The sequence below is a fragment of the Sciurus carolinensis genome (assembly GCF_902686445.1).
Source record: "Sciurus carolinensis chromosome 19 unlocalized genomic scaffold, mSciCar1.2 SUPER_34, whole genome shotgun sequence".
NCBI lineage: Eukaryota > Metazoa > Chordata > Mammalia > Rodentia > Sciuridae > Sciurus > Sciurus carolinensis.
In genome coordinates this window covers 4,173,296-4,234,243 of record NW_025920112.1, presented here as the reverse complement: position 1 = coordinate 4,234,243, position 60,948 = coordinate 4,173,296, and the positions used below count along the sequence as shown (strand labels likewise).

The following is a 60,948-nucleotide window of genomic DNA, read 5'->3' as shown; positions in this document are numbered from 1 at the left end:
ACTCTGGGGCCCTCAGAGGTTGATCAAGCCTCTCGTCCCCCTGCTCAGGCCTCCATGGGGAAGTCAGGTGGGCTACCACTAATGGACCCGGGTCCTACCTGTTCAGTTGGGCGGGACTCCCAGTTCCCTCGTGGGTTCTGCTGTGCTTCGGGGAGGCTGCTCCAGGGGCCGGCTGAATCGCCTTGCCTACAGGCAAAGAGTTGGTGCTGCTCACCAGGGGAATGTTGACCTCCACTGTCCCAGGGAAGCCAGACCCAGAGACAAGAGAGGCGCAAAAGCCCTCTTCACCTCTACTGTCCCATCTGGGTCATCAAATGATGTGGGACAGATGAGACTGGACACCCAAGGAGTCTTCCAGGACACAGGTTTATTTAAGCTGCAGCAGTCCAGAGAGGCTAATAACTAAAATATCTCTGGACCTGGATCTGGAAATTCTTTTAGACTGACACTCAGTGGGTGGGGAGGATTTAACTAACACTGGGTGGATTCACAAAAGGTGCTTTTTGTCCCATATTCTTAGGCTGGACAGAGGTTTCACAAGTTTTTACCACAACAACAGGAATAGTAATTTTGGAACAACAAGCTTGCTGGCAGAACTAGCTTTTACATTAAATAGAAACCTGTCCTTTACAAGACAGAAGAAAGCTCAAACCCCACTGAGCTCTCAGCAGATGCCTGTGAAATCCTGTTGGCACCCTTTGCAAGTCTAGATGACAAGAAGCCTAATTATGGGGAGGGTTTTTGGAGAAGTTTAATTATGATGGATCTTTTTGGTGGGGGTACCTGGTTGCTGCTTCACTCTGCATACACTTTGTCTAATTCTGCTGGAATTCAAAATATGGTAAACTAATGGCAGTTATGGACAGTGGAATGCTAAGAAAAACATTTTGCTGAAACGTGGAAAATTAAATAACTAGCCATCCAAGATGACATTTTCTGTCACTTGACCAAGTCATTTTAAGGAAATTCCGAATCGTTATTTTTAATCAGGTCCAATGCCTCAACCGTTCTCATCTTTCCAGGTTTGACATCAGCCATGCAGAACTCCAGTGACTCCTCAGGGATGGGCTTCATTCTCCTGGGACTCTTTGACCACACACTGACCCATCAAGTCCTGTTTTCTCTGGTGTTCATGACCTTCATCGCCTCCCTAGTGGGCAATGCCCTGATGATCCTTCTCATCCACACTGACCCCAGACTCTGCACCCCTATGTACTTCCTGCTCAGCCAGCTCTCCCTCATGGACTTGATGCTGGTCTCTACCATCATTCCCAAAATGGCAGCCAACTACCTGATGAACTCCACGTCCATCTCTCCTGCTGGCTGTGGTTCTCAGATCTTCCTGTTCCTCACTCTGGGAGGAGGAGAGTGCTTCCTCCTGGCGGCCATGGCCTATGACCGCTATGTGGCCATATGCCACCCACTGCACTACCATGTTCTCATGAGCCAGAAGCTGTGTTCCCACCTGGCAGCAGGCTCCTGGCTTATGGGAGGGGTTGACGGGCTGATGCAAGCCAGTGCCACTCTGAGCTTCCCCTACTGCCACTCAAGGGAGATTGACCACTTCTTTTGCGAGGCACCTTCATTGGTGCGCCTTGCCTGTGCGGATACCACTGTTTTTGAGTTTTTCATGTATGTCTGCTGCACCCTGATGCTCTTGATCCCTCTGTCCCTCATCGTGGTCTCATACAGTCTCATCCTGGCTGCCGTGCTGCGAATGCACTCGGCCACAGCCCGGAAGAAAGCCTTTGCCACCTGCTCCTCCCACCTGGCTGTGGTGGGGCTGTTCTATGGTGCCCTCATGGTCATCTACATGAGGCCCAAGTCCTACCACTCAGTGGGCCACGGCAAAGTAGTCTCTGCATTTTACACCATCTTCACACCTGTGCTGAACCCCCTCATCTACAGTGTGAGGAACAAAGAAGTCAAGGGGGCCTTCAGAAATTGGCTGAGCAAGAAACATGCTATGTGAGGCCAACACTGAGCACTTACCAAAATCGTACCCCCCAGTGGATTCATGCTACATTTACCAATCGCTAGTTTTGTTTGCTTTTTGCTCCATTGAACTTGTGCTTTTGTGTACTATCAACTGATTTTGCTTTCACTTTGCCATTTTACTTTTTAAAGAATTTTTTTTTGTGTATGTTTGGTGAATCAATTAAAAATTCCATTGTCTAAAGGCACCAAAAACATACATTGGAGAAAAGATAACCTCTTCAGCAAGTGGTGCTGGGAAAACTGGAAATCCATATGTAAAAGGAGAAATTAAACCCCTATCTCTCACACTGCATGAAACAACTCAAAGTGGATCAAAGACTTAGACACTAGAACAGAGACCTACACCTAATAGAAGAAAAAGTAGACCCAAATCTTCACCATGTCAGCTTAGGACCTGACTTCCTTAACAAGACTCCTAGATATCAAGAAGTAAAGTTAAGAATCAATGGTAAAGGGACAGAGCTGGAGAATATCATGCTAAGCAAAATAAGCCAATCCCATAAAACTAAAGGCCAAATGTTTTCTCTTACATGTAGATGCTAATTCATAATGGGGGGTGGCTAGGGAAGAACAGAGTTACTTCAGATTAGGTAGAGGGGATTGAAGGGAGGGAGTGGGTATGGGAGTAGAAAGGAGAGTGGAATGAATCAGACATTATCACCCTGTGTACATATGTAACTCTACGACGAGTGGGATTCTACCTCATGTATAACCAAAAGAATGAGAAATTATACTCCATAATATATGATGTATCAAAGTGCATTCTACTGTCACATATAATTAGAACAAATAAAAATTAAAATTAAAAATTAAAAAAAAGAATCAATGGGATGGATTTGAACTAAGAAACTTCTTCTCAGCAAAGGGAACAATCAACACTGTGAAGAGAGAGCCTACAGAGTGGGAGAAATCTTTATCACATGCACTTCAGATAGAGTGTTAATATGCAGGTTATAAAAAGAACTCAAAAACTTAACGCCAAAGAACCAAATAATCCAACCAATAAAAGGGGTAAGGAAGTGAACAGACACTTCACAGAAGAAGAAATACAATCTACCAACAAATATATGAAAAAATATTCAACATCTCTAGTAATTAAAGAAATGCAAATCAAAACTGCACTGAGTTTTTAGAGGGAATGCTTTCAGTTTTTCACCATTTAGAATAATATTAGCCATGGGTTTAGTGTAGTTGGCCTTTACAATGTTAAGGAATGTTCCCACTATCCCTATTTTTTCTAGTGTTTTGAGCATGAAGGGGTGCTGTATTTTATCAAATGCTTTTTCTGCATCTATCGAAATAATCATGTGATTCTTGACTTTAAGTCTATTGATATGGTGAATTACATTTATTGATTTCCTGATGTTGAACCAACCTTGCATCCCTGGGATGAAACCCACTTGATCATGGTGCACTATCTTTTTAATATGTTTTTGTATGCGATTTGCTAAAATTTTGTTGAGAATTTTTGCGTCCATGTTCATTAAGGATATTGGTCTGAAATTTTCTTTCCTTGATGTGTCTCTGTCTGTTTTAGGAATCAGGGTAATATTGGCTTCATAGAATGAGTTTGGGAGAGTTCCCTCCTCTTCTATTTTCTGGAATACTTTGAGAAGTATTGGAATGAGCTCTTCTTTAAAAGTTTTGTAGAACTCGGCTGAGAACCCATCTGGTCCTGAACTTTTCTTTGTTGGAAGGCTTTTGATGACTTCTTCTATTTCATTACTTGAAATTGGTCTATTTAAATTGTGTATGTCCTCCTCGTTCAGTTTAGGCAGTTCATATATCTCTAGAAACCTGTTGATGTCTTCGAAATTTTCTATTTTGTTGGAGTATAGATTTTCAAAGTAGCTTCTAATTATGTTTTGTATTTCAGTCGTGTCTGTTGTGATATTTCCTTGTTCATTCCGAATTTTAGTGATTTGGGTTTTCTCTCGTCTTCTCTTTGTTAGTGTGGCTAAAGGTTTATCAATTTTGTTTATTTTTTCGAAGAACCAACTATTTATTTTGTCAATTTTTTGTATTGTTTCTTTCGTTTCAATTTTGTTGATTTCAGCTCTGAGTTTAACTATTTCCTGTCTTCTTCTACTTTTGGTGTTGGTCTGTTCTTCTTTTTCTAGGGCTTTGAGCTGTAGTGTTAGGTCATTTATTTTTTGAGTTTTACTTCTTTTATTAAATGCGCTCCATGAAATAAATCTTCCTCTAAGTACTGCTTTCATAGTGTCCCAGAGATTTTGATATGATGTTTCTTTGTTCTCATTTACCTCTAAGAATTTTTAAATTTCCTTCCTAATATCTTCTGTTATCCATTCATCATCTAGTAGCATATTGTTTAATCTCCAGGTGTTGGAGTAGTTTCTGTTTTTTACTCTTTCATTAATTTGTAACTTCAATCCATTATGATCTGATAGAATACAAGGTAGTGTCTCTATCTTCTTGTATTTGCTGACATTAGCTTTGTGGCATAATATATGGTCTATTTTAGAGAAGGATCCATGTGCTGCTGAGAAGAAAGTGTATTCGCTCTTGGTTGGATGGTATATTCTATAAATGTCTGTTAAGTCTAAATTATTGATTGTGTTATTGAGATCTATGGTTTCTTTGTTCAATTTTTGTTTGGAAGGTCTGTCCAGTGGTGAAAGAGGCATGTTAAAATCACCTAGTATTATTGTGTTATGGTCTATTTGGTTTCTAAAATTGAGAAGGATTTGTTTAACATACATGGATGAGCCACTGTTTGGAAAGCATTCCCTCTAAAAACTGGAACAAGGCAGGGATGCCCTCTTTCACCACTTCTATTCAATATTGTCCTTGAAACTCTAGCCAGAGCAATTAGACAGACCAAAGAAATTAAAGGGATATGAATAGGAAAAGAAGAACTCAAACTATCCCTATTTGCTCATGATATGATGGTATACTTAGAGGAACCAGGAAATTCCACCAGAAAACTTTTAGATCTCATAAGTGAATTCAGTAAAGTAGCGGGATATAAGATCAATGCACATAAATCTAAGGCATTTTTATACATAAGCGATGAATCTTCAGAAAGAGAAATTAGGAAAACTACACCATTCACAATAGCTTCGAAAAAAATAAAGTATTTGGGAATCAATCTCACAAAAGAGGTGAAAGACCTCTACAATGAGAACTACAGAACACTAAAGAAAGAAATTCAAGAAAACCTTAGAAGATGGAAAGATCTCCCATGTTCTTGGATAGGAAGAATTAATATTGTCAAAATGGCCATACTACCAAAAGTGCTATACAGATTCAATGCAATTCCAATGAAAATCCCAATGATGTACCTTACAGAAATAGAGCAAGCAATTATGAAATTCATCTGGAAGAATAAAAAACCCAGAATAGCTAAAGCAATCCTTGACAGAAAGAGTGAAGCAGGGGGTATCACAATACCAGATCTTCAACTCTACTACAAAGCAATAGTAACAAAAACGGCATGGTATTGGTACCAAAATAGAAAGGTGGATCAATGGTACAGAATAGAGGACACGGACACAAACCCAAATAAATATAATTTTCTCATACTAGACAAAGGGGCCAAAAATATGCAATGGAGAAAAGATAGCCTCTTCAACAAATGGTGCTGGGAGAATTGGAAATCCATATGCAACAGAATGAAACTAAACCCATATCTCTCACCATGCACGAAACTAAACTCAAAATGGATCAAGGACCTCGGAATCAGACCAGAGACCTTGCATCTTATAGAAGAAAAAGTAGGTCCAGAGCTTCAACATGTCAGCTTAGGACCAGACTTCCTCAACAGGACTCCCATAGCACAAGAAATAAAAGCAAGAATCAATAACTGGGATAGATTCAAACTAAAAAGCTTTCTCTCAGCAAAGGAAACTATCAGCAATGCGAAGAATGAGCCTACAGAGTGGGAGAAAATCTTTGCCAATCATACTTCAGATAGAGCACTAATCTCCAGAATCTATAAAGAACTCAAAAAACTCTACACCAAGAATGTAAATAATCCAATTGACAAATGGGCTAAAGAAATGAATAGACAGTTCACAGAAGAAGATATACAAGCAATCAACAAACATATGGAAAAATGTTCAACATCTCTAGTAATAAGAGAAATGCAAATCAAAACCACCCTAAGATTCCATCTCACCCCAATTAGAATGGTGATTATCAAGAATACAAGCAACAACAGGTGTTGGCGAGGATGTGGGGAGAAAGGTACACTCTTACATTGCTGGTGGGGCTGCAAATTAGTGCAGCCACTCTGGAAAGCAGTGTGGAGATTCCTTGGAAAACTTGGAATGGAACCACCATTTGACCCAGCTATCCCACTCCTTGGCCTATACCCAAAGGACTTAAAATCAGCATATTACAGAGATACAGCCACATCAATGTTCATAGCTGCTCATTTCACAATAGCCAGATTGTGGAACCAACCTAGCTGTCCTTCAATTGATGAATGGATAAAGAAAATGTGGTATATATATACAATGGAATATTACTCAGCCATAAAGAACGATAAAATTATGGCATTTGCAGGCAAATGGATGAAACTGGAGAATATCATGCTAAGTGAGATAAGCCAATCTCAAAAAACCAAAGGAAGAATGATATCGCTAATAAGTGGATGATGACACATAATGGGGGGTGGGAAGGGTTAGTGTTGGGGTTGGAGTTGGGTTTAGGCAGGGGGGCAGGAATGGAGGAAGGAAGGACTGTATAGATGGAGGGGAGGGGTGGGAGGGGTGGGAGGGGAGGGGGGAAGGGAAAAAAATGGCAGAATGAATCAAACAACATTACCCTATGTAAATTTATGATTACACAAATGGTATGCCTTTATGCCATGTACAAATAGAGAAACAACATGTATCCCATTTGTTTACAATAAAAAAAAAAAAAAAACTGCACTGAGATTCTCTCCTACTCGTCAGAATGGCAAAGATCAAGAATACAAGCAACAACAAATGTTTGTGAGGATGTGGGGAAAAAGGCACACTCATACATTGCTGGTAAGACTACATATTGGTACAACACTGTGGAAAGTAGTATGGAGATTCCTCCAAAAACTTGGAATGCAACCATCATTTGACCCAGCTATCCCACTCCTTGGTTTATATCCAAAGGACTTAAAATCAGCATACTACAGAGATACAGCCACATCAATGTTTATAGCAGCTCAATTCACAATAATTAGATTGTGTAACAAACCTATGTGCCCTTCAACAGGTGAATGGATAACAAAAATGTAGTATATATACACAATGGAATATTATTCAACCTTAAAGAAGAATGAAATTATGGCATTTGCAGGTAAATGGATGGAGAGGGAGAATATCATGCTAAGAGAAATAAGCCAAGCCCCAAAAATCAAAGGCCGAATGTTTTCTCTGATGTGTGTAGGCTACCTCACAATTAGTGAGTGGGGCTAGGGAAGAACAGAGTTACTTTGGACTGGGCCCAGGGGAGTGTCGGAAGTGGATGGGGGGATGGGGCAGGAGCAATAACAGAAAGAACCAGACATTATGACCCACTGTATACAGGACTACACCCCCATGTGATTCTGTATCACTTACAACCGGAAGAACAGAAGTTGCGGTTCATTTACACACGACTTATCAGAATAATTGCCACTGTCACCAATAACTACTGAGAACAAATGAAAAATCTTCCCATTGTCTTGCTGTTGTTCCTTGTGGTAGGGCAGAGGTTTCTTTTGTTTCCTAGTATGGACTCTACCCTGGCGTGTGTCCCAGAGCCATTGAAGAAGGTATTGGATGAAGTGTTCCCCATGCGCACTCCCGTCACTGGGGTCCAGTGAAGGGTTCCCCACGTGCACCCCCGTCACCAGGGTCCTGTGAAGCGTTCCCCACGCGTGCCCCCGTCACCGGGGTCCTGTGAAGCGTTCCCCACGCGTGCCCCCGTCACCGGGGTCCTGTGAAGCGTTCCCCACTGCACCCCCGTCACCGGGGTCCTGTGAAGGGTTCCCCACTGCACCCCCGTCACCGGGGTCCTGTGAAGCGTTCCCCACGCGCACCCCGTCACCCAATGTCCTTCGAGGTGTTCCCCACGCGCATCTCCGTCACCCAATGTCCTGTGAGGCGTTCCCCACGCGCACCCCCATCACCAGGGTCCTGTGAAGCATTCCCTACGAGCATGCCCATCACCCAATGTCCTGTGAAGTGTTCCTCACCTGCACCCCCGTCACCGGGGTCCTGTGCAGTGTTCCCCACCCGCACGCCCCTCACCCGGGGTCCTGTGCAGTGTTCCCCACGCGCACCTGGTGTCCCTGAGGCTGGGCACGGCACCTGTGTTGACTGGTGTGTGCAACGTGGGTGAGCTGGGAGCGCTGCGGTCCCAGCTGACCTGCAAGCAGCCTTCTGCGTGAAGGCGGCTCCTCCACCAGGACAGCACACGCTCCCAGCAGCCACTGCTCCTTCACCAGACAAGGGGATTTGCACCTCAGGGAATGGGCCTGAGCGTGGGACCAGATGACGGTGCAGCTGTAGGAGAGAAGTGCATCGTGGAATCCGCCAGTGAGCTGCCCTTTGTCTTTGCACACTGGGATGAGAGTGGGCAAGTATCCACTGGTACTGAAAACGAAAGAGGAAAAACACGGGTTTAACCACACGTGGTGTCTTCTTATGTGACTGAGGAGGTGGGATCACTATCTCGGGAAGACTCCCCTCAATGGGCCACGAGCGGCCAACCCTTTTCTTCCTCTTTGAGGTCCTGGGTCACTTCAGGACTTGTGGTGGCAAATGAAAAGTGAGTGACGGAAGGGAGGGTTTTCATGGAAACAGAAGTTTGGGGAGCCTTCATCTTGCTCCTCGTTGGCCTTACACCCCTGCTATGGTTGGGACACGGCCTTCCTGGGGGCCAGTGAGACGCATCAGGAAAAGCAGAAGGACAGTCCATGCAGCAGAGGTGAGATGGAAGCACACACAGCAGACGTGGGCAGGGAGTGCCATGCACTGGCACCCTCAAGGTCTAGGGGGCACACCAGCCGCCCAGCTGAGGCCCACTGTGGGTGGATGTCTGGCACTAGCAGTCACCCGCTCATCCTGATGTTTACAGATAAGCGTCAGCAGGCGCTGGAGTTCTGCAGAAGTTCATTCATGAAAACAGTTTTCAATATTATTTTCAGAGTTTCTTGAGCAGAATCTCGTAAACACTGTGAGTTGTAGATATGGAATTGGGAATGTGGCTTTCATTTTTTAGCAGCAAAAGACCATATTTAGAAGGAAGTTGCAACTCTATGTTGATTTTTTATCAATCCACTAGAATAAATGTCCCTCACAGTGAGCAGAAAACATTCATCTGAAATCATTAGATATTTGAATTAAGTTTCCAGGTTTTTTTCCAATGGGGAAATACTTTTCTGCAGATTCAGCCTCATTGAATCAAGGAAGTGCCGCTCCTCCTGACACTGCTGAGGATGAGGACAGAGCCCGTCCCGCCCGCTTCTGTTCAGCGTAAGCGACGTGACAGTGACGGCTCAGAGTGTGAATTTGCTCCTGAGGGCATGGCCCTGAGGCAGAGTTGAGAGATGATGTGCAGGAACACTGGGCACATGGATGGGCCCGTCACAGCTTATTGGCGCTTCAAAGTCATCCGCGTTCAAAGTAACGCTGTGATCATCTCTATCAGAGATTTACTTCCTTTAAACGAAGAAACATCCTCAGTACATCTTAGAAATGGATGGTATTGCTGATAATACTAGGAAACACATCACGTGACTTGATTTATTGCTCCAATTTATTTTCATTCTGTTTTATTTTGAGACCCTCTTTTCTTAGGTAAATCATACTTGGCACAATATTTTATTGCCGGAAGTCAACAAATCATGGAGAACCACATTTTCATTCCTAAAAAACAATACATGTGTTTACTTCATAGGTAGATACAAGTATTCACATTCAAATGTCATTAACACACACTCTGGTTTTGGTCCCTATTAATGTAAATTATCAGGAAAAATGAAGTGCATGTTTAATCAACTTTAAAACCTCAAACATCTGTGGGTAAATTATTTTCGCATCTGGAAAGCAATATTTTTTGTTAGTTTTTCTTTTGAGCGTCCACCTGACGACCACAATTCCATCTGACTCATAGAATCAGTGCCGCTCAGAGGGATCAACGCGCTCTGAGATTTTGTCCCAGGAATCCCTCTGCTCTCCTCCAGCTGGCTCCCTCTGCCCAGGCAAGCTCTCCAGCTCATCGTCTAGGGTCTGCTTTGTCCTTGCAGAGAAAACCGGCTCCTCTGAGCACCAAACTGCTTCATGTCCCCACCCCCTCAAATGGCTCACACCTTCCCCTGGAGATCTACTCAGAGGTCAGGTCTTGAACCCGACTCACTCTACCAGCCTGCTCAAGAGGGCACCTCAGGAGTGAGCATCTTTTCTGTTCACTTTACCTATAGTCCATTTTTACTCTGTATTTGTTATTATCACCTCTAATAATTGTCAGCGGTTCTCCAGAAGTTTCTTGTTTTGTAGTCAATCTTGAAATCCTGTGGCGTTGAGACTTCCTGGGACTGTTAATAAATTGGATGTGATCTAAGATGGAGACAGGAAAGCTATGTGTTTTTTATTCCATCTGGAGTTTCCTCGTTGTGGAAAGTCACATACCACATGTGGGCCCGTCTGCCTCAGAGTTCCCCTGGTGGGGTGATGAATGTAGCATTGCTCTCTGTGGGCACTGGCACTGTGTCCCACTGTAGTGTGGTCTCCTGGGCGGCTGGCTTTCCTGGGGATGTCCTTGTTAATCACGCTTACTGTGAAGCCATCTGTAGCCACCACTTCATTGCCATTAGGTGAAAGATCTGCAAGGAAAAGTGGAGGGAAACAACCAGAGAAGACTCTTCACAGGGCCAGCAGCTGCTCAGAGCTGAGAGCTGGCAGCACAGGACACTGCCTCAGGCAGAGGCAGCCCGGCCGGCAGGCGGGTCTTGCTGTCCTCACTGCGGTGCAGGAAGCAGGAGGGTTTCTGGCTCTTCCACAGCATCTCCTCGTGATGCTTGTGCAATGGTGGCACACTTACTTTCCATCCAAAGGCGCTAGAAGGAAAAGCATGCATCCTTTCCTTTTAACCATCCATATCCTGTGAGGAATCACAAAATTTAAGTAAGGCCTTGATTTTTTTCTATCTGCAATTTGATTCCTCTCAGCAAACCTTAACATTTAGGCTGTAAATCTTTTCCCTAATATCCTGAAATTATTAGTCAACCTGTCATATGAAAAGTGCACTAACTGGCAGGGTCCTCCCGTTTGAAATTAAGGCAAGTGGCATCACGACCCGACTTCATCCTCCCAGGACTCTTTGAGCAAGTTCCTGACCCAATTATTAAAATCAGCAATATAGCTGAACCTAAGAACACAAGCACCACACAGCATTTAATTGGTGTTTTGGGGTTTTGGAGAAATCACATTCCATTTCTCCAACTAACATTACAACCAATATATAAGGTTATTAGGAAGGTGTCAGATTTTGAATAGGCCCCCAACAACAAGCAGTGTTCCACACAGTCCTGGAGTACCTTTGCACATATTCTAAATTGTATATACCTGGACATTCTGATACTCTTGTTATTTATCTAATCTTTATAAATGATTATGGTAGTTGAGGCAAATATGCAAAAGCATCAGGGATGTTGTGACCATCTGGCTTCTATTACAAAGGCTTCCCCTACTCATCCAACAGATACTCACTATTCGAGAAATTGACTTGGACGTTATGCAAAGCAATCCACAACCTGAATTTCCTGGTGAGAGACCACTGTCTTATAGTCCTCACTCCGGTTCCGTTGATCAAATGGATTCAAACACCAGGAGAACAATTGCAGGGAGTACTGATGGAACCAGAGGTCTTACAATGGAAGTGGTATTTACAGAATGCCCTAGAGGAAACCCCGATAAACTGTTCATGATCCCCAGGGAGACTCACAGAAGAAATCACAGCCATACCATTAATTCCTGTGCCAGTGCACCCTAAGGACCCACTGCCAAACAGGGAACACACCACAAGGCAAGCAATCCTGGTTCACTGCTGGGTCCTCTGCTACTATCAGTGGGAAGCTGCACTGGAAAGCTGTACCTACAGACCCTCAGACACACATGTCCTCACTAGTCAGGTAGTAGATGCTTCTGCACTGGTAGCAGAATTCATGGTGGTTAAACTAGTAATAGACTATTGTATATCCAAAAATGGAAAGTTCATATAACTATTCTCAGACTCTTGGTGTGTTTGCAATGGTCTAGCTATGTGGTCTGCAAAATGGAACACAATTAATTTCTGTATAATTGGGAAACCTATTTAGGGACAAAAGACATGGTTAGAAATTATGGAAACATCTGTATCAATTTTTGTTTCTCATGTGAATGCCCACACTGGAAAATTAGATGAAATTTCCAGACATAATGATACAATGGATAAAATTTCTAAAATTGCAACTTTAAAATTGGTCAATCCAAACCCTTCGACTGTGTCTTCCTGATCTGATATAAAACTTACACTGTATAGAAAACCTGATAGGAAAATAGTCACTCCAAATACCACCTCTATTCACATAGAGGATCTTAGGAATATACACAAAGCCCTAGGACAAATAGGCACTCATGGGCTATAGAATTGGTGCACAAGATGCAGTCTTCCTGCCTCATGGCAAATGTGTAATCTAATTGTGAAATCTTGTTCCGATTGTCCAAACTTACTCCAACGTTTCCACCATAACCCTCTGTCCCATCTTTCATCACCACGTCACTTTAACTATCACATCTAGATTGCCTTTTTGAACCATTGTCAAACTTTCATAACCAATATGCTTTTACCACGGTCGATGTCCATTCTGGTTTGAGACTAGCTCGCGCAGCCGCCAAACCAAATCAAGTCCCTACGGTCATGACATTATGAAACTGGTGTTCCACATATGGCACACCAGTAATCATTTCATCAGACCAAGGATCACACTTCATGGGATCTTCAGGTAGCCACATCTTTAGATATCCAGTGGGATTTTCTTCTGGCATACAACCCTATAGCAACTAGATGCACTGAGCCTTTCAACAGACTGCTGAAAATCATACTGTCAAATTTGACAGAATTCCCCATCCAAAGGGCATTGAATATAGCTGCTTTTGAAGTAAACTCTCAATATAGGCTTCATAAACCTTCCCCGTTCAGTACTGTGTTCCCACCATCCTTCTTCCTGACACCCAAGTCCCAGGATGAATCCATACCATTATTAACTGACAGATGTATCATACTTTCTAGGAATGACAAATCACTCAGGACAGGCAACATCGTAGGACCAGGACCAGGTGTCTCAGTCTGGTCAACCTCTCAGAAAGGTGACCTCAGCATCACCAAACTGAAGGACCTGAGTCCTCAATGGTAGACCTATCCACACTGAGAGCACTGTTATCTGACATCACACTCGCATACCGGATTTTATTTCTCATTGCAATCAAATAACTTATGTGGACCAGAAAACCAAAACACATTAAGGACATTGAAGCTTAAAGTGATGTGTTGTGTTCGTACTCTTGTTGTTTCCCTGTCTGTTGTCTTTATTGTTTACATCACTGGTAGTCTAATCGGACATTTTGCCTTATGTAACCAACCTGGTACCAACCAGACTGCCGGTTGGGTTGGAGACATTATCACGAATTATACCATCTGTCTGGTGGAAACTCTAACACACAATCACCTTAGGATGGACACCAGAGTCCCAAGACACTTGTGGAGCACATACCTGGATCTCCTAGTGATCTTGGGTCGCTTCCAACTGGAGGACTTAAAATTTCTTCTGCACACAATCCTAAGAATCTACGTGGTCTTTGATAGATTTCCTTTTGCTGCTAACACCTGGAGGTACGTTTAACTTGGTAATATGGGGTATAATATGTTATGGATTCAGATCATTATTGGGCTGGTGGGCCCATGGCTTGTATCCACAAACAAGGGCAGGGGTAAAGCTGAAGCTCCTATCACCACCCTTGGGATCATTACTGGGCTTGTATCCACGGAGGAGGACAATGATAAAGTTGAAGCTCCTGCCACCACTCCTGAATATGGACCTAAAAGAAAAGAGGCCACATTTGAACATGTCAGACATATTAAACTGCCTGTCAGGCATCCACATTATATAAACTTATCCCATGTACCCAAACTCTGGGACCATCTGCCATGGGGACATAACACTTCTATTACCACAAACTTGTTCTGGGCGAAATATGCATTCTGCATGCATGCAGCAGAGACTGTTTATTACTCATATTGTGAGGAGTATTATGAAGAGATGAAATAATTGTCACTGCTTTTCTGTAAGGAAGCCACAGCAGTTAACAGCTCTAGCATTTATGATGAAAACCCTCTTCATTGCTGTTCCACGGAATTCGCTAGACATATAAGAGCTGGGCCCGCCATCCATTCAATATACTTTCAAAAGCTAGCACCAGCTTACCAGGTGGTGGCGATGTCACATCAAAGACCTAATGTCACTATCACATGCATACGGGAACCCAAGCATTGGGCCAGACGTTCACCTGCAGACGTGCAGCTTCCTTTAAGTTCCTGTCAGCATACTTCGGCTGTCCTCATCACAGACGTCAAGACATGACTACGGTGCTGCCAATTACATCTTTTAGGACTGTGGTACCTTTGACCGTCGTATGGAGGAGGAGAACCAGGATAGCCCACAGCTGAGACCATCTCACGGACCTGCCCACGCGTGAGACTGGAGGAAAGACCCGGATGATCAATACCGACTTCTGCGGCACTTCTGCCCATACCTGAATGGTCTCGGGGGGAATGTGAGGACACACACCTTTTTAACCTGTATCCGGAATTAGAAAATGTGAATATATCAGCACTGTGTGTATCTGATTTTCCCAATTTACTGGTTTATGGTAAATTTGAGCTGTACAACACCAATAGATGGGACTACAAGGTTCAGAACATCTTCCTGCCACTGGACATGTGGGCCGGAATTGCAGTTCTGGGAACCCGAGCTGATGGATTCCCTCTCATCTCACAGACCCGGTGCCTCAACCGGTCCCACCCTGCGACACAAACCACAGGAGCCCTTCAGATGCAGCGCTGAGTCCAGACTCCGTCTTCAGACAAGCATCGTGCCTCAGAGACTGATCATCTCTGGCTCAACCATTCGGAAGGAATCCTCCATCCATGCTGCCCACGTTGGCATGGTTTGCTTCGACCTCTGGCCTAAGGCAGTCTTCTCCAAACCTGAACATGGAGTATTGTTCTACAATACACTTGGCAATTCAGGTGCAAAGGACACCCTTTACAAAGCACTTATCACCTGGCAATTTTACCAGAAACAGCACGCTTTATCGCCATCGCCGTGCCTCAGATATAGCCAATCCTTCAGAGTTCAAGTCGAAACTACACGAAACTACAGAGAACTAGATAAAGCAACTGCCAACGGAGGAAGATACGCATTATACAACATGAATACTTCAGAATTACTCCAGAATTATCCTGAAATGCTTCCCACATCTTCGAATGCAATGAAAGTTGTCATGGTACAAGCTGGACTGATTACCCCTTTTATTTTCTCGGATTTAAGGATACAGGAATCAAGATATCTCTTCTTCATCTTCCCAAAGTTAAACAGGGAACTAGATTTCGCTTGATTCATCGAATTTCAACCACTGGATGGCTGTCACAGGCTTAACCGGCAACACACATCTCTTTCCAGGAGGAATCCCGTGGCACCACCTCACGTTCGGAGTTTGCCGTGTGTTGGCCTCGTACACTGGTGCCACGGTACACTATTATTCTATATCCCACGATGTATGTGTGAAGAATGACATCACTCACTGTGAGTTCAGTAAAGGCGACCCTGAAACAAAACTAAACCCAATTGTTCCAACGACAGACTATGCACCACCTACCCTACGTGAGGACAGACAATGCGCAGAGAGGTGTAAGTACACGGAATTTTCCAGAATACAATATGACATCTCAGAAGCTGACAATAGAACTTTAACCTGGTGGCATACCACAGGAATGCAACAAAGCAAATATTTGCCTACTCCGGCTTACCACCATGGACAGCTACCATATTACTTTTACAAGCTTCTAACCCTACTGTGTGTCAAGTCGGGGGAATTGCTGAACTTATTGCATATCCACCAATCTTCAACACCTCTAAATTGGCAGACTCTTTCTATATCTGGAACAAAATATTCCAGATACCATTGACATTTAAAGATTGCTACATCAAGGATAACAGAACCACTCCTTGTGTGATCAACCATGGCGGATATAATAAGACTCACAAATTCTATACTGCACACTTTAAATGTGCTGTATTATTTCTTCTGTCTCATCTACCTGTCACAATGGATGCACCACCATTTGTCCTGCAAACGGGTATGCTAATGAGACTTCTCATCAAACCACACATTCAACCAGTGGAAATTACACTCAATCTTCTTGATGTCTCAGAGAAATTCCAGACTTGCAGCTGGAAGTTCTCCATCATTGACCATTGCTATGACTTACCTCTAAAGGCTGTGGCTATGGTAGAAAACCACTTCAGCTTCCGGCCATCAGTGCACTGATCGCAGGAGCCATGATGGAAGAATTTGTGTACAAATAAATTCAGTGAAAACGATTTCTGAAAAACAAACTGAAGCCATATGTGCAATATCATCCTCTCTTCACACTGCTACAGCCTGGACACACAAGTTACACACAGAGCAACAATTACTACAACAACAACTGAAAGGCACGTATACAGATCAACCACTAATCAGCAATAATATTTCCCGACTTTTATCATCCTTGTGAAAAGATAGCGAATGCTTACACCTTGAAAGATTACTAGACCATGCTACCCAGGATCTACAAACCCTGTTTAAGACTGGACTAGGACATGAAACCGCTGACTGTATTTCCATTCTCAACCCAGCCGAAGACTCATACTGTGACTATGGCAAGTGTGAAATCAACGTCCTCAAAATACCCTTGAGATTAGTGATGATCGTCTGTCATACTCAACCCGTGCCACAACACTTAGGATGAACATGGGTAATGCCACTTAACCAATTCTATTGTGCCAATCAAGGTAAACCTGCCTGGTACATAGACTCACAACAAGTAGATCAGATCAGTCATAATACCTTTATCACAGCTGCAGATCCAGTTATGGACTTACATGCTGCAGACCTAACAGAAATCTTGTTTCCAGACAGACTAGTTAAGCTGGGCAACTATGCATTGCTAACATGCTCCATGGATAACTATACACTTACGAGACATCACAATGTCACTTTAATGACTCCCTCCATCTACCAGCTAGATGCCATCTAACTACCAATGCTGTGCAAGTGGATGTCCACTCCCACTCAAGGTTTTGTCCTGAAATCTCTACCATCTCCTTTCAAGTTAATCACACATCTATCTTTTGAACCACAAGATTTTGCCAAACAACATCTATTGTTTACCACAGGAGCTCGTGTAATGGGGGGTGAAGTGTGTAGTGTCAATAACCATGCAGACACCGGGAGCCAGGTAAGAGCAGGCGAGCTTATAGCTGCTGACTCATTTATTACAGAAGCTTCTTCTTTTATTGAGCACCTATCCAATCAGCGCTTCAATCAGTGCATCACACCACTCAAAACCACCAATCATTTAGTCTCCTAGAACCACCAATCATTTGAGGGTTTTGTATTTTGCACCAATGGGGATATATTACTCCACAAACATCTACTGAACAACAAAGAATGCTCAATACAACACTTAGCCTCTACCTTACAACACAATGAGAAGGCAATTGAAGCAGTTGACCTGGCACATTTTAAACGCACGGACATGTCCAAACATGACCTTGACAAAGTAGTACCTTTAGGGGACAAAGCTGCCTTCGTCATGAAACATAATCTAGCAGAAATGGTCCAAGACTGATCTCTATATAAGAGGGTTTCTAATCTTTTTAAATGTAAGTATCTCTGCCTATGCCGATGGAACCCTTGGCACTGGTTGATGGAACTGTGTAACCTCTTTATTGGCCTAATCCTTATTATTGTTGCCATCTGCATTTTCCTCTGTGTTTGCAGGAGAACAGAATCCAATGCATTTGATGCAGCGGATCAGCGGAGATGCCCGCCGACCCTAGACGCAGACGTCTGAGCTATCATTGGTGTCCTGCTCCCACTAAACTACGTTTTTCCAATATCATTGGAACAGACTCTTTCCACCACGATGGACAATGATCACTTCTAGACAGTTACCCCACTTTAAACCTGAAAAATGCCCATGTTGCACCTCTGCACCTATGTGGAGCTGTAAAGTGGATCTTGATGAGATATCCTCGGTGATTGACTTCACCATGTTGTGCTTCACAATCTACTTACATATTGTTTCTGCAATCTCAAGAAAGATGCTGATCACATTTTACTGCTGTTAAGTTATATTTCTTCTCTGTGTTATTCACCAGTATGCAATATTTTACTTCTTTGTACCCCCTCTATACCTGTTATGTGAGGACCCAGTGTCTGAATTATTCTGACTCCTAACCACAGATGCTTACGCTCTTTGGCTATCCCATACCTGATTTGCTGTTGACAGCTCTAATTAGACATGGCTTGTGCAGGGGCTAGGCCTCCCTTCATGTCACTCTCATCCCTTGCGTGCTATTCCTTGTGTTGACCCACTCGCCCTCTCAGGAGCCCTAGTGGCTCAGGGGGTGGAATGTTATGCGTGATGTACTCTGCTTTGCTTCCTAGACTTGACTTTACTATGTGGGATGTTACATGAATAATTCAAGGCTATGTGTGATATGCAACTCAAATAATGTAAATTTGTGAAAATCCAATGATGTGACCCCAAAAAGAGGCATAACCAATTAGAGACAGTGGAGAACAACCACACCCAGCACCCGGTGCCGTACACCTTGTCCAGCCTCGACAGACACAAGAAGAACTATAAGACCCACCAGAGAGCATAAGATGGGATGGTGGAGAGCTGAGACAAGGGCTGGACCAGACGCCGGAGAGCTGCGGACATCAGAGAGCTGAGACCCTGGATGACCAGAGTCAGGTGAGACACCAGAGAAGACGGCCATCAGCCTCTGCTTCCGCCTGCGGTGAACCTCCACACGCCCTCCAGGTCGGATGCACTCCCAGCGAAGCCGGCCTAAGACCCGTCATGGTGAGCACTGGGATGTGGGTGTGGGGCCAGGGTTAGGCTAGGACTAGAGTTAGATGCAGTGAGTGTGTGATTGTGTGCGTGAATAAACCAGCACCGAGACAGTGCCCGACTCTTGCGTCTCCTCTTAGCCTCTGGTGACAGGCCCGTGACAGTCCCCTGCCTCGTGCGCTTGGCCTGTGCTGACACATCTGTCTCTCAGGACGTCACGTACGTCTGCTGTGTGCTGATGCTCCTGGTGCCCAGCTGCCTCATCCCGACGTCCTACGGTCTCATCCTGGCTGCCGTCCTCCACATGCGCTCCACAGAAGCCGCAAAAAGGCCTCTGCCACCTGCTCCTCACACTTGGCGGTGGTGGGGCTCTTTTATGGAGCTGCCATTTTTATCTACATGAGACCCAAATCCTTCAGGTCAGCTAACCACGATAAGGTGGAGTCCGCCTTCTACACCATCCTCACCCCGATGTTGAACCCCCTCATCTACAGTCTGAGGAACAGCGAGGTCAAGGGGCCTGAGAAAGTGTGTGGCCAGCGTGAGGCCTTGAATAGTGGCTAGAAGTTTCTCTACGTGCCCCAACAGGAGACTTGGCCACCCAGGCAGGAGGGCAGAGCACCCACGGGGACAGGATAAGGGCCTCAGAGAAGCCAAAGAGGCGAGGAGATCCTGCCACGAGGAGACATGGCAGTTCACCTGCGGGGCTCTTCCTGGGTTTCCCTTCCCCTACCCCAGCCACCACCAGCCACAAAGCCTTCTGAAAAGCTTCCGCTTGGGCCAGCATACCCCTACCCGACCCCTGTGCTAAAAAATGCTTGGAAACTACTCTTCCCAGATGCGTTGAAGAAGATGCACAAGGGAGGCGAGATGGAGCCCTTTCTGAAACCCAGCCCCCAGCAATCACCGGCAGGCAGGTCGACCCGAGAGACCCAGACAACAGGCAGCTGCTGGCATGCTCTCTTCAGGAGCTCTGCTTTCTTTCTCTTACTCTAATGAATCCTGATACTTTGCTCCCACCCTCGTGTCCGTGGATTTCCTTGATTGAATTTGTGGGACAGGAGAGCCCAGCCATTCCCATTGTGAATTCCACCAGCGCCTGGGGAAGGTGCCTCCTGGCCACCATTCCCAGTGAGGCTGCACAGCAACCCCGGTTTACCCCCTCTTCAGCTCGGCCTATATCTTGGTGCAGACTGGTAGTAGGTACTGTTTGTGTCTTGATTTTTCCCTCCTAAGATCAATGAGTTTTAAAAATTCTCCTTGTGTCTGCACTGTCAGCAGAGTTTGCTCTTTTATTGCTGCGTGGGCCTCCCTGGCCTGAGAGGTCGACGCTCATCAGGCCATTGTTTAGTGGAGAGGTGCATGTGCCGTGTTGAGTGTGAAGCCGCCGTGACCAGAGCTGCTGATGGCCTCTCTTATGTCACCGTGTGTCTCTGTCCTCTTGTCACCTGTGTGATGCACTTAGTAAACTGCTCTTCAAGGTGTCTGCTGAGCTGTAGACTCACCAGCCATGAACACAAACTCCAGTTGGTCCAAAAGTGTCAACACTTTTTCATTTTGGCCAGTTCTTGTGAGCTAATAGTAATGCACTTGGCTTTGAATTTGAATTTTCCTGATGATTAATGGGCCCTGAGGACTTTTCAATTAGCTTATTGCCTATGTACTTATGTTTTTTTTTGTCTAGTGAACTATTTCAGTTTTGGAGAAGAAGACTGTAGATACTTCAAAAGCAAATGCATCATTGATTCAATAATAGGAAGGATAGGACTCTCATAACACTATTAGGAGTTTTAGACATATAAGTTATATGTTAAATGTTTTCTGACACCTCTTGTAATTCATTGCCCAATTTAATTAAACTATATTGATATATGTGATATTTCTCTTCCACTTCCTCTGTTTTGCTAGAAACTGTTTTAATTACACTTTAATTACTCCTTTTAATTACACTTTCTTACAAACTACTGGTCTTCCCTTGGAGGGCTGATTCCACTGAAAATCTGAGAGCTTTCCTTCAGATGAGGAAAATTAAAATTGGGACTCAGGTGTTCAGAGAATAATTCTTTGGTTAGCAAATGATTACATACTCACAATAATTAATAAGAAATAAATGTGACACATTTAAAGAAAGTGAAATTTACAAAGAAAATAAATATGGCTAAACATTTATGTATATACCTACCTTTCACAAACATATTTATGTGATCGTCAAAGACAAAGCACTTAAATTAAAAAATCATCTCAAGACCCACCACAGTTTAAAGTACCGCCTTCAGTGATTAACAGCTTCCTTTCCTCACTTCTGCTAATCTGTCCCCTGGTTCCCTTCACAGCGTCCTTTGCTTGAATGTCGCTCAGCTGTCCTCCCTGGTCAGGTGGTGGCAGCAGCAGAGGACTCCAGGAAGAGCAGGAATAGAGTACGCTAAGTAAACAGAGCAGGGTGGAGAAGAATCAGGACAACGTTTTTCTTTTGAAAAATACTTTTTCTGTCTTTTTCCTTTTTGCTATCATCATTATCATAACTTTAATTCCACATGGTTCAGTGATGCCAAAACCTCGTCCCTTCTCCCCTGACACCCGGCCTCGCTGAGGACCCCGGGGATCTTCGGGGCTGTCCTGGGCGCCCACGGCCTGTCACTTCTGCGTGCTCCCGCCACTTCCTTCCCTGGCCGCGCCCTGGGGACCCGGCCCCGGCCCCTCCCGCTGCCCGGGAAAGACCGCTGTTTCCCCAGGCGCTGCCACTGGGCTCCCAGGGGCACTGCCACCTGTGCTTCTGCGTGCTGGTGCTAAATGACTCCGGTGCACGGCGCTTCCCAGCCCGGCTCGTCGGAAGGAGTGCGGAGTCCAGGCACCTCCGGGGGCCTCAACCCCTCCGAGGACGCTCTCGTCTGCCCGCACACGCCAGCACTCGGGGCTACGGGGCAAGGTGTCCAGCGCCCGGGTGAGCAGAGGAGGCTAAGTGAGGCAACAGCTGGGGAGAATGTCGCCTGCGGAGTTTCACTGTTGAGGCCGAGGGAGGTGGGCTGAGGGAGGAGGCCCTGCAGGTGCACGGGCGGTGCTGGTGCTCCAGGTGGCCCTCGGTGCTCCAGGCGGCCCTCGGTGCTCCAGGCGGCCCTCCGTGCTCCGGGTGAGCCTGCAGAGGACGGCAGGTCAGCCTCAAGGCCTCGCCCCGGCGCTGGGCGTCCGTCCTGAGGCCCGCGGGGTTCTGGGGACTCTTTGCCGGGAGCACGAGGTCCCCATGGAGGGGACTTTACAAGCGAGTTTGGAGAAACGAAGCCCCTGAAGCCCCCGAGAGCGCTGGGAGAGTCGGCGTGTGGAGAAAGCAGCCAGCCGGCAGGTGAGGCGGTCAGGTACCCAAGCGCCTCCCTGCTGTGCCCGCGGAAGGCCGGTGCCAGGCCCTGCTGGTGAGGGGATGTGACGCCGGGAGGGTTTGTTACTTAAAAATGTGGCCCGAGGAGGCCGAGGAGGCATCTACATTAGGACTAAACTGCATGTGTGTGGCATAACTAGAGGCAGCTAGGTAACTTAGCTTTCTTTATAACATGATATTTTGAATTTTCATCTCATAAAATGGTGAGCGCTAAGCATTTTGAGTAAACTGGACTAGAATTATGCTTGGTTGAAGATTCCCCAAATTTCAATTTAATAGAAATTTTAAGAGCAGCCAGCAACGGCACTGGTAGGCGGTGGATTTTCCCTTCCCAGATCCCACTTGCCCAATTTAGTGAATTTTGTTTTCATTAATATTTTCCTACAAATTCAAAATGTATAGCATTCTATGAAAATTATATGTGTGTGTATACATTTACATATACACACACAACACACTGTTTCCTTCATTGACCTAAAAATTAACTTTGATATATACCACGTCAGCTTTCAGAAATTAATTCATTGCAACAATTTAATAACAGAATTTCATTTCAATAAATGTAACATCAATTGAAATTATCAGTAGATTAAAAGACATATAAATGTATAAACTGTAACAAAATTTTGGCTTTGCCTTGGAAACAGAAAACTTAGAGATAACACTATTCATTAAATCATTTTTACTAACAACATCTGAGAAATAACCTAAATGTAACAAATAAAACACTGGTTAGCTAAATTTTTGTGCATCCAGTTGATATTATGTTAAAAAGCAAGAATCCAAAGACTTGATTGACAGGGTCTGGGAAGAGTTTCTGTGTCACCATGAGGTCCTGGTGGTGACTCTGTATTTACCCCTGGTTTGGGCCTCTGAAAGAATTCTGTTTGTCCACTGTGACCTTTCACCCTTGACACTGAGCTTTTTCCCTGTCGGTTCCCTGTCCTGTTCTAATTGGCCTATTTCTTTCATTCTATTAAAGCTTTTTTTTCTTTTGTCTGAAATGACCTACATGATTCGTGCTGATGCTTTTCTCTGTTCCTTTCTCCATACCACAGTCTGTGTTCCCTTAAAATGAAATGTCTGTTTTGGCTCAGGTAAACAGTCTATGAAGCATTAAGGACGCTGGTTAAACTTTGGACAGAATTGACTCCTTGCTTCCTCCAAATGACTGAACTGTAGGTATCCAGAGATGCTTAAAAAATATAACAAGAATTTGTAGAAAAACAGATTTAAAAATTCATGAAAAGTTAAAGTCTTAAAATCACATGAGAATGTATTTGGGGGCCAGTCTGAAGACGGGTGAGAGGTGGGTGTGGCGTCTGTGTAGCATCCCTCGCCAGCATTACCTGGAATTTGTGGAGGGAGGTGGGGAACCGGCCTGTGCTGGGCAAGAGCTTCCCCTGAGAGAGAAACTGCAGGGAGGGCACCACACTGTCCCCATCCTTACATGCTCTCTGCGGGACACGCTCATCCTTACATCCTTACAAGCTCTCTGCGGGACACGCGTCCTTGGATTCAAGGGCAGCTCTTACCATCAATGCAGATGCCACCGCAGGGCAGAGGTGTAATTTCATTAATGATTCTGGCATCGTAGGCCTATTCCAGATTCAGGATGGTGGGGTAGGCAGACTCATGAAACCTGCCTGTAGAGATTTCAGGTGCCCCATAGACTGTGCACCCGGAGGTGGGAGCCAGATGGGGAGGGGCCCACACTGAGCCATGGTGGTTTCCTGGGCCGGGGAGAAAATGTGGATGTGGCTGTGTAGATGACGAGAACGCCGTAGAAACACAAAGGCAAGCCAGAGATGCTCAGGAGGAAAAAGTGATGAGTACTTTAAAATATTTTGATGTTGTAAATCATTAAAAAAATTCTGTCTTCTGGCAAGTCTTTAATGGCACCTGCAATGGGCCGGCAGTTCTGCTAAGCATAGTGTTCTCAGCAGTAAATGGTCATGAGGTGACTTTAATAAAGTGAATAATTAATCGGAAAAGCAAAACCAGAGGGAGAATATGCTTCCAGAGATACAGTATTGCTCATTTTGAGCTGTCAGTGATTTGCACTGATTTGGGAAATGTTTGTGACCAACCAGCTCACAGGAGGCTCACTGCCCCTAAGTCTCCATCTGAGTGTGTCATCAAGGCTTCTGAACCATGGGCCAGAGCCGTGGGAACAGCCAGAACAGGGGCTCAGGCAGGGTCACGACCCCCTCGCAGTGCTGGCCTTCTTGGCTCAGGATCACAGCAAAATGCTGCTAGCACTCAGGGGTATTAGAAGTAAGATCAGGGATTCATGGAGTTCATAATAATGAATCAGCACTTATGAAAATAAAATATGATCAACTAAATCATTTATATGCTGTCAGTGACTTTCCACATTGTGAAAATTAAAATTCATTATATTTAAACTCAAAAGCAAATTCTCAATGAGATGATCAATTTTTTTGTTGTTAATTTTAGGTGATTGGGTAATGTATTAAAGGATGCAAACCTATATTAGTGTATCCATACATTTCATCCTTTATTTATAAATATGTATACCCATGTATATAATATATATATTTATTCATATTAAGGGACAGATCATATATACAGGAAATCATAAATAACTATAATGTAAAGATTTATGTAACCACCTTCCATAAATAAATAACATTAACACCTATAATCCCTTTCATGTAGAATAAAAAATTATGATTCAAATTCTATACGAAAACAGAAAAGTAAAATATATTTATAAAGATGCATTGCTGATTTTGACTAAATGTGGCTTTCAGTTCTTACACATAAACAAGGATGACATTTGAAATCATCCTACATGTCATCCTCCATGAGCTTCATCTACTTAAAATTTCATTTAAAACCAAGTTTCACTGTTTATTTGTCCACTTGTGTATTTACTGACTTATTCATGGGCTGCATGGAGCGTGCCCTTGGAGGAGGACCCTCACACCCCAAGCCCGTGGAGAACGGTCCCTCTCGCATGGTCCACTTGTGTTAGTCCTGAGCTCAGCACGTAGGATCCAGCAACTGCTCATGGCCCTGACTGCCCTGGGCGGTGTCGGTCATGAGGTTAACCCAGGTGGAGTGAGTGATAAGTGGAACTGACTTGTTCATTTAATAAAGAGAAGGTGAAGGTGGACCGCAAACCCATGCAGCAGAGCAGTAGGAGGACCAGGGGAGTTGGGGTCCAGTGGCATTTTACGAAGCATGTGCAGGTTAGGCCTCTTGAGAAGGTGAGAGCTGACCAAAGACGGGACGTAAATGCAGTACGTGGAATTAATTCACATGCTGAGACTCAACAGAGGCTCACAGGCCAATTCAGCAAGCTAAGCATGACCAAGGAGCGGACCAAGTGCAGGCCCGCTTTGTGGAACAAGTCCTCTGCCAACACGGGCCGAGAAGCCGTGATCCTGCTTACAGAGTATGCTCAGTAACTCCACTCACCACACAGACCTGTGCAGGGGACACTGAGGTGCAGCCCTGCTTTCTTGCTCTAATGAGTGAATTCTCTCTTTGTAGGAAGAGCAGGATTTGACATGAGACCCGACAACCTCACTGCCAGCACCGACTTCATCCTCCTGGGGCTCTTCTCCGCTTCCCTCTCCAGCCTGGTCTCCTTCTCCTTCCTGGTTGGCACTTTCATCGTGACCCTGACGGAAAACACGCTCATGATCCTGCTCATCCACAGGGACCCATGCCTGCACACCCCCATGTACTTCCTGCTCAGCCACCTCTCCTTCATGGACATCCTGCACGTTTCCAACATCGTTCCCAAGGTGATCGCTGACTTCCTGACAGGCAGCAGAGCCATTTCCTTCGCAGGCTGTGGGACCCAGGTGTTTCTGTCCCTCACACTGCTGGGCAGCGAGTGCCTTCTCCTGGCCGCCATGTCCTGTGACCGTTATGTGGCCATCTGTCACCCCCTGCGCTACCCAGTGCTCATGAGTGAGAGGGTCAGTGTGCTCCTGGCTGCGGGGTGCTGGCTGGTTGGGGCCCTCAACGCCACCGTCCACACAGGGCTGGCCCTCCACTTCCCCTTCTGTCACTCTAGGGCCATTGATCACTTTTTCTGTGAAGTTCCTGCCATGCTGAAGTTGTCCTGTGCAGACACCTCACGCTATGAACGAGGGGTTGACGTGAGTGCTGTTATTTTCCTGCTGATCCCTCTCTCCATGATCTGTGCATCTTATGTGCAGATTCTTCTCACCGTCCTGCAGATGAAGTCATTGGAGGCATGGAAGAAGGCCTTTTCCACCTGCTCCTTCCACATGGTCGTGGTCCTAATGTACTATGGGCCCTTCATTTTCACCTACATGAGACCCAAGTCATACCACACCCCAGGCCAGGATAAGTTGCTGGCGATATTCTACACCATCGTCACGCCCACCCTCAACCCTGTCATCTACAGCTTCCGGAACAAAGATGTCTTGACGGCCATGAAGAACCTGCTCAGAGGTAGCTTCCCATATAAAAAGTGAACAGGAAATATGCCTGAAGATTGTGTTCTTTCAATCATGAACCCGAGTGCTGTGCCTTCATGTTTGTTCTTAGGTTAAACTCAAAGTTTTATTACTTGAACCCTCAGTTGAACTATCATAAACACGTTGCATGAGTAAAGCAGGCAAAAGTTGTGTCTCATTACACTTAGTGATTGTTTCCAAGAGTTCTAGAAGGACTGCAACTACGTGGTCCTAGGTTCTTCTAGTGCTCCCTATAATGGGCTCCCCTGATCCTCCCAGTGTGACTCCCTGTACCAACTGCACGACTTTCTCCTTCTGTGTCACTAGGCACTTAGACTCACTTATTGGGGTGTGCCTTGTCAAGCAATAACAACAGGCAAACCTCACTGAGGGTATTCAAGGTTGTCACAGAAGCCGAAGTATAAGATGGAAAGGGAACGTCACTCAGTGCTGCAGTGGATGGTGGATTCTGTAGTGATGTCCTCCACCACGCTGCTTAGCACCTCCTGGTGACTTCCGAGGGAGTGGGCTGCCTGTGTGTCCCTGCAGGATCAGTCCGGTCGTGGAGGCCTGAGTGTCCAACCCACACTTGGGTGTACCCATGTCCTGACAAGCAGGGAACAAGTGTGTGTGGCCTGGGGATTTGTTAGGTACAGCCCTCACGGCATAACCCATGAGAGACTGAGCCTCGACCTATGTCTCTTTGTTCCATGCGAACAGCACCGGGATGTCACCTGGCAGCCAGCCGGAGGTTGTTTTGATCACATCGGCAGTGAGGAGGTTAATTAACATAAGCACACCCAGGTGATTTGTCATTGGCCGTATTCAATTAAGTCCACGCACACAACATGTGCACAGGTGCTCCCGAGTGCTCCTGCTCGTGCCTGCTCGCTTTAACCTTTGCCATGATAGGGCAGCTGGCTCCTCGCCTGATCTCAACTAGCATGGCCCCGACCTCCGCCTCCTGGAGGGGATATAAGTGGGCAGTAGGCAGAAGGCAAAAAACAGCAACTAGCAGAGAGAAGAAGCAGCAGTAAGCAGAAGCAGCAGTAAGAAGAAGCAGCTAGGAGAAGCAGCAGCTAGCAGAGAAAGGCAGCAGCTAGCAGAGAAGAGAAGCAGCTAGCAGTAAGAAGCAGTAGGCAGCAGCAGAAGGCAGATCGTAGAGTGGAGAACTGAGAACACACCTCTAGGTTGCACCCTTTAGTTCACAGGATGCAGCACACACCTCTAAGAAGAAACAGATCTCTGATAAGCGTAGCAAGCCTTTCTTTCTCTAAAACTTCCTCTAAGCAAAGTTTCTCTTCCTCTAAGCAAAGTTTCTCTTCCTCTAAGCAAAGTTTCTCTTCCTCTAAGCAAAGTGTCTCTTCCTCTAAGCAAAGTTTCTCTTCCTCTAAGCAAAGCCTATCTTTCTCTCAAAGTCTCTCTTCCTCTATAAATTAGTGAATATAGGAAAAGTAGTTTATTTTCAGCCCCTCCAATAAATATCCACGCAATTGTTGCCGCGGGGGCGACATCTCTTAATTGGGATGCGAATGGCACCAGCTTCCTAGGCATGGGAATGATGAAAAGCCTTCCTCATATTCTGTCTTGCTGTTAGGAAACAGGATGACCCACTATTACGTGTAACTGTGGAACACTATTTAAAAAAATGTCATCCTTGACTCCTGTGACATCTCGCAGCAGTCCTGCTGGCTGGGTCCTTAGAGCAGACTCCAGACCTGCCCCATCAACACTCTGTAGACCCCTGGTTTGTGACCTCCATCCCTCACCTGGGCACACTATGGCCACTCACTGCTGTGGTGATGTCTGTCTTTCCTCTTTGAGTCTCTGTCACACACTAGGGGTCCTTGTCAAGGATCAGTCACATGACAGCTCTCCCTGTTGAAGTTTCCATAGCTCTTAGTGAGCCCAAGTCCTCTAGACCAGCTCCATGACCGCTGGATACATTTCTCAGTGTGCCTGCTCTGCCCGGGGCTTCACTGGACTGTCCCTGCCAGGTCTCAAGCCATTTCATCCACTGGTTCTGTTCTTCCCATACAGTACCCTTTTGGGCATCTTGCTTTCCCTCTAATTTGGATGTCTGTTTCAATTTCACTCAGAGAAGTCATTATTGATGGGTCATTTTAATAGGGCACTGTGGTGCCATCTGTCTGTGGATTTGCTCTTTTCTACTTAGTAAGCAGTGCCTTGTATGCCTATTGTCTTATTTGTTATTTGCTTTCTTGAATACACAGTTGTTCCTTCTGTAGTTGCAGAGTCTGAACCTCAAGATGGTGATCAGTACGCACTCAATTAAAATGTATTTTAATACCCAAAACATACAGGATGAGTAGTTGCCTTTCCCATTGGCAGTCAGGTAGGGCCAGCTAAAGTCAGACCCTTGGTCAGCAGTTGGCACGTTTAGTACATAAACTGCCCACTGACTACTTAGAGGAGGGCCATGGAGGGGGGTGGGCCTTATTGTGCCAGCTCTGCCCTGACCAGGAGGAGGCAGTGTGGGAGGTGCTTCCTGGCTGATTCAGAGTTTTCCTTTCCTTATGTTTGGGGGATGAGCAAAAAGCAACCCTGTCGACTCCTAGCAATAGATGAGTTATTATGAGATGGAGTTGGAGGAATAGCCAGGAAAGTGGGAGTGCTGAACATTTGGCCTCTTTCTTTTCAGAAACATTTAATAAAACAGTTATGGCCTCTCTCCATGGAACTGGCACCAAACATGCCTGTGTAGGGAGTTAACAGAGCCGGGCATTTTCTGGTCCTCTGAGACCACAGAGGACTTATCTCCATCTTAACATATTAAATATTCTGACCCATACACAAAAGAGTAGGGACTCAATGAAAACATTCAGACACACCATCTGCTGAATATCAGTTCATACAATATAGAACTCCATAAAGAGCTAGAACCCAATAATGTTGGGAAAGATAAATGTGTTTGAGAGACAGAGAGCAGCATGGAAGACTGACAAGCATAAAATGGCATCATGCGATCTCAGCGGAGGACAAGGGTGTGGATTCAAGTGGTGACGGCATGTTGAGGGTGATCATGTGACAAGGACAGCACTGAGCTTGCAGTTACCCTTCAGTGACAACTCACATGTGGGAGTGCCGTCAGTTTCCACTATATGTTGTTTCAAATAGCTTTTAGTATCTCTCTCTGCTTGTCCCTATAAGGTACAGAGTCCAGGAGGAAATTCAGATCAAAAGCTTACATTTCCAATGAGAGCAAGAGCTAGAAGGAGAGTTGGTTTTAAACCTAATCTCTCTGCAGCACATTGTGTGCAGTGACATGGAAGCAGCTCTGGGTCATCCTAAAACAACAACTTGAAGGATATATTCACACAGTGACCTCCTTCATGAGTGGGAACACATTCCTTGACCCTGGCCTGCCCATGTGACCATCCGTGCTGAGGCACCATGCTGTGGGGTGTCCCTTCAGGTAAGTGATTGAGAACCACCAGCACAATCCAAAGCTCTTGAACTCCAAGACCCACAAGATGGGAAATTCACATGGAATAAGGAAGGCAATTAACTCTGTAGGCAATTTGGTTTCCACCAGTTTGTACTGCTCATGTCCCTTCAGCAGAGTCAGCTGTGGGAACCCTTGAAACCACGAGGAATTGCATGCAGGATCCATGAAGGACTCGGTGGAGCTATGCTGGTGTAGACCCCAGGGGACTCGCCTCTGATAGCTCGTTCTCATTCTTTGAAAACTCTTCTACAATACTGTCAATTCTGCAATGCAAGTGGCAATACAAAATTAATCTTTTGATAGACATTCTGAATCATCTATGACTAGGCACTATGAAGGAACTAATGTGAATTTACCTACCAAAAATTTCACAAAGCTAAGCTCTATTCACTGTAAATTGTCAGCACAGGTTATTTCAGTTATCCAACAGATCACTGACATGGTACTGACTTTACAAAATCATGTGGAATTCCTGGCTTATGTTGTCCTGCAAAACTCATAGGAAAGAGTACCATTTCTATGTAAACCACCAGGAGTGGTAAGAGACAGGGTTAAATGGCTCCATGGAAACCAGGAATATGGAGGGCAGGTCTGGCTCTGGAGCTCTTTCAGATCTGCAACTGTGAGACTCACTATAGTAAGTTCAAAGATGTTACCTCTATAAACATTTATTTTGATGAGGAATTTTATCCCACTGCCTATGTATTAAATCCCTATGTTTTATTATCTGGACCCATTCAAGTACAATATAATGCCTCACAAAAAATATATAATGGTACAGAGGAGACCTATATGCTACAACAGTGGTCAATTGACATGTATGGCAAAGTCCAGCCAAACTGTTATGATCCTCCAAAGGCCAGTAGCCACCTGGTGCCCTGGAGGCATACCCGATGGACCGCCTCTAGACACGCCCCCGAGGCTTGAGTGACAGCTTCCGTCATCCAATCACTGGCTGAAGTAGGCCAGAGTGACAGATTCTCGGCCCAGCCCTGTCAGGCGGAGCTTCCTTGGGGACTCTTCTGGAAGGGAGCCCTTGCTTGGAACCCAATACAGAAGGTCACTTATGGGGCAGAGCCAAGGCTCAGGGCTCAGGACAGAGAGCTTTCCCAGCATGTATGAGGGCCTGGGTTTTAGCCTCGTGTCCAAGAGTAGACATGAAAAGCTGTACCACGTTTGTGTGTAATGGATCAAAATGCAGCCTGTAAAATAAAAAATAAATAAAATTAAAAACATTAAAACAAAGATGTGTAGTGAGGGAATCCTCTGTCTCTACCCCCTAGCTCAGTGGCTACCACATAGGAGGCTCTTAGCAGTTCTGTAGATTAACTCAACCAAATAATATCCTTAGAAGAATATTTGTAAATTAATTCAAATTAACACAATGTGACTAAAACATTTTATGAATCAGTTTTGCATATATACACTAGAAATAAGGGCATGGCAGAATCTTGTGGCTTTTTCCTCATTCTTTTGTTTATCTCAGGTTTTAATTGAGACAAAGAAAAATGCCAGAAACCCTGGTAGAACCAAATCCTGAGCACACACTTGCTTGAAGTTTATGTCTTCCCAGGGCCAGTCATTTTAAAGGTAGGCTATGTAGACATTCAGATTCTCTTTTGCACAGATTAGACTTCAGAGTATCATATAATGGGTTGATGTTACTTTCCAACAAAACTATTTTTTCCTAAGTTGAAAATATTTATGAGGTCAAGCAATGGAAGAGAAAATCTAGTTTCAGGATTCCATACTGCAGTTTGGATTTGAAACATCTAGGATCTGTGACTTTGGGGTCAGACTTGAAGGGTCTATTTATTCTTTGTGGGTGGAGATGTTAATTTTTGTAACTGAATTGCAAAAAACACCACCCTCTTGGTTACAATATAACTTGGAGAATGCATTTCCTGTGTCTTCAAGGGTTGGCTGGGATAAAAGTTTCCCTTGATCACCCTACAAAACACATTGCTCAAATATATTATAGTTGAAAACACAGTCCTCATTTGACAGGGACATGTCATGTAACAAGGGTAGGACCCTGGGTTTACCTTGCAAAAGTTACAAGTAATGCAGTTTTAAAAACATTGCAGCCAAGTGCCACGAGACCAAAGAGCAAGCTGTTTGTCTGAGCCTCACCTAATTCCATCCCAATAGCCTCAGGTGTGAATTGTGGGGAGGGAAGTAATGAGCTGTGTTCAGCACACACTGGGACCTAAAGGTATGTACATCTCCCCTCTTCCTTCCATGCTTCACACATGGAGGAGCCTCAAGCTAAAAGGCATTTACTGTCTCAATTAAGGGAAACCCCCAGAGAGCAGCACATTGTGGAATATTAACAAATGCCCATCACCTGTATTTAAGCTTAAGCTTACTCTTAGCTTCTCCAATTCCTTATAGAACTGCCTATTTTAACAACAGAAAGTATCTTTATGGTCAAAAACCACACCTCCAAAATGTCTGCCTTAGTTCAACATAGCCAAACATACTCAGTTCAATAATTTCATCTAGACTCACCTTGTCTGAAGTTCCTGGGTTTGTGATTTGAGAGGAGTAATTTTGTAATTATGACGTTCACTTCTGAACATTGATTGAGGTATTTAAAATATTAAAACACCAAAGTGTGTTCCAGTCTGCTGTGTTCCAGTAGCAGTGTTCCTGAAGTCACCAAGCTCTCTGAGAGGAGATGCCAAAGGCACCAGGAAGAAATCCTCAGAAAACATTCAGAGCTCACTGCTACCTCCTCTAGTATCCTCTTATGCTGAAAACACAAAGCTTTTACCCTTGAGCAGTGTTGCTTCTTATATTTCTTCTTATACACATCCACCTTTGCTCTCACCTTGTTCAAGTGAGAACAAAGAGACATGTAAAACTTCCTTGCTTGGGTTCTACAAGAGGGGCAGATGGAGGAGCCATGGCTCTTGGTCTGCAGGAAAGTCCTCCAGCAGGCCTTATGTGTCCTCACTTCCCTCTAATTGATGCCCAATGTCCAATCCCACCGGACACAAGTCTAGATCATTCAAGCTGACTGGTGACTTGGAGATGAACTCAGTTCAAATTTAGAGTAAATACACCAACCTGCTCAGTTCTGCAGCTCTCACCTGCTGCCCAGACTTAGTCTCAAGAGGAAGGAACCAGCTATTCCAGAACATGATGGAGAGCTGTAAGTGGTGCTAGGTAATGTGTCCTGGAATCTCTTGTTTTGTACATTAGAAACATCAGGATCAACAAGATGCAGGAATCACTTAAGACTCTTCAGCTGAGTAACAGTTGCATTAGGAGCAGAAGCAATTTACCTTCTACAATTTAGTCTGTTTCCAGAGGAGAATGTTGATTTGGTGACTATTTTTTTTTTCCTCTGAATGGAGCAAGCAGTTGAAGTGGTCGTGACTAATTTAAATTATGCTAGGACAAAATCTTTTCTTCCGTTTGAGGGGAGGTAGGTAATTGATTCATGAAAATTCAAATGCAGTCAGACATTCTACTAAAGTGAAAAGTTGACTCAGAGGTCTTGTGCTACAATGAGAATTTAGACTCAGAAAGATGATACCATTCACCACTGATAGGAGAGTGAGTTGGAAAATGTTTTAAGACATTAATTTCCTGCCAAACTCTTTTGAATTTTTTTAAATTTTTCCAATTGGTTATACATGACAATGGGATGACTAGTTACATCTGGAAATTAAGTGGAAGTATATAAGCCAAATATTCAAAAAGAGTGTGCTGCAGAGGTAGGAAAAAATAGCATGAGAATCTCTTAAGTTCTTCTTCAGTCCACAGTTTGTCAAGCCAGAGAAGTGCACATTTCAAGTAATTTTAGGTACTTTTCAGTAACAGAGTGAAATTTATCACAGGTAGAAATTACAGAAGATTATTTATTTAGATTGTATTCAGTACTTATTTGTGACCCATATCGTGGAAATATCACGAAGCACCAGCCTTAACAAATGTGCTCTATTGTTTTAAATCTCAGAGTGCATCAGTCAAAAACATGAAGGGCAGTTTTGTCGTTGCTGTTCATTTTTGTGAATGCCTTCTCTCTCCTCATGCAGGTTATCCCTTGGTACAGGCCTGCAGAACTCCCAGCCAGTCAAACCCCCCACCCCATCAGGACTGAAAACTCCAGGGGAAAAGTGAAGAATGCCTTGAGCAGAGCGCCATGCATGGCAAGAGATCTCAGCTCACGTTCACAAAAGCAGGTCCCACCTGGCCCTTTGGCATGTCACACTATGTTCCTAATGTCCAAAACTCAGTACGCCAGTCCTTTTCCAAATGCCTTCCACATTTTTGGACACACTCAGTTTGGAAGAGAATGAGTGTGTTAAGAGCACTTGTTCAGCCAGCACTGAGGCCTCCTTCCACTGACCATTCCCTGTGGCCCAATCTGCACCCTCATGATCAGCCTTCTGTCCAGGGTCAGTGCAGGGAGTGGCCATGCTGCCCCAAGTGCACCCCTCTGCCTTTGTAGGTAGTGCCCCCATCATCCCTTCATCTCCTATTTCCAGGTTTTTCTCGGCTGCAGCTTTTTCAAAAATATGCAAAATAAACTAAAAACCTCTAAAAGCACAATGGTGCATCTATGGAATTCAATAATGCTTTTAAACCTACATAAAAATTGAAGGCTCTGACCTGATACTGAGTTTCTTTTCTCTTTTAAAGATGGATGTTTTTCAGTGTTAAGGTGAGGTAATGGTGGGAATTAGGGAGAAGGGGTTTTAAGAATGGTGATCAAGCGGGCATCAGAAGGGCTAAGACTGGGGCTCAGTTATAGTGCTTGCCTCACATGTGTGAGACACTGGGTTTGATTGTCAGCATGCCATATAAAAAATAATTAAAACCGGGTCCAACAAAAACTAAAAAAAAAAAGAGTTCATCCAGAGTGAAAGTCAGTATTCTAGAGCGGTATCTCCTGGGCCCAGAGGACCTCATGCCTGTGGAGCAATTCATTCCACTTAATGGTCAGAAAAGACTGAGTTTCCCAGGGTGAAGACATCCTTCTGGGAAGATTTGCCCACATGTGGATGGTTGACAAGACAGGCACTCCTCAGGGAATATCAGGCTGATCTTGGAAAACTGTGAAGCCAGGAGAAGGGACTCATTGAAGCCAGTACACAGCAGTGACCACTGTGGATGATGACACATGGCTGCTAAGGGGCTTAGAAACAGCAAGATGAAGAATAGGGACTTTGGAAATGGGTATACATAATGGATCACTTTGGGAAGTGATCATATCCATTTATGTTCCCATTGCAGTACAAAAATATTTGTTCTGGTCCCAAATCAGATGCAGATACTGAGACTCCCCAGGAATCACCAGCTGTCCTCACGCCCCTTGCTGCTTAATCCATGCTCCCCTTTAGAAGTGGCTATGGTGGATTAGACAGAGTCAGTGCAGAGGCTCGTCAGCATGAGTTTGACCTCAACAGGGCTCATCTGTTATTAGTTGGGACACAATATTAATTCTTCTTTCTGGGTCCCACAGAATAATCTGCTACATTTTAGAGCATGTTATAGGAAAACATGGGCAATAAGCACTTCCAACTCCTCAAACATTAATCATTTCTGTGTGTTGGGAACTTGCACAGGTCTCCAGTTTTTTTAGAATATATCATGGATGACTCTCTGTCTGACTTCACTTAATAACTCCCAGAGGTATGTATGTTGCTGCAGAGGGCAGGACTTCACTATTTAAAGTTACATTTGAGTAAGTGCAATGTTTTCCTCACCCCTGTGCCTCCTGTTGGGATCCTTGGTTGATTGAACATTGTGGCTCCTATGTATGGTGCTGCAATACACACGGGAGTGCAGGCAGGTCTTTGATAGAATCACTTTATTTCCCTTGGATACACCCACTGGTAGGACAGCTAATCCTGGGAGAGTTTTAATTTAGTTTTCTAAGAACCATCAGCCTACATGAGAGGAGCCATTGGGCTGCATGTATACACAAAGGACAGTGCCCAATACATGCATGAGAATATCAGTCAGGCTGCACGTAAACCACAAGGACATTGCCTAACACATGAATACAAGTAGAAAATAAGCTGCTTGTTCACACCAAAGACACTGCCTAATGTGGGCATGAGTAGAGGATTCAGAGTGTATGTGCACACACCAAGGACAGCACCCAACACATGCCTGAAAAGTCATCAGAGTGCATGTATACACCAAGAACAATGCTCTGCACATGTGTGCGAAGAGCTATCAGGCTGTATGCACACAACAGGGACAGTGCCCAGCCCATCGTTGAAAAGAGAATTTAGGCTTCATGTACACAACAAAGACACGTCTTTCCCCATGCATGAGAAGATTTTTCAGACTGCATGTGCACACACCAAAGACAGTGCCTGACACACACATGAGAAAAACCATCTTGCTGCCTTTATACACAAAAGACAATGCTCAGAACATGCATTAGAAGAGCAACCAGGCTGCATGTATACCCCAAGGACATTGCCTAGCCCATGAATAAGAAGAGAATGTATGCTGCATGTTCACACCAAACACACTCCTTATCTCGTGCATGGGAAGAGTATTCATATTGTATGTTCACACACCAATGACAGTGCCCAGCACATCAGTTTGCATGTGCCATCCCTTTGCACGTGCACACCAAGGACAATGCTCACACATGCATGAGAGGAGTCATCAGGTTTCATGTACACACCAGGACAATGCCCAGACCATGAATAAGAAGAGAAATTAGGCTGCATATACACACCAAACACACCACCTCCCTCATGCATGAGAAGAGTATTCAGCCTGTGTGTGCACACACCAAGGACCGTGCCCAATACATGCATGAGAAGAACCCTCTAGCTGCATTAACACACCAAGGACAGTGCCCAGAAAAAGCATGATAAAAGGAATTAGTGTATATTTGCACACCTAAAACAATGCCCAGCACATGCTTGAGAACATTCATCAGGCTGCATGGGCACACCAAGGACAGTGCTCTGCACATATATGAGAAGAGCCATCAGAGTGCGTGTATACCCCAAGGACAATGCTCAGCACATACATGAGAAGAACCATCAAGGTGAATGCATACAACAAGGACAATGATCAGCACATGTTTAAGAAGAGCCATCAGCCTGCATGTACACAAGAAGGACAGTGTCCATCACATGCATGAGAAGAGCTAACTGCCTGCATGTGAACACAAAAAGGACAGTGCCCAGCACATACATGAAATGGTTGATCAGTGTGCATGTATACCTTAAGAACAATGCTCAGAACATGAATGAGAATATACATCAGGCTTCATGTACACACTAAAGCACTGCACAGCACATGTATGAGAAAATCACTCAGGCTGCCTGTGTACCCAAGGACCTCGTCCAGCCCATGAATAAGAATAGAAATTAGGCTGAATGTACACACCAAATACACTGCCTTCCACATGCATGAGAAGTGTATACAGACTGCATGTGCACACACAAAGGACTGTGCTCAAACATGCATGAGAGGAACCATCTAGCTGTATTTGCACACCAAGGACAGTGCCCAACACATGCTTAATAAGAGCAATCAGGGTGCATGTGCACACATAAAACAGTGCCTAGCACATGCCTGAGAGAGGCAATCATGCTGCATATGCACACCAAGGTGATTTCCCAGCACATGCATAAGAAGAACCGTCAGGTAGCCTGTGCACATCAAGGACAATGCTCACTCATGCATCAGAAGAGAAATCAGGCTGCATGTGCACACACCAAGGACAGTGCCCAACACATATATGAGAAGAACCGGCAGAGTGCATGTATTTACCAAGGACAATACTCAGCACATGCATGCCAAGAGTCATCAGGCTGCATGTATACACCAAGGACAATAATAGCACATGCATTAGAGGAGCCATCAGGCTGCTTGTACACACCAAGGTGATTTCCCAGCACATGCATAAAAACAGCGAAAAAGGTGCATGTATACACCAAGCACAATGGTCAGCACGCGCATGAAAACAGCCATCAGGGTGCATGTACACACCAAGGAAAATGGTCAGGACGAGCTTGAGAACAGCCATCAGGGTGCATGTACACACCAAGGAAAATGGTCAGCGCGGGCATGAGAACAGCCATCAGGGTGCATGTATACACCAAGGACAATGCTCAGCATGCGCATGAGAACAGCCATCAGGGTGCATGCATACACCAAGGAAAATGCTCAGCACATGAATGAGAACAGCAATCAGGGTGCATGTATACACCAAGTAAAATGGTCAGCACGCGCATGAGAACAGACATCAGGGTGCATGTATACACCAAGTAAAATGGTCAGCACGCGCATGAGAACAGACATCAGGGTGCATGTATACACCAAGGAAAATGGTCAGCACGCGCATGAGAACAGACATCAGGGTGCATGTATACACCAAGTAAAATGGTCAGCACGCGCATGAGAACAGCCATCAGGGTGCATGTATACACCAAGGAAAATGATCAGCACATGCATTAGAGGAGCCATCAGGGTGCTTTTACACACCAAGGTGATTTCCCAGAACATGCATAAATGCTCAATAAATTATGAAAGTTATCCTCTGTTAAATAATTCATAAATAGTATTTTATTACTGGTTTTGTGAAATATTATTAAAAAGATACTCAGCAATTAGGACTGGGGATGTAGCTTAGAGGTAGAGTGATTGCCCTGCACTCAATCTTCAGCACACACACACACAAAATCAACTATTAAAATTATATTGTATGTAGTGTCTAACGTGTTCACAAATATCTCATGGTTTTTATTAGATGAAATAATTTTCTCATCTTTTACAAAGGATGAACCTGATCCATTTTAAATTTCTAAGGTCTTAAAAGTGTTTGGACTTTCAAAATTCCTAGCAAAGACTTTACTGGAAGCACACTGCATCAATTTTCAATGTTGCTGCATGTGAGAACTTGGGGCACTTATTAAGTTTAATAAACTGTCTTTGAATGGTACAACAGATTCATTTCTAATGCACTCTAGGTCATGTCTATGGCTCCCACAGAGGACTCAACAACCTTGACCTGAAAGGTGAGCGAGTCAAGCTGTTGTGTCCAGATAGAGAAGCCCTGAGGGAGAAACCCTCTCAACTTCTACCCAATGCAGGAGTCCTGTGAAAGGAAAGCTCCTAAACACCACTCTTGTCCCCAAGGGCTCCATGAAGGGAGTGAGTAAGCACCTCATAATCTCAAGTAACAAGTTTGAAGAGATATAAAACTCTAGGGTGGTTCTAGAGGAAAACATGAGAGAAGAATTTTAAATGAAATGGAGCTGTTGTTCTACTATGTTAAAATTTCATTGTTTGATTCATGAGTAATTCCTGAATCATACTTGTCTTTGAGATAGTAGATATTTTTAGTTATTTTATAAATAAGATTCAGTGTACCAGAGATTTTGATATGATGTTTCTTTGTTCTCATTTACCTCTAAGAATTGTTTAAATTTCCTTCCTAATATCTTCTGTTATCCATTCATCATATAATAGTATATTGTTTAATCTCCAGATATTGGAGCAGTTTCTGTTTTTTACTCTTTCTTTTACTTCTAATTTCAATCCATTATGATCTGATAGAATACAAGGTAGTGCCTCTATCTTCCTGTATTTGCTAACATTAGCTTCGTGACATAATATATGGTCTATTTTAGAGAAGGATCCATATGCTTCTGAGAAGAAAGTGTATTCGCTCTTGGTTGGATGATATATTCTATAAATGTCTGTTAAGTCTAAATTATTGATTGTGTTATTGAGATCTATGGTTTCTTTGTTCAATTTTTGTTTGGAAGGTCTGTCCAGTGGTAAGAGAGGCGTGTTAAAATCACCTAGTATTATTGTGTTATGGTCTATTTGGTTTCTGAAATTGAGAAGGATTTGTTTGACATACATGGATGAGTCACTGTTTGGGGCATAGATATTTATGATTGTTTTGTCTTGCTGATTTATGCTTCCCTTAAGCATTATGAAATATCCTTCTTTATCCCTTCTGACTAACTTTGGCTTGAAGTCCACATTATCTGAAATGAGGATGGATATTCCAGCTTTTTTGCTGAGTCCATGTACATGGTATGTTTTTTTCCATCCTTTCACCGTTAGTCTATGGGTATCTCTTTCTATGAGGTGAGTCTCGTGCAGGCAACATATTGTTGTATCTTTCTTTTTAATCCAATCTGCCATTCTATGTCTTTTGATTGATGAATTCAGGTCATTAATATTCAGGGTTATTACTGAGATATGATTTGTATTCTCGGTCATTTGGCTCATTTTAAAAATTTTTTTATTTTCATTTTTTTTTTGACATGACTTGGTTCCTCCTTTATTTGACAATTCCTTTACGATAGTTCCTCCCTTTGCTGATTTGCTCCTTTGTGTTTCATCTCTTCCTCATGGAATATTTTGCTGAGAATATTCTGTAATGCTGCCTTTCTTTTTGTAAATTCTTTTAGCTTTTGTTTATCATGGAATGATTTTATTTCATCGTCAAATTTGAAGGTAAGTTTTGCTGGGTATAAGATTCTCGGTTGGCATCCATTTTCTTTCAGAGCTTGAAATAGCTCAATGGGTACTGGTTCACCCTCCACTGTGTGAGGACACAGCAAAGTGGCACCATGTTTATCCAGGGTGCAGCCTTCACCATGCACTGAATCTGCAGGCCTCATGAACCTGGGCTTCATAGCTTTCAGGGCCATGAGGAGTAGATTTACATTGCTTATATGCTTCCTATGCTAAGGAATCTTGTTATAGCAGCTTTAATGTACTAAGGTATAATTTCTGTTGTTCTTGTCAAATGCTGTCCCTGGAAAACTTGAAGATATACTGAATTAAGCAGAGTTTCTGAGTGCAGGCCCTGAGCTCATTCTAGGCAGTGAATAATGAGGGGAACCAGTAACCTGGACACCATTCTCTGAAACACCATGGCCTTGGTGAACTTGTGTACTTCTGTGAACTTAGTTTTCTGGAAAGCAAACTGGAAGGAATGTGCCCTTTAATATCAGTGATAGCCTCCCTGGGGCTTCTCTTGATGATATGGAAGCTGGGCATGCAAATAAACAACTCCTGTAATACCCAGGTAATGTAGAGTTGAGAAGCCAGATGGGGGATGTACTAGGGTCACATACGACTCTTCTGGGAACTGCCCCTGAAGGCTGAATCAGGGAAGCAGCTCCTTTTCCTTAGTACTCTAAAATTTTTCTGAGCATCTTTCATTGGAATTGCCAACATGACCTTAAGTGTAGAATTACAATTAGCTGCTGAACCCAACTTCCAGAGCTGGCCAGCTCCTTCAATGACTCATGGAGATTCCTCTTCCTCATAAACCCTCAACCTTTCCCATGTTCTCCAGACACCATGGTCCTTCCTAGTCCATGCATCAGTACTCTGCATTGCCACCCTGTTTTTATTGCCAGATAAAATTTCTTATTTGGATATTCATCTACTTTTTTATATATTTTCACACTAACATTCCTATGAAGATTAGAAATAATGCAATTTTTAATACCAGTAACTCTTTACTACCAGTAAACATGGAGAACTTAACACTATTAGAAATGATTTTATGAAATTCCTTACCCCAATCGGCCTTCTGACTCAGGACAATAATATAGTAATGCCCACTGCCATGAGACTACACCTGGAAGTTCTTTTTCCCCTGATATTCCTGACATTAGGAGGGGTCATGTAGAAAGAGGTTAACAATGTTCAGATTCCTGCAAGTTCTATTATATTATCAGCATCTACTCCAGATTGCCTTGATGGGAGTGTTTTTGGACACATGCCTCTTGGGGGGTAATTACCCAGTTTATATCTACCTCTGAGTGCCCCAATCCATATTCCTCATGCATCAATTCAGTCATTTGAAACCAAACAGTTAATCTATAGTCTTTATTTTGTACTTGCTTCCACTCATGTTTTCATCTCTAACTGGGACTTGCAAATTTATAGCACCTGGTGTCTGTTAGGATGATTATTTTATTTGCACAATGTGTGTATTTGTACTTTTCTTATATATTAACATAGAAGAGTTTGATTTAGGGAAAGAGAAATAAGTATCTTCTTCCTATCATCTTGTTTGAAAAATGAATATATTTCTACCATAATTGTTTTCCAGCAATGGGATAATGTAGTAATAATTAATTTTCTGTTGTAGGACTTACCTCAATTGTACTACTGTTTTGTTATTTGTCTTTAAAATCAGTCACTTCATACAATAGATGCTTTAGCAGTCTCTAAATACTGACAGCTTGCATCATTGTAGAAGAAACACTGTGAATGTAAGTGTTCTGTAAGGTGGAAGTGATGTGGGCCTTAAACTGAACACTTTTATCTCATGGCCACAGATCCAAATGATAAAATCTTTTTGTCATAAATCTTTCTTTTTTCAAAATGTGTCATCTTTATTCAACTTACAAGTTACACACAGAAATGCATACAAATGCACACACACAATTTTCCTCTTACATACATAGGATCACATTATTACAGTATTTTGTAACTTGCTTTTCCCTTTCAACAATGTTTTGTTTGTCTATATTATTTTTACACTATATAGTTTTAATGATTCCATAGTAAACCACTATGTAGTGATATTACAATATTGTTTGGCCAGTTTGGCCAAACACCTATTGGTCTATCTGGGTTTCCAGTTTATTACTATATAAATATGCTGCACTAAATATTTTGGCAGCTGACTCATGTGCAACTATAATTAAGATAACTCAATTAGATTATCAAGTACAAAATCAACATAAAAAATCAGCAATTACATATATTCACACAATCTTTTGGAAGATTTAATGGAAGAAATTATTTCATATATAACAGCAACAAAAAATATATTAATGTTTGTCAATAAAAATGTGAGACCTATTAAAAATTAAAATTAAAATCCTCTGAAGCCAAAAGAAAGCCTTTCTTCAAATAGAAGGTCCATATTATTGTATAAATTAGTTTGTAAATTTAACTCAATCTAAATAAAAACTTAAGAGCTTTAACTATATCACCTGATGCTAAATTTAATGAAAACATTAACATATAAATGGGACCAGCACTAAAACACATTAAGGCATTTTTAAAAGCCTAAATAATGTAATAGTATCATACTGGTCTATTAGCAAAACAGAATACCCACAAGTAAGTACACTCAGATACATATAGAAATTGAGTGTGTGAACGGACGTCATCTCCAATTACTGGGAAAAAGAAGTAGTCAATAAATTCTGTAGGGATAAGTAAAGTAATATCCCTGCCTTACCTCATATACCATGATAAATTCCATATGTACCAAAGATATTTTTTAAATAACACAACCATTAAATAATGAGGAGAAAACTTGAAATTTGTTTCTTTACAAATGTAAGAACTATCTAACCTTTCATCACTCAATATCCCCAAGTTACAAATTATTTCACTGGTATTTTTGTTACATAAAAATCAATTTTTTTTATGGAAAGAATCATCATAAACAAACTTTTTAAAAAAGAGATAGTTACAGCTCATACCACAAAGAGCAATCCTTACTAACATGTAAATTGACAAAATCATAATCCTTTTGAAACACAGAAAAAGGAAATAAAATTTGCTATTAATAAACAGCAAGATAGTTAGCATCACTCATTTAAAAAGAGAAATGTAAATTAAAAAGACCATTTTCTCTCTCTCCAATGGCAAAAATTCTAAGTTAGCTAACATACTGTAGTGATAGGACACTGGAAGGGAAAGAATTTTCTCATGCATTCTAATAGTGGTGTGTTAAAGTGACATAAAATTATTGTGTCGTGATCTATTTGATTCTGAAATTGAGTAGGAATTGTTTGACATACACAGATGCACCATTGTTTGGGGCATAAATATTTATACTTGTTATGTCTTTCTGATTTATGGTACCTTAAGAAATTTCAAATGTCCTTCTTTACCCCTTTTGACTAACTTTGGCTTGAAGTCCACTTTATCTGATATGAGAATGGAAACCCCCCTTTTTTTATGAGTGTACTTACTTGTGGGCATTCTGTTTTGCTAATAGACCAGTATGATACTCCTAAATATTTAGGCTTTTAAAAATGTGCTTTAGTGCTGGTCTCACATCTATGTTTGTTGTTTTCACTAAATTTAGCATCAGGTGATATAGCTTAAATTTGTTAAGTTTCACTGAGATTTAGTAAAATTTACAAATTAATTTATATGATAATGTGGTCCTTCTATTTGTAGAAAGGCTATTTTTTGGCTTCAGTGGTATTTTAATTTTTTATTTTTAATAGGTGTCACATTTTCATTGACAAATATATTAATATATATTTTTTGCTGTTATATATGAAATCATTTCTTCCATTAAATATTGTTTGAATATATGTAAAAGATTGTTTGAATATATGTAAACTACTGACTCCTGTATGTTGATTTTGTACTTGGTAATCTACTTGAGCTATTTCACTGTTTGTAGTATTGTTCATATACTATCTTGAATCTTCAAAGTGAAAAAAGAAGTAATTATAGTTTCACATGAGTCAGGTGCCAGAATATTTAGTGCAGTATATTTCTATAATAATAAACTGGACACCTAAATAGCCCAATAGGTGACTGGTCAAATATTATTATAATATGAATACATAGTGCTTTACCATGGAAACATTAAAATTATATAGTGTAAGAATATTGAGTATAGAAAAATGAAACATTGTTGAAAGGGAAAGGCAAGTTATAAAATACTATAATAGTGTGATACTATGAGGGTAAAAGAGAAAAATTGTATGTGTGTGTTTGCATGCATTTCTGTGTGTAACTTATAAATTAATTACAGATGACACATTTTGAAAACAAAGAAAATGTTACTAGTGTGTATTTATGTTGTTTTAGAAGCTAAGCAGAAACAGATGCATGGTCTCAAAAAGCATTTCTCAGTGGATTTCCTGTGAAGTCAGTGTTTGGGTTTAGTCTAAAATTTGAAACACAATTAACGGTTCTTTTTTTGTAAAGAAAAAAAGAGAAAGAGAGAGCTCACATACAAAGAAAGTCACACTAATTCATAAACTTGATTTTCACTGTTCTCTTGCACCCATTCACTTTTGGGTTCAGGCAGTCTCAGAGTGTTCTAGAACAACAGACCCTAATCTCATATCTATGTCCCATGTTCACTGCAGCTCCCCAGCTCTGCTCCAGCTCTTCCCATACAGCATGTGTGTTCTGTCTCTGTGCTTCTGTGATGCTTATGCATCAAACTCATGGCTTTATAGACCCTTCAAAAGAAGACATGTCATTTTCCTACGTGTCCTATTCAGGACAGAGGAGCATAGGGGATTCTATTCTGGATGAAGCTGATCTGTGGACCATTTTTCAATGTGTTTCAAAAGATCTTTAGATTTTAATCTTATATGTTACTTTAGAGTCCAAGGTCACCATATTTGAGGAAACCTAATAACAAGAATTAGTAATATCCCACACAGTGTGTGTACTCACACCCGTACACACACACACTACACAGAAACTTGCACTTAAATGCACAGACTCATCTGCAAGTATATACACTGAGAGTCTTTGGGAAACAAAATAAGTAATGACCTTTTTAAACAAAAACTCACAACTGCAGAGAAGAATGAGATGCTCTTAAATTCACAAACATAAATCATTAACTGTAAAAGAAAAAGAATAATAAAATACTATTAAAAAGTAAAGTATACTGATTGATAGAAATGTAAAAGGAAAGTTTCACAGGACAAACTGGTCAGATGTATCACAAGAAAGAGAAAACAGAAGCAACAACATGAGTGGACGTACATTTAGCAAAAGTAGAAAATCTAGAGAATTCACCTTCCAAATCTCTCCAGGAGCTCCAGGTGGCAAAATGGTGGCAGCTTTTTGAGACCTCACACTTCTGGCATAGCCCACTTCTTCACAAGCCTTGGGATTAATCATGTCTTTGACCAAATTGCATAACTTGTCCATCTCTGCACCATCTCAGTGACAGAGGAAAGGGAACATGACAATAATCTTAAATCAACCACCTCTTCCCCTTTCCAGAAATGTGGCTGTTCCTATGGGCGGGGATGAAATCTCTGCTGCACCTGATGGCAGTGGATGGAATAATGGAGGCAGAGGGGCACACAACCTTCATTCTTTTTATACTCTCATACTCTTTCCATACTGCAGCATGGCGAAGTCTATTGAAACAAGCTACTTACCCATTTCTTTTTACTGGGAGACTTGGGGGTGTAGAAAACAGCTACCTGCATGGTTGCAGCCCATCTGACTGCTTACAGATCTGAGACCTTCAGAGTAGCCTGTTGTATCTAGTCATTCCCATGGAGCAAGTCAATATTTGTGCTCTTTTGTTGATGTAATTCATTTTGTAATCATTTACATTATTTCATTTGATGTTTGATTAATTCAACATACAAGAAAGAAAAGAAAATGTTGAGAATAAATAAAGGAGAACTAATGTATACTGAGTTCATCCCCAGATATGTGCAGAATAAAAGAATTATGGATTTCTACTGGGAAAGAAAAAATTTCTCAGAAATAAAATATATGCTAATGTATGAAAACCTCACAAAAAGAAGTGAGAGATTTTTCTTAAAGCATTTTCATGAGAAATTCTCTTTGGGAACAATATCCTAAAGTGTCTGAGGGAACACAAGTATTGACAATGAGAAGGATGGAGTCCAGCATCACCTGAGCCATCAGGAGGTACACACCCTTTGAGAGTCTGGGAAAAGGGTGAGCACCATGCAGGTGGAGATCTGGCCAGGAGACAGTCCCCAGCCCAGTGCTCAGTGCTGAGTCAGGAGCTGGGGTCTGCAATACGGGAGTCAAGGTAAAACAGAAGCATGTGACTTGAGATTAAGTGGGAAAATAAAGAACAATATAAAATTATTTAGGCCAGAAAGTGTTGGTTTGAGAACCAATGTTTTGTACTTTGGGCTGCTGAAATCTTGAGCTTGCATTACTCGAATGAATCTTTAAATAAGTGTGAAAACCATGTTTTGTTTGATCATTTAACCTAGAGTTGCATCATACTAGGTAGTGAATGGTTAAAATATTCTCCTACAAAGAGACCAAGAGTACATGGGACCAAGTATGTACGTCAGATTTTCCAATTTTATTGAAGGGAGAACCGGACATTTAGCCAAAGAAGCCAGATGAGAAAAAATAAAATACTCCTAACTTGGGAAGAAGAAATAAAACCATTGCTCTTGTATGTGGCATAATAATATAGGGAGAATACCTCAAAATTTGGAAATAATAACTGTCAGGTGCTGTGGTACATGCCTCTATTTCCAGTGACTTGGTAAGTGAGACAGAGAATCACAATTTTAAATCATCCTCAGCAATTTAAGCTGATCTGTCTCAAAAATAAGTAAGTAAATGAATAAATAATATAAAAAAGGGGTGAGGATGTAGCTCAGTGTAAAAGTACCTCTGGTTCAATGCCCAATACCAAACAAACAAAAATATCAACAAAAATCCAGAAAACAGATGAGTCACAGAAATAATACCCAGTACTGAAATAAAGCAAACTATATTCCATGCATGTTTGATTATGTCAAAATGATTCCAAGTATTGTGTATAATACACTAATAAACATTTTAATATGAAATAATAAAGTAACTAGTGAAGATTTTGAAATTCTTGAATACAAAATCCACAATAATGACAATCTGTTGTATTACTCTATATCAAAACTTACTCAAAAGGTACATTTTAAAAACAGTTCTATTCATAAAAAAAATAAAAAATGAATGACTTATGTAGACTAAGCTTAATAAAAGAGATATTTGTAATCATTTATCTGGAAAAAATCAATATCCAGAATATATATACTACAAACTATCTTGTGGATATTCTCATTCCCTGAAAATGAGCAAAGAACATGAAGAGTTTTCAACCTCCAGAGAAGATATGTAAACGGATGAGCACAGGAACATATGGTCAGCATTAGTGATCACAAAGGAAACAAATAAAAATCACAGTGAGATAGCTCATCATCTGCTTGAGAAGGTTTTATCAAAGAACCAAGCAGAGAATATGTTCTGACAAGGGTGCAGAGAAATTAGTAATGCTGTATGTACCAGGGATTAAACTCAGGGGCAATCAACCACTGTGGCACATCCTCAGCCCTATTTTGTATTATATTTGAAGACAGGGTCTCATGAATGCTTAGAATCTCAGTTGTAAACACAATGATGTAAACTTGTTAAAACTCCAGAATGTGCCACTCATGAGGAGTGTGATCTTAATCAAGACAATGAATTTCCATGGGCCTGAGTCTTCTTCATATAAAGTATGAAAGGAAAACAGGAGAGTGAAACTTACTCAGGACTCTAATCTCAGAGCTCACTTCATTCCATCTCTGCAGCTCTCATGTGAGGTTGTTAGGAGTGAATTAACTGAGGCTTAAACAAATCAGTTATTGATCTTGAGCTGATAGTCAATAACACATTTTAAAGAAAAATCAGTTTTCATTATATTAATTATTATAGCTTTCTTATAACTTTTCAAAATAAAGTCAGCATGCTACACTTGGTGCAGCTATATGTATTAGAACCTGTCAATTGAAGGCTATTTTTAAATTTTTTCAATAGTTGAGAATTGTGCCTTTTAAAATAATCAAGGGAGACATTAATCTTTGATACAACTTATAGCCATAGAAACAATATTCTAACTGTACTTTTTCTTGAATTCATTTTGAGACCTGAATTGACTCTTTCTGCCCTACTTCTCTCTGATAACATCTCAGGCCATCATAGACACATAAAAGGTCCTGAATACAAAGTCTAGTACCAGGCACAGCTCACCCAATGTCGTAGCTTGAATTTTCCTTCCTGATAATGCCAGGCAGGAGCATTCCTCAGGACTGTGCCCCAGTCTTAGCTCCTGAGGAAGTCAGGGTCCTGCTTCCCCCTCCTCAGCTCAGCACTCCTGTTTACTGCAGACCTTGACTGTGTGACTCAGAAGGTCCCTGTGTGCTTGAACATGCATCCTCAGTGAACTGCCTGCTTCACACCTTTAGTTTCTGCTCTTCCCTCCCCAAGGGCACTACTGCAACTGAGTAACCAGGGTCTTCTCCCAGGAGCCGGGAAGCGTATGGCAATGTGTGGAATGGTTTCCTGTCTCCTTCTGGAATTTTTCCCCATAAAAGAATGGCTCACCTACTCCACCCTACCCTTTCCATCACAGAATATTCTCCTGGTCCTTGCCCCATTTACCTGTATATTATAAATGAAATATATTTGGGAGAGTTGTTGAAAGGGATCAGAGCTGGTATGGCCAGACCCATCATACCCCCTCTCATTTAAAAAGAATACTGACTCTTGTGTGTTTATTGAGTAGATAAGTTATTGGGTAATTGAGTGACATACAGCCAACGTCATCCTCCACATTTATCCATTTTCTCAAGCACATGGGATGTGGCAGAAAGGCCACACATTAGGAACATGAGCAGCAGGTGTTTGAGAGGATTTTAGAAGACAGAAAAAAGGTAAAATATTGGCCCCATTCCTGTGGGAAGCACGCACATGTGAATAAGTTTAGTAGTAAGAAAGGAAAGGGAATTTAATTGTGTGACATTAAGCCTGGGGATTTGCTCTCTACAGAGAGAGAAATAAAAATAAAAGTATTCACCTATATTTAATACTTAGCCAGAGTGAAAATTCAGTGGAAAGAATGAAACTCCTACAGTCCTTGAAATGTAAATGGAGATCTGGTTGCTTTGAATATAAGTTGTCACAGAGCTTTAAAATGGTTCACCCTGCAATGACACGCAAGGATCAATAAGTGGAGTAATGATTATTAGATCAATGTGGAAAATGTCGCTGTGTGCAGTCAGACTGTCTGTTATTCATTAAATTTACAAATCTTGAATGAAGAATCAATCTTACCTATTGGTCAAAAAGAAATCTCATGCTCTTCCCTAGAATTTTCTTAGAAAATTTATGACCAAAATGTTTTGAAAAAACCTGAAGGTGTGCAGAACAATAATATTTCTGTTGCAACTGCAGTAGGATGTAAATGTCTTATATACACAAACATGTGTATAAATGATTAAATCCAGTTTTTTAAATAGAGGAAAAGAAATTCTATGTAAGTGCATCCAATGTTTAATATTCTCAGAGCAAGATTTATTTCTTACATATTCATTTTTTAAGACTCAATTCCAAAATTTTAGTGTTCCATTATTCATTGTAAGGAAAATTGTTTTTCATTCTTGAGTGGTTGAAAGGAAAGTGAAACACACAGACAAACAGCACAGAAACCAGGCAGAGAGATCCATAGTTAAGAAGCTCTATTTGTCATTCAGTCTTACAAAGGCCTCTGCTTACAAAAGGTGAGAGAGGGCAGGGAAAATCTAACTGTGGACTATTTTATAGGGCTGCTTGCCTATGCTTGCATGAGCTGCCTGTGCAAAGCCTGTGGTGGGTTATTCCTAGTATGAACTGCATGGGTAAAGCCTTGTTGTGGGCTCTTAGGAGAACAAAGAGATAGTTCACTTAAGTTGGTTAGCAGGTGGTGAGGGGGACAGGGAGTTATCTGCTAACTTTGTTTTCTCTGCAAGCACCGCTCTAGGCCAGGAAAATGAAACTTATTTCTAGGACAGGAAAGTGAAACTTATTTTATAAAATAGGGGTAAGGATTTAAAATGTTTGCAGAGATGTTAAGTTTTGGACCTAGTATTTCCCCCTTTTTTGATTTATATTGGATCCCTTGGGAATGTGGGTGAAGATTGCTCTTCTTGCTACTTCCAGCTGAAGTGGGGTGTTGTCCCCTAATTCAAATTCCCATCAGCATTCCAATGGGTGTGGGAGGTCATTAGGATGCCAATGAAGATCTAAACTGGGAGGCAGGGTGACATTGGGGTGTATTCATCATTTTTGGATAGGTGCATATATTCCCCTAGGAGCATCTTGTTGACTGTCTAACTAGTGGAGATATTGGTTCACTCCAAGATGGTCTCTTGGAGGCACCTGAAGTGACAGAGAACTAAGAAAGCCAAAGTTATCATTATTGTTGGTGGACCTAGTAGGGGAAATACCCAAAACATGAGAGGGTTCCAAAAGTATGAGGAGAAAAGGGAGAGGCTAGGGGTGAAGTCCCTTTGTTGGATTTTTGTGGTCAGATCTTAAAAGTTTGGTATATTTTGCCCAATTTTTCCTGATTGATTGATAAAGTAACAGCATTGCTCCCCAAGAAAGAATGAGGTATTATCCTGTTCAACTCTGATGAGGTTTAGAGTCCATCTGTTCTGTAAGAGCCCCTCTGCAAGGGAGGAGATTTGGGCCTGGACAATTCAGAAGGCTTTGCTGGAAGTTTCAATAGATTTAGCCACCTCATTGCTCAGTTGTTCTAATTGTCTAGCAATTAGAGCTCACACTGAAACTCCTATGGAAGTGAAGGAGGCAGCTACAGTAATGCCTACCAAGATTGAGAGGAAGACTGAAAACTTCTCCTAGGTGATTGGAGTGAAATTTAACATAAATTCTGAATGACTATAAAATATAAGTTGTGGGGAAAGCATAACAAATATGCAGGGTCCTATAGTGGAGGAGTTGATGCAAGTAGTTAGGGATTGTAAGCATAAGAATTAGGTGTCGGGTAGGCTACAATAGGAAGTAATGCAGTTAAGGGTGATGTTTGTACAACATGGAAATTGAAGGGATGCCTTTAGTGGTGCCTTGGAGGGCGAACCAGCATGGTCCAGTTTAGGAAGATCTGTAGGCCTTAAACCAACCAAAAATTTCTGACTCCGCTAGTTTCTCTTGGTAGCTATTAAGCACTCCTGCCTAAGATCTCTTTTGTAGCCTCCAGCCTTATTTATTCTTGGGGCTAACACAAGCATACATCTTAAGTTACATTAAACCATTGCTTCTTCTTTAAATGCCCAGGAATGAATATGTTTTGGTGTTACCAGGTTTGCTAGGTGTTTAAGATCAAGCTGGTCAAATTGACCTGTTCCTGTCTATTGTTAGGAGTCAGCTGAGTTCTACAGGGGTCACTCATGGGGAACATGAGTGCAGCTTCTTAGCTCCTTTAGTGCCATTTGCTACATAGGGTCTTCTTGATGATGTGACTTCCTTTAGAAGCATTAGGGATGTCTCCCTTTTTCAATGACCCTCCTCTGCAGCAGGTGCACTGATTGATTTTTCATTCTCTAGTGGCTTCATTAGTTTCCCTGATCAGGAGTATATGTGACCCAGAGTTGCAAAGTTCTTTACAGAAGTTCTCTTGTTCCCTGGGTCCAGGTTGACTCTGAGAGCCAGAGCTAATTATTTTTTTTGGCACCTTAATTTTAATCTCAGTCTTTATGTTTTGATCTTAAACATCTAGCAAGCCAGTCTCACCAGTCTTAAAATAAGAGTATTGAACTCTAACTTCTATGTTTATACCTTTACAGTTATTTATTCCCTTTTATTATATTGGGCTGTATATTAATGCATCTATACTATAGGTGATGACCTACTATCTCAAAATAATTCAGGTTGTTTGTTCTTGAATCAGTACTTCGCAAAACATTAATGAAGTAACAGTTACAGAGTTTACAAGGAAAATACAAAATGGAATTAACAACAGTAAAAACATATTTAGTTTGTATAATAACTATCCTAAATTTTGACTGAGGAATACATTATATCCCCTGTTTGAGATCACAGTAATTTTATAACAAATACCATTCTGTTGAATATAAATTTAAATGTGTAAAAGTCTGGCTTATTTTGGATTCATTTTAACATGAAGTGAGATTGGACACAGAGTCTTATCACAGGTACAGTGGGGTTCTTCATAAATTCAAATAAAATATTCTAGTTCTGAAGGTGATTTTTGTCTTCTCTTTAAATATCATTTAATAAAATTTTCAAAAATTTTTCCCTGAGTCTATATGAATGTTAGTTAACAGAATATAACATTAAATTTAAAACATGAGTCAAAAAAAGACAGAGAGCTTTTTATTTTTCTTTTATATTGCAAGGTGGCAAAATGCTTTTATATTTTACAGTATTAACCTTTAAAATGGAGCATGATATACAGACATATGCACATATATAGACAAACAACACAATGTACACATAACATAAAAGCAAAGGCCTTGTAGCCTTTTGTAGATGAAACTCCATTGTAACATTATAGGTGTTTAAAAAACTCCATAGTAGAATAAAAATAGGACTGATCAGAAAAACATTAACCTAGGTATTTAGGATCAAGAATATGTGTTTAAAAATATGAACTTTAGGAAAAATCAAGAGTTCTAGAGAAAAAGAGAGGATCCTTAATTATTTCATAAAGCACTATGAGCAAGACCGAGAAAGGAAGAGAGAGAGAGAGAGAGAGAGAGAGAGAGAGAGAGAGAGAGAGAGAGAGAGAGAGAAAGAGAGAAAAAAGTCTTAAGACCATTTTTCTGTGTTGCAGCACAGGACTTTAAAGAGAGTTTGTTTTTTTTTCCTTAAGTCTCAGGTTGGTCCCTCACTGGCTGGGCCTGTTGGCTTTTGCAGTTTACATTCCAATGTAGGATTCAGCAAGTCCAGAACCAGGAAATTACTGCCCAGGACTTTTTAACGCTTTTCCTGGGTTGGTAATTAGGTCAGGTTAGGATGCAGAAAATTATGAGACATCATTATGTTCCTTATTGAGGCATGCTGTTGGCTGCTGGATTGGTCCCAATGCTGATTTTGAGGGTAAGGGACAGTATATTGTATGGGGTCACAGTTAGCAGGGGGATGAGTTTCTGAAAGTAACTTCCTGGAGTAGCTGTGTGAATGTAATGGCAAGACCAATAGGAAAAATAAGCCTCATCAGGGTTGCCTTTGCAAATTGGGGCTTGTTTGTGTTTGAAGGATATGTATTTGTATTGGGAAGAATATTTTCATTTCCAACTGAGGGAGGAGCACCCTGTGATGAAATCATGTGGTGCAGTGATTGCATAGGTATCAAACTGGAGAATGACAGGAGTGTTAGTTGTGCCATCCTAGCAGGAAGAGTTAAAAAGAGTTGGTGTGCCTCAGGTTTTGTAAACTTGTAATTGCCAATAGTCTAACATTTTGGATTGCATAGGAGAGAAAAGGAGAATAAAAGTGAGAAAGAGAAAGAAAAGGTGCAAGGGAGATTAGGAGTTGTAGAGGGAATGTTTAAAGTGTAGGGAAGAGAAAGCCTGAACATATGAAGTATCTTTCCATTTACCTGAGCACTCAAAGAAGTTAAAAAGATCCCTAAGAATGTAGGGATCTAGGATGTTGTTAAGTGGCCATTTGGACTCATTATCTAGCATATAGGATAACCAAATTTTATTACAAGAGTGGATGAGATTTTGGTTTGAGGTCTGGGGTGAGATGCATGGAATCAAAGTTAGACAAGAGGGAGCCCAAAGGGCTGTATGTGGGGATTGAGAGTGAGCTGCTCATTGCAAGATAGAATCTGGGAAATATAGAGGAGAGGCATCCCTCTGCCCTATGGTAACACCTGAGTGTAGGATGGGGTACCTAGGGAGACATCACCACTAATAGGTAAGCATCAAGGCTTAGCCCAGCTAAGCATGTAGGATTCCAGGGTGCCCAGCACCAGGGGCTTTTGTACAGAATGAGTCATAGAGATGAGGCCCAGGACCAAGAGTACATCTCCAAAGGGAAATCCTCTCAGGAGAGACAACTGTCAGTCCAGCGTTCTCCTCCAAAGCAATCAGTGTAGAGATTCAGCCATAGTTGCAAGAACTGTGGTTGAGGGTTACCTCAAATCATGGAGAACCTCAGGGATACCAGATGATCAATGGCCACTTCCCAGGTCTCATGGGTCATTTAACCAAAAGCCAGGGGATGAACCACTTACCCAATGAGGCCAGTGTCAGGAAGTGAAGGGGAGATTGAAGTCTGGCCTCCAGAGAGGATTGGATAGGGACCCAGGGCAGCTCAGACTCTTAAAACAATGAAAACTATAGGCTGTCAACAGAGAGACTGAGTCCCAGGGCAACTAAACCCTTAGAGTAAGAGGAGCAAGCATGCTTGGGAGCCCAATCCAAGTCATGGCACCAAATGAAAGGAAAGTGACACATACACACAAACAACACAGAAACCAGACAGAGAGATCCATGGTTAAGAAGCTTTATTTGTCAGTCAGTCTTACAAAGACCATTGCTCAGAAAAGGTGAGAGAGGGTAGGAAAAATCTAACTCTGGGGTATTTTACAGGGTTGCTTGCATAAGCTTGCATTTGTAAAGACTTGTGGTGGGCTATTCCTAGTACGAACTGCCTGTATAAAGCCTTGTTCTTATGAGAACAAAGAGATATTTCACTTAAGTTGGTTAACAGGTGGTGAGCGGGATGGGGAGCTATATGCTAACTTATTTTTTCTGCAAGCACCACTCTAGGGCAGGAAAGCAAAACTTATTTCTAGGACAGGAAAGTGAAACTTCGTTCATGAAATAGAGATAAGGATTTAAAAATTTTGCACAAATGTTAAGTTTTGAATCTAATAATGGTCCTGGCACAATAACACCCAGGTCCAGCATTTGTTAAGTGAAGGATAATAATTTTTCTTCCTTTCTGAAGTTCAAACGGAATTATTATTTCAAGGAATCTCATACAAAATCACAGTAATTCAAACTCTTGGGTTTGAGTGTACACATCCAGCCATTCTCCATTGGACCTTCATGAAGGTTCAGAATGCTCTAGAACATCAGGCCCTAACCTGACATCTGTACCCCATGTTCACTGCAGCCCCCCACCTCTGATCAAGATCTTCCCAAATAGCGTGTGTGTTACATCTCTACACTTCTGTGATGCATGACTTTAAGGACACTTCGAAAAAAGATATTTGGACATAAGAACTGTCATTCGCCTAAGTTGAAAGAAAAAATGTCATCCTGAGAACATTCAGGAGAGAGGACTATAGGGGGTTCTGATCTTGATGAATGTCAAGTTGATCACTGGATAATTTTAATGAGTATTCCAAAAAGTTCTGTAATTTCTACTCTCATGTATTATTTTAGAGCCAAAGATCACCAGACATGGGGAAAGCTCAAATCAGAAAACAGTAAGATCCACACAGTGCCCTTGTGGGTGTGCACACACATACACACACATATACACATACACAATTCTCTTGAACACACAGCCATGTACTTGTGTATGCCCTGGGTTGGAAGGGATTGGGAGAATGATCATTTTAAAGGAAAGTTCACAAGTTTGGAGATCGATCCCACAAAACATGTCTACTTAATTTTACAAAGGGAACAATAACAGGCTGATGAAAGGTAAGTCAAAATGATTGACAAAATATGAAATGAAAGTTTTAAAGGACAAACTAGGTAAAATCAAACAAAGGGAAAATGAGTCAGAAAAATAGCATGAGATGATTGACAATAGAGAAGGTATTAAGGAGAAATAATAAAGGAGAATTAATGGATGACTATGGACATTCATAGAAATATGCAAAATAAAATAATAGATGTCATATTGCAAAATGAAAAAAATTTTCAAAAATCAAATATTTTTGCTAATGTATGAGAATATCAGGAAAATGTAATGAAATAAATAAGGAATATTTTATAGAAAATATTTTCCTGAGAAATTCTCCTTGGGAACAAGATCCTAAATCATCTGAGGAAATACTAGTGTTGACAATGAGAAGCCTGAAATCCACCCTTTCCTGAGTCATCAGAAGGGAGACAGCCCTTGAGAGATTGGGAGGAGGGAGAGCACCATGCAGGGGGTAACGTGGTCAGGAGTCAGGTTGCCAGCACAGGGTGCTCAGTGCTGAGTCAGGGGATGATCTGCAGACTGTGAGTATCATGGTAGAAGAGAAGCATAGCCATAAAAGAGTAAAGAATGAAATCTTTCAAATCGTGTATTGGCAGTGATTTCTTGAAAGTGATACCAAGAGTACAAATAACACACACACACAAAGATCTGTTTGACTTTCTAAAAACTAAAAACTTTTCTGCACCACTATAAAAAAAAGTATACCAGGAGTGCACAGGAGGAAAGAGATACACACAATCCCATTTGATTAGAAATAACATCCAGAATATTATAAAAATCTACCACTCAATGAAGAAGGGCAACTAGAAAATGAGTGAAGGACTTGAAGACTGAATTTCTCCAATGAGGATATTCTTGTGTGTACTCACCCAAGAAATAAAAATCAAAACCACAATGAGAAGCCATTGCACAGCTACTAGGAAATTTTTCACCCAAAAATACAAGACAAAATATGTTTTGAAAAGTATGTGTAAAACTTAAAGCTTTGCAAGTTTTTGTGGCAATTTTAAGTTGTGGTACCACTGTGGAAAGCAACTGTGATTCCTCAAAATATTTAGACCTTAATTAATAAATTATCTAGCATTTACACCTATGGGGGTGCACACAAAGTATACAAAGTAAATGCTAAAACAGCTATCTGTGTGCCATGTCCATCCACAGGTGAATGATGAACAATACATGGTACATGTACACAATAGAATATAATTGGTATTACAGAAAAGTACATATTGACCTAAACTTTAATTAAAATGAACACCAAAGAGATTAAACTTACTGAAAGATGCCAGTCATACAATAGCAGAGTGGTCAAATTAACAGAGATAGGAATTGGACTGGTGGTTGCCTGGGACTGAGGAAAGGGGAGTTAGCTTTTACACAAGTTTTAATTTGGGCAGATATAAAAATTTTGAAGCTGCATGGCAGTTATGATTGGACAACAGTGTAAATTATCTTAATAGCACAAAGTTATACACTTAAAAGGTTAAAATCATTCATTTTATGTTATATTTCCTTACCTCAATATAATATTTGGATTCTCAGAAGTATTTTAAGATCATTAAGGTAGGACTCTGAGTCTTTTGGGAGCAATTAGCATTTAAATTATGATATGAACTTTGAAAAAATGCAAAAAAATTGATGTAAGTATATTATTTCTCTAAATGTCATTTCAAGTCAACGTAAGAGATCAGCAGATTAGATTGATGAAATCAATATCACTTAAATAAAAAGCATAAATAATTTGGTTCTTAGCAAGTAAAAACAGACTATTTAAAATTAACCAACACTACAATTTCTGTCATTTATATTTTATATAGAACTGTGTCAATGATTCACCTGCCATGAGATTACCAATTTATCCTGATTTAAAATTTTGGAAAAAGAAGGGAAGAGATAATGAATGACATATACATCTGATCTTTTATTGTGTGTCACAACAGCCAACACAGTTTCTATTTCATTACCTACATTCCAGTCTGCCAGCATTAAACCTCATGTAATCTAATATTGTTAATAAAATAGAGCCTGCCCCTCACATGGAAGCATCCTTAACCAACATGCTTTGGTTTCAATAATGTGAGGACATTTTTTCCTCATGTAAAAAGGAATCAAATAAAGATAATGTGTCATTTTAATTTTTACCCCATGAACAGCTCTAAGTAACTTGGTGGAAGCACATGTTACAACATTTTTGCTTCCTTTGATTTTCTTAAGTTCCACTCATAGTCATGCAGTCTGGACCACAGCAGTGATGACCTGCACACAGGAGGAGAGCAAGTGGGAGAGACTCCAGTGAAGGCTTCTTACCAAGTAGAAGAGCAGAGCCTTGAATCTGCACTGTGTCCTACAACAAATGAAGGGCAGAACGATCAACTTCTGTTGACCATTCTCAAGTGCTGGCCAATAGAATGTGATGGGTTTCCTCCTGTATGTGTCAGACATAATCCCACTAGGGTGAAAGTTCATCACTCACATCTTGTCAGTGACACAACTGAAGGTCAGGAGTTTTAAGTGAACTTCGTGAACTCCAACTATTAAAGTGTACACACACACACATGAAATTATATACAATTTTACATGAAGGTATACATGTGATATGTATGTACATGTACACACATAAGGATGTTTTGTATTCTGTAAATAAATATGAACATATAAGTTTGAAAAAAATGCCTGGTCTAACTTATACCTGAAATGTATTTAGGTAATGAATCTGAAATGAAGGTGCATTTCTATTTAATCAACCAAAATAGAAATGAAAAATAATAAAAAGAGAAAAACATGGCTCACAAATTTTTGAGAAGAAATATGTAAAGAGTTATTAAACACAATTAGAAATATTCTAATATTTAAAATATCTGATTTCTGCATCTTCTCACTTCTTAAGTTATCAAGGAAAGGACTACAATCATCCCACCTAATTTAGAAAGGCTATTAAAACACAGAAAAAAATCACAAATTCTAACATGCATGTTGAGAAAGGGGAAATCTTATATACTGTCAGAAGGAATGTGAAGTAGGATAGGCATTATGAAAAATAGTTTGAGAGTTCCTTAGAAAATAAAAGTAAAACTTCCAGAGAACTCAGAAAAAGTAATGGATGCATTTTCAAAGGAAAGGAATTATAACAAAAGAGATGGATACATTCCCTTACTTATGGAAGCAATTTTAAAATCAGACAAGATATGGAATCAAGCAAGAGGTTCATCTAGATACATGGATGGAGAAAATGTCATAGAGAGAATAAAGGTGGCAGAGCTAAAATGGCCAGTCACTCTCCCCACCAGAGCCCAGAAAAGAGGCAGTGAAAGAACAGCTGACCGGAGAGGTGCATGGAAGAGTGAATACTAAAAATAATATGCCAGAATGAGATGAAGGGACTAGGAACTTGGTTACCATATTAAAACAAAGAGAGCCAGGGTTGGGTCAGGGAGAGGGGTAACAAAGAGAGGCAGAGGGAGAGAAAAACCCATTAACTTACTTCATTAACAATAGTTGGAAAGAAAAATGGAACAAGTTGAAACAGGACAAGCTCATCAAAGACAGAGAACAAAATAACAGAATTTAACCCAAATTGTGGACTCAGAGCTGTTTGAAGCAGGGCTATTACTCTGTAGAGTCTGCAGCTGGTCAATCTGCCTAGAATAATTTAAATCAACACACCTCCACATTCTGAAGAAAAAAAAAAGAACAAGAAAAAAGAAAACAGAATAAATGTCTCTGAAAGGGATTGTCTCAGTATTCCATCTTAAAGAAAGTTGTAGAGGGGTTGGGATTGTTGCTAGCGAATAGTGACTGAAACCTCTTCCCCTTCATCTCAGATCTCTGAGATGCATTTATTTAGTAGATAAGCTTTTTGGGTAATAGATAGAAAAACTGCCAACATCCTCCTCTTGCAGTTAAAACTTTCCTCCTCCAGGATGGATGTGGTAGAGAAGACCCCGACATTTGGCACCTGAACAGGGACTGTTTTAGAGGATTAAAGAAAGAAGAAAGAAAGAAGAAGAGTAAGGACGTTTGACCCATTTCTGGTGAGAAGCGCGCACACATGAATAAGTTTAGTAGGAAGAAAGAAAAGGGAATTTGATTGTGTGACATTAAGCCTGGGGAATTCACTCTCTACAGAAAGAGAAATAAAAATAAATTTATTCAACTTATTCAGTATTTAGCCAGAGTGAAAATTCAGTGGAAAGAATGCAACTCCTACAGTCCTTGAAATGTAAATGGAGACCTGTTCACTTTGAATATTGCAGACTTGATTAGGCAGGTCTGCCTGCATCTCTGTGACTGTATGA

The 60,948-nt window shown here is 41.7% G+C and overlaps 2 protein-coding genes and 1 long non-coding RNA gene across 3 annotated transcripts; 2 read left to right on the top strand and 1 right to left on the bottom strand.

Annotated features, from left to right (window-relative positions):
* The first annotated feature begins 1,036 nt into the window (after positions 1-1,036).
* LOC124973497 (olfactory receptor 2T33-like) lies at positions 1,037-1,972 on the top strand. Its single transcript, XM_047537402.1, has one exon. It carries the CDS (start codon positions 1,037-1,039, stop codon positions 1,970-1,972), a length of 936 nt encoding a protein of 311 aa, XP_047393358.1.
* A 19,364-nt stretch (positions 1,973-21,336) lies between these two features.
* On the bottom strand, positions 21,337-24,247 carry LOC124973360 (uncharacterized). Its single transcript, XR_007106670.1, has 3 exons — positions 24,058-24,247; positions 21,918-22,285; positions 21,337-21,574 (listed from the first exon to the last, which is right to left on the bottom strand). It is a non-coding gene; the product is annotated as an uncharacterized LOC124973360 (long non-coding RNA).
* Positions 24,248-26,061: 1,814 nt separating this feature from the next.
* LOC124973550 (olfactory receptor 2AJ1-like) lies at positions 26,062-27,003 on the top strand. The gene has a single exon (XM_047537424.1). It carries the CDS (start codon positions 26,062-26,064, stop codon positions 27,001-27,003), a length of 942 nt encoding a protein of 313 aa, XP_047393380.1.
* Positions 27,004-60,948: the final 33,945 nt, after the last annotated feature.

Bases quoted from the DNA above. Each gene is read 5' to 3' on its own strand.
- LOC124973550 (XM_047537424.1), top strand. From the start codon at position 26,062: ATGAGACCCGACAACCTCACTGCCAGCACCGACTTCATCCTCCTGGGG.
- LOC124973497 (XM_047537402.1), top strand. From the start codon at position 1,037: ATGCAGAACTCCAGTGACTCCTCAGGGATGGGCTTCATTCTCCTGGGA.